At 40.4% G+C, this 58,154-nt stretch overlaps 4 protein-coding genes across 4 annotated transcripts; all 4 read right to left on the bottom strand.

Moving 5' to 3' along the window:
* Positions 1-5,879: 5,879 nt before the first annotated feature.
* LOC116330085 (extracellular calcium-sensing receptor-like) lies at positions 5,880-9,512 on the bottom strand. Its single transcript, XM_031752283.1, has 8 exons — positions 9,367-9,512; positions 8,804-9,098; positions 8,380-8,669; positions 7,860-8,155; positions 7,488-7,693; positions 7,132-7,353; positions 6,910-7,033; positions 5,880-6,784 (listed from the first exon to the last, which is right to left on the bottom strand). Exons 1-8 carry the CDS (start codon positions 9,471-9,473, stop codon positions 5,880-5,882), a joined length of 2,445 nt encoding a protein of 814 aa, XP_031608143.1. The 5' UTR covers positions 9,474-9,512.
* Positions 9,513-17,260: 7,748 nt separating this feature from the next.
* LOC116330084 (extracellular calcium-sensing receptor-like) lies at positions 17,261-21,172 on the bottom strand. Its single transcript, XM_039622363.1, has 8 exons — positions 21,024-21,172; positions 20,277-20,571; positions 19,844-20,133; positions 19,387-19,682; positions 18,857-19,065; positions 18,491-18,712; positions 18,276-18,399; positions 17,261-18,165 (listed from the first exon to the last, which is right to left on the bottom strand). The coding sequence occupies exons 1-8, from the start codon at positions 21,128-21,130 to the stop codon at positions 17,261-17,263; spliced, it is 2,448 nt and encodes an 815-aa protein (XP_039478297.1). The 5' UTR covers positions 21,131-21,172.
* Positions 21,173-30,126: 8,954 nt separating this feature from the next.
* On the bottom strand, positions 30,127-35,525 carry LOC116330083 (extracellular calcium-sensing receptor-like). Its single transcript, XM_031752281.2, has 13 exons — positions 35,369-35,525; positions 35,076-35,203; positions 34,833-34,985; positions 34,545-34,745; positions 34,228-34,364; positions 34,128-34,170; positions 33,858-34,052; positions 33,608-33,738; positions 33,331-33,427; positions 33,062-33,185; positions 32,410-32,882; positions 32,249-32,329; positions 30,127-30,483 (listed from the first exon to the last, which is right to left on the bottom strand). Exons 1-13 carry the CDS (start codon positions 35,523-35,525, stop codon positions 30,127-30,129), a joined length of 2,277 nt encoding a protein of 758 aa, XP_031608141.2.
* A 13,633-nt stretch (positions 35,526-49,158) lies between these two features.
* Positions 49,159-53,697, bottom strand: LOC116311315 (extracellular calcium-sensing receptor-like). Its single transcript, XM_039598234.1, has 8 exons — positions 53,624-53,697; positions 52,828-53,122; positions 52,440-52,729; positions 52,029-52,324; positions 50,749-50,954; positions 50,391-50,612; positions 50,180-50,303; positions 49,159-50,088 (listed from the first exon to the last, which is right to left on the bottom strand). Exons 1-8 carry the CDS (start codon positions 53,680-53,682, stop codon positions 49,184-49,186), a joined length of 2,397 nt encoding a protein of 798 aa, XP_039454168.1. The 5' UTR covers positions 53,683-53,697; the 3' UTR covers positions 49,159-49,183.
* Between the last annotated feature and the right edge of the window lie 4,457 nt (positions 53,698-58,154).

The following is a 58,154-nucleotide window of genomic DNA, read 5'->3' as shown; positions in this document are numbered from 1 at the left end:
TGAAATTACTATGTGAGAACAAGTAATGTCAATGTAATTACCAAAAGTAATAATAATAGACAACCAATCGATTTGATTATTGTGCTTACATTACTAGCTATTACTATTACTGTTAGATTATAATTATGTGATAGTATTTTTATATTAAGTATTTAGTTTTTTTAGTATTTTTATCTTAAAGTATAACCTTAACTATTTTAAATAAACCTCAAGTATCTTAAATGAATCTCAAATATAGAGAAGAAACTCTGAATATATTGAATGAAACTTGACTATATAGAATGAAAGTCTGAATACATTAATAAAAATATGAATTTATTGAACTACCTTGAATATATCAGTTTCAGTTCAGTTTCAGTTTTATTTGCAAGTCATATGTTAGTTAGCACAGGGTCAGCATTGCAATTAAATCTGTTTGACGAGCAGAAGACTCAGATGTCACTCAGCAGTATAATACAGTAAAAAATATTACATATGTATTTATATATATATACATATGGCAGTTAGTACACTATCGCACAGAGTAAGGGTTTTTATTTTTATTTAAATACTAATAAAAACGGAGTGACCAGTGCAGAGTGTAGTATGAACTTGTGAAATTGTAGCACAGCTTCTATGCGCATCCTGTGAAGTGTGACGTGTGTGTGTTTATTTAACTGTTGTAGTTGAGGTTTCAAATGGCTTGATGGTAAAAGCTGTTGTTGGGTCTTGTAGTCCGAGCAGACAAACTCTGTAACGTCTGCCAGATGGTAACAAGGAGAACAGCTGATGTGCTGGGTGGCTGTGCTCCTTGCTGATGCTGTGTGCTTTACCGAGGCACTGTTGAAGATAAATGTCCTGAATGGCAGGAAGCCTCATGCCAGTGATGTGCTCTGCAGCTTTCACCACCCTCTGTAGTGATTTACGGCTGCTGGCAGAGCAGCTTCCATACCAAACTTTAATGCAGCTCGTCAGCAAGCTTTCGATCGCACACCTGTAGAAATTTGAGGTGATGTTGGCATTCAGGCCAAACTTCTTCAGCCTCCTCAGAAAGTAGAATCGCTGGCAAGCTTTCCTGATTGCAGTGTCTGTGTGAAGGGTCCAGGAGAGATCTTCGGTGATGCTGACTCCAAGAAATTTGAAGTTGCTGATCCTTTCGACCTTGACACCGTTGATGTGGATGGGGCCGACTGATCGTTTCCGGTAGTCCACTATCATTTCTCCTGTTTTGCTGACTTCGAGAGACAGGTCATTGTCTGTGATGAGGCCTATGATGTTTGTGTCATCCGCACACTTAATAATGTTGTTGGACTTATGTTTAGCGACACAGTCATGCGTGAACAAGGAATATAGGAGGGGGCTAAGCACACAACCCTGTGGCGTACCTGTGTTTAGGATGAGTGATGAGGTGGTGTGCTTACCAACTCTCACAACCTGGGGCCTGTTTGTGAGGAAGTTCAGAATCCATCTGCAGATTGGTGTTCCCAGCCCAAGGTCAATGAGCTTCGAGGAAAGTTTTGAGGGGATGATGGCGTTAAATGCTGAGCTGTAGTCGATGAAGAGCATTATTGCATATGTATTAACTTTTTCCAGGTGAGTGAGGGCAGTGTGCATTGTCAGGGAGATGGCATCCTCAGTGGCTCTGTTTGTTCGATAGGCAGATCCCTGAAGAGGGTCCAGATGTCAGAGAGGGAGGAGCAGATGTGACCTTTCACTAGCCACTCAAGGCACTTCATGATGACGGATGTCAGTGCAATAGGACCGTGGTCATTCAGACAGGAGACCACTGACTGCCTCAGGGAGAGGTTGAAGATATTGGTGAACAGCTTGTTGGCGCACGCTCTGAGAACCCGGTCTGGGATGCCGTCTGCTCCCAGAGCTTTGTGAGGATTGACCTTTTTGAAAGACCATCTCACATTTTCTGTTTTGAATGTTAGAGTTATAGCCTCACTGTCTTCCTGAGGGTAGAGGATGTGCTCTTTGTTGCCTCATCAGCAAGAGACGGGGTGGGCTGAACACTGCCTGCTTTCCTTCTTGTAGTCAGTGATGCAGCTCAGTCCATTCCACAGTCACCTGGGGTCAAAGCTGTGGTAAATGGACTCCACTTTGTCCCTGTAGTTCTTTCTGGCCTTTTTTTATGGACTTTTGAAGGTCATACCTGGCTGCTTTATATGCATCAGCATCCCCTGAGTTAAAGGCAGAGGTCCGCACCTTGAGCTTAACACGAATGTCTTTATTTACCCAGGGTTTCTAATTTGGATATTTGCAGACGGTGGTTTTGGTGATGATATCGTCCATGCATTTTTCAATATATCCAGTGACAGAGTCTGTGAGTTCACTGATGTTGCCATCAGCTGCCATCAACTTTCTTTATGTTGGCTCTGTTGAAGTCTCCATGCACAATAAAGACAGCTTCAGAATTTTTGTTCTCAAGTCCAATAATGATCTCATAGAGTTCATCCATAGCTCAGTTTCAGTTTTCAGTTTTATTTGTCATATGCAAGTTAGCACAGGTTTAACATCGCAATGAAATGTATTTGACGAGCAGAAGACAGGCACTCAGCAGAATGGTACAGTAGAAAATAAAATAAAATAATAAAAAATAATAGAAAAATAGTAAAGAGCAAAATATTAATAAGATGCAGTAAAAGAAAAAAGAGATTTTCAGTTAACTGACTAAATATATATATATATATGTATATATAAATATATGTACACACTAGTGATTAAATAAGAAAATCCTAAATCTTAAATAGGAATGTGAGGGGGGGGACATATGGGATATTGCACAGGAATGAGCACCAATACAAACTAAACAGTACAGAAGTTTTTTTATTTTTTTGTGGCAGTTGTTACAGTATTGCACTTTTTAAAAATATAAATATCAATAAAGTGGAGTGACCAGTGCAGATTAAACAGAGTACTTGTGAAGCTGCAGGGTAGCTTCTGAGTGCGTCCTGTGGAGTGTGCTGTGTGTGTTTAACTGTTGTGGTTGAGATGTCGTATGGCTTGATGGTAGAAACTGTTTTTAAGTCTTGTAATCTGAGCAGACAAACTCCTGTAACGTCTGCCAGATGGTAACAAAGAGAACAGCTGATATGCTGGGTGGCTGTGGTCCTTGATGATGCTGTGTGCTTTACCGAGGCATCGTTGAAGATAAATGTCCTGAATGGCAGGAAGCCTCATGCCAGTGATGTGCTCTGCCCTTCACCACCCTCTGTAGTGAGCAGCTTCCATACCAAACTGTAATGCAGCTTGTCAGCAAGCTCTCGATTGCACACCTGTAGAAATTTGAGGTGATGTTGGTGTTCATGCCAAACTTCCTCAGCCTCCTCAGGAAGTAAAGCCGCTGGCGAGCTTTCCTGATAGCAGTGTCTGTGTGAAGGGTCCAGGAGAAGTCCTCGGTGATGTTGACTCCAAGAAATTTGAAGCTGCTGACCCTTTTGACCTTGACACCGTTGATGTGGATGGGCTGGTGTTCCCTGACTGGTCGTTTCCGGTAGTCCACTATCATTTCTCTAGTTTTGCTGATGTTGAGAGTCAGGTTATTTTCCAGACACCACTCGTACAGTACCATCACCTCCTCTCTATAGGCCATCTCATCATTGTCTGTGATGAGGCCTATGATGGTTGTGTCATCCGCATACTTGATGATGATGTTGGACTCGTGTTTAGCAACACAGTTGTGTGTGAACAGGGAATATAGGAGGTGGCTAAGCACACAACCCTGTGGCGTACCTATGTTTAGGATGAGTGATGAGGAGGTGTGCTTACCAACTCTCACCACCTGGGGCCTGTTTGTGAGGAAGTTTGAATCCATCTGCAGATTGGTGTTCCCAGCCCAAGGTCGACGAGCTTCGTGGCAAGTTTTGAGGGGATGATGGTGTTAAATGCCGAGCTGTAGTTGATGAAAAGCATCCTCGCATATGTATTCCCTTTTTCCAGGTGAGTGAGGGTGGTGTGCGTTGCCAGGGTGATGGCATCCTCTGTGGCTCTGTTTGTCCGATAGGCAAACTGAAGAGGGTCCAGTGTGTCAGGGAGGGAGGAGCAGATGTGACCTTTGACCAGCCGCTCCAGGCACTGACGGATGTCAGTGCAACAGGACGGTAGTCATTCAGACAGGAGACCACTGATTTTTTGGGAACAGCTGTAGCTTTATCAGCATTTGGAGGGATGTAAACAACTGAAAGGAGAACTGAACTGAACTCCCTCGGAAGGTAAAAAGCTCTAACTTTGATGGTCAGCAGCTTGAGGGTCTGGTTCGGCTTCTCTGTCTGGTTCGGCTCAAAACTCTGGTGCGTTTCCCCCCTTTTGTTTTATAGAATGTACCTCGAATATATTGAATGAAACTGAAATATATGAAATAAACCACTAATATACTGAATGAAAGTCTTAATATATAGAATGAAAATGTTACAGAGGCTCTTGCACCAGCTTGTGTTTCAGATGTGTAATATTATAAAATGTGACGTTGCTATAAGAAGTAGCACTATGAATAAGTGAGCAAGGGTGCAGCATTCCTAAGTAATGAAGTCATAGTTGTAGGCTTGTACTGTATAAACTAATACTTGTAACCAGGTTCAGTATTGTACTAAAGATACTTTTACATCACCTAAGTCTGTATGTACTGAATGTTTAGCTGACCTTTAGCAGTGCTAAAAGAGAAATATGTGTAATGAAATTCAAATTTCCTTTTCTTTCAGCAACATAGGGTTATCACAAGGGATCGATAATAAACTAGACTGGGTTAAAAATACCACTACATGCTACAGGAGGGCCAGAGTCATCTCTATTTTCTGAGGTGGCTAAGGTCTTTTAACATGTGTTGGCAATTCTCAGGATGTTTTATGAGTTTGTTGTGGCCAGTGCCATGCTGTTGCATGCTGGGGCAGCAGGTTGAGGAATCACAGATGCCAACAGACGCAATAAACTGATCCAGAAGGCCAGTACTGTTGTGGGGATAGAGCTGGACTCCCTTAACTTGATGTTAGAGAGGCAGATGTTACCGAAGATAAGGACTGTGACGTCAGTTTCTTGATCATTAATATGCAAATGGTAATGACAACTCCCCACTAATGAGTTGGGGAATGGCTGCAATCACAGCATTGTAAGATGGTGAAAAATGTAACCTTGGGCCTCCTCCTCAATTCAGAGATGTTCTTTCCCTTTTTGCATAAATGGCCTCCTTGACTCCTCGCTCCAACAGCGTTCCTCCCTATCCAGGATGTGAAAATTCTCATCATTAAAAGAGCGGCCACTGGCATCTAGGTGTAAATAGACTGCAGAGTCATGGCCTGACAAAGTAGCTCTTCAATGTTGTGCCATCCACTTAACCAGAGGATGTCTGATTTCCCCGATGTATAAATCATGGCAAATCTCCTGGCACTTAGGGGTTTTCACTTAGGTAGCAGTTGTCCTTCTTCTCCTCTTTATTGCCTGGAGCATTCTTTAGGTGCCTTCCCAGACTTGACAAATGTACAGATGGGATAATCATATTTACTCAGGGCCTGCTTGATATGATGTTCACTTGACCCAGCTGTCATAGCTAATTATGGGCTAACCTCCCTTTTATCGAAAAAATTCTTAAAAGAGTAGTTGCAAAACAGCTAACTGATCATCTGCAGAGGGATGGTTCAAACAATATCAAACAACTCAAAAAAAGACTCAGAACAAGATACTGTTATCATGAAATGTGACTTTTATTTTTGTGCCTTGAAAAAAAAATGACCTTAATCAATTGCATTGAAAAATAGTAAATGATTCAGAAATTCAGAAATTGACATTTTGAAAATCTTAAGGTAAATATTTGATTTCACTTAAAACTGAAGATCAAGTGATTTGCTGATTGTGTTGAAGGTGTGTATTTTGAAACTACTGTTGCCATTTTAAGTGCGAAACCTCTAAATCCTATCCTTATTCATGACGTATTTCTTGGTGTTCTTCTCAGGCTTAAATATTATGATGAAACACTTTGGAGCAAATATACACAGCATTAGTCCAAAGCTGGAGGCCAGAATGGCAAAAATCTCCACAACTACAGTGAATTTCCCAGGAGAGCTGACATATGCTGGGATAAAGGTGATCCACACTGCACAGAATATCAACATGCTGAAGGTGATAAGCTTGGCTTCATTGAAATTATCAGGTAATTTGCGGGCTAAGACAGCTAAAACAAAACAAAAGGCAGCAAGTAGACCTATGTAACCAAGAACAGCCCAGAAGCCTACAGCAGAGCCTAATGCACATTCCAGTATGATTTTCTCCTTGTATGTGGTTAGATTTTTAATTGGGAATGGAGGGCTAAGCACCAACCATACAGTACATATTAAAACTTGAATGAAGGTGAAAGACACAACAGTCATTCTTTGTTGTGGAGGACCAAACCATTTCATCACATTGCTTCCTGGAAGTGTAGCTTTAAAAGCCATTAAAACCACTATAGTTTTCCCAAGTACACAGGAGATACAGAGTACAAAGGTGATGCCAAATGCAGTGTGACGCAGCATGCATGACCACTCAGATGGTGCTCCAATGAAAGTTAATGAACATAAGAAACACAGAGTCAGTGAGATGAGCAGCAGGAAGCTCAGCTCAGAGTTGTTGGCTCGGACAATTGGAGATGTCCTGTGATGAAAGAATACAGCCGCAGTCATAATGGCCAGACAAGCACCCAGAACTGAGAGTGTAGCCAGGATAATTCCTAGGAGATCTTGAAATGAAAGAAACTCTACAGGCTTAGGGATACAAGTGTCTCTCTTTCTATTAGGCCAGAATTCCTTGTGACATGGTAAACAATCAGCCGAATCTGATTGAAATAAATACATAAATTAAAAACAAGAATTATAAGAATTGTAATATTTCAATCATTCATATTATTGTAGATATCCACCCTATCACATTTTACATGCGTGGGCAAAAATATTATTTTACCTGTAATATTACTTATCTCTCCCTCAGGACATGGTATACAGTCATAGCAGCAGATGGGTTTTCCTTTCTGCAGCACTTTACGAGTTCCTGGAGGACAACTGGCACTGCACACTGACACCGGCACCTGTGAAGACATAAAGGCTATGTAATAACTGCAAATATTTGCTATGATTATGTTTACCAAAGTTTTATTTGCCAGACTCTTGTCCTTTTACTCGTTACTTTTGTGCTACCCTCCATCCAGTTTATGCTTCTGTTAATCTGGAACTCCTGGCCTGCTGGCAGTGATGCATCATATAACCCTACAGTTACTATCTCAGTTATGCCAGTCTCAGTTTTCCACCAGTTAACCAACTCATAGATAGCCACAGGATCCCCATTAGCGTTAAATGACACATCATATCTGTTTTGGGAAAAATTTACTTTCTTCATCTGAGTCAAAACCTGTGAAATTATAAAAACAGAAAAAGGGAGGGGAAAGAAAGAAAAACAGCACAAATTAATTCATATTTGATTTCATTCAAAGTACATTAGAGATAACAAAAAACATTAACACGGACTTGTTCATTTCAACTGACCTGTTTAGACTCTAACTTGGTTAGTTTTCTACACTGAGCTGTGACATTTTTTCCATGGCATACTGCATTATGAATGGCATGTGCTATTGCATACACAGCCTTGTACACCATGTTAGTAATTCTGAGCTGAGATGTGTCAGTATATTGGCTTTGGAGATTCTGTATATCTTCAGTTCCATTACACATATTCATGTCTCCAACAGCACCTAAAACATGAACAGATGTTTATACTATTAAAAGTCAAAACAAATTTCAGACCTCTCTTATTTGATGCATTTAACCAATCAAGTTAGCATTTATCACGGACAGTAAATCAGAACAGTTCCAATGGTGAAATTCTATGAGTAACCAAATTCGTTGAATTAAAGTTACTTTTTTTCATTTTGCAGTTGAATGCATCCTCCCAGAACTCAGTAAGCACTGCAGAGGCAGCAACTTGAGAGGGTGAGAGATTGAGTAGAAACTCTCTGAGACCTGGGATTACAGATTTCTGAATCCCAAATCCAATGGCCCCAGCACAGAAACTGAATTTTGTTAATTCTGGACTGGTTACCCATGACTCACTGCCTATCCACTGGCGAGGTGGAAAAGGCTCACGTGATAGTTCCTCCAACAGGATCCTCATGTCTCCTAAAGCTGCAAATGCCACAATAACCATAGCTGTGGACCTTGAGAGACAACATAATATATTAGAAAGATTTTCAACTATATTTATTTAAGTAAGTTATTGATAAATGGTAAATGGATGGGTTCATATTTAGCACTTTTCTACTATACCTGACTAGTCAAAAAACTTTATACAACATATTATTGTGGTATTTGACAGCATAAAATATTTATCTTTAGGAGAATAAATTAATTGCCACACAAGTCATTTCTGTCATGTAGAAACCTGCGGATAACATCTGCTACTCTCTGGATCCTGCTCTGTGGGTGGGACCGATAGAAGGATACAGAGTATTCCACACAGATCCCCTCTTTCTGTGCTGCTTCTAGAAAAGATGCCATGCCATTATTTCCATAATCTGAATCTGACCGGACAGCACCTATCCAAGTCCAGCCAAACTGTTTTACCAACTTTGCTAGTGCACCAGCTTGAAACTGGTCACTGGGGATTGTTCTGAAAAAATTCGGGTACTGCTGCTTGTCAGACAAGCATGCACATGTGGCAAAGTAGCTCACCTAAAGTGATAAAACAAAACAAAAATCAAATAAATTAATTAATTAATATAGCAGTGTAACAATGTACTGCAGTGTTAAAGTCATGCACAGGCATATTTTAAAGTCAAACTTTATCCAGAAATTCAAATATTTACTTGAGGAATGTTAAAAGAACTGATGACTCGTGACAAGCTGATGGATGGTGTAGACCCAGACTCACCAACAACAGCCATCACCATACCAGATTGGGAGCAGTTATTGCCAATGTAAAACACAGGGTCCAAGCTATTTAAAAACTGAAATGCCACATGCACCGTCACAAGCACTGATGCACACGAGTCATAGATCTGATACCCCAGTTTGATTCCAGGCAACAGCTCTGTGTTGTTGTTAATCTGTTCGATGGCAAAGACCATTGCACGTGAAAAGCGCAGCTCACGTGTATTAATGCTGGAAACAGATAATTATGTCACTGTTTTAATTTGAATCAGGTTAAATTACAACAGAACAGAACAGAATATACAGTCTAGGAAGATTTAGAGTTTGCAGCTATGAACATTTATTTATTGTATTTTTTTTAATCAAAGGTTACATTAGAAATTAATTTCAGCACACAGTTATGGAAAATCAGTACAAAATAGGCAATAATGGATCTTGAGCATAATGTTAGAATATTTTTTTCCTCACACAGAACAACATACTTCTCTCTCTTACTAACCTCCCTTTGCATCTTACTGGCTCAGGCATGGTGGTGTAGTTACTGTCAACTGTGTGAATGTAGGAGTGAATGGAAAAAATACCACCAATAATGTAGTCTCCATCCATTGAGAATGCAGGTGGACGAGTGCTATTCTGCAGCTTGCATTTTACAGGTGAATCCACAGTATCAACCTGATCATCTATAAGTGTAATCTTTTGATTGAAACGATCTAGGGACACACCCAAGGCAAGCGCTGTGGTCAGGTGAAACAAACAGAAAGTCAATATCAAACTAACAAAAAGAGCTGCTATCTCCATCCCTGCTTGATGTCAGGTGTCTGTATATGGGTGTAAGCGTGTTTACACTGGTTTTTATAGGTCTTAAGACAAAAGTCTTTTGTTCTACCCCTAAAAAGAACATGCCCATTACCGAGATCTATGCATAAATAATTTCTACTGGTCATATCTTATCTCATACTGGTTCTCCTCCAGCAAACTATTTCTCTATTTAAATATGATTTTCTGGGTTCTAAATAGTTTTTTGTAACAATAATAAATTTCAAGATTCATTGCTTCACTTCAGTTATTTTAAAAATACAATACAGAAAATTTGTTATAATGCTATAAAAAAAACTTACCTCTGCTTTACCTTTAAAATTAAATTCTCTGGAATTAGAATTAAAAACAGACAAATTTTAAGAGTAAATGTTTGCTGGCAAACACTGGTCAAGCAAAACATGATCCCCCACTCATTTCTTTGTTTGTAATATGCAAAACAAAACATGTTTTAAATTCTCGATGATACAATATACATTTAATATTAATTTAATGTGATCCTGGCTACAGTCTCAGTTCTGGTTATAGTAAAGTGAACAAAACCATGTCTCCCATCAAACCCCCAAATATGTTAGTATGTCTGTGAAGGTTCTCTGTCATCCAGGTCATTGTAGTCTAGGAGCTTGGAAAGAAAAGCATCTGGACTTCTTTAAGTTGCTTTAAGACATTTCACGTCTCATCCAAGAAGCTTCTTCAGGTCTAAGGTCAAATGGTGGAGTCCCACCATTTGACCAATAGGGGACACGCCCTATGGGAGTGTCCCCAAAGAGGGACATGAACCCCATGTTGATCCTCTACCTAATCACACGAGCCAAGGTATGAAAATGGGTGTGGATCACAATCAGCCAAGGTTTCGGGTGAACCCACTGTGAAACCTAGCCACACCCTAGCATGTGATTTCCTGATGTCCAAAGGACAGGATGTAAGTGGGCGTTAAGGCGTTTGGGAGGGGATCTCGAAACTGGATTATAGATGGCAAACAGTGCGTGTCGTAAACCACCGCCTCTGTTCAAAGATAGTCGTTCACAGTAGACATAGATGGCTTCTTTCACTCCTCTTTCAAACCATCTGTCTTCTCTGTCCAAAATGTGAAGATTGGCATCCTCGAAAGAGTGACCTTTGTCCTTAAGATGCAGATGACATCAGAGTCTTGTCCGTTTGACGTGGCTCTTCTATGTTGTGCCATGCATTTAATGTAGAGGGCTGAGCATTCCTTGCTACACTGTACAACATATGCTACGTTGCTAAGTTTGTGTTTAGGACTTCTGTCTTCTCCAGCTTCTCGTGCTCCTTCTTCCTGATGTTGCTGTCATTCAGAACCGCTACATCTATCACTACGACCGTTTTCTTCTGTTTGTATACCACCTCTATGTCCAGTTGCTTAGTCACTACCATTTTGTTCATCTGTATCTGGAAGTCCCACAGGACTTCCTACAGGACCCTTAGCATTGTCATTTTCCACCACCCTAGGGGGTGTCTCCCAGTTTGACCTTGGGACTTCCAGGCCATATTCGGCACAGATGTTTCTGTATACTATGCCGGCCACTTGGTTATGGCATTTCATGTATGCCCTGCCTGCTAGCATCTTGCACCCTGCTGTTGTGTGCTGGATTGTCTCGGGGCATCTTTACACAGCCTGCACCTGGGGTCTTGCCTGGTGTGATAGACCCTAGCGTCTATGGATCTTGTGCTCAGAGCTTGTTTCTGTGCTGCCACGATTAGTGCTTCTGTGCTGTTTTTCAGTTCAGCTTTGTCCAGCCACTGGTAGGATTTCTGGATGTTGGCCACCTCCTCTATCTGCCGGTGGTACATACCGTGCAGAAACCTTTCTTGGGTTTCTGCTGCCTGAGGTATTCACTGAGCACGCGGTCAGTTGGGGCCATCTTCCTGATGTATTTGTGAATGTTCGTTGCCTCATCCTGGACTGTGATGCTGTCACTAACTAGTCCCGGCCTCCTTTCCACTTAGCATGCAGCTTCAGGGTGCTGGACTTAGGGTGAAACCCTCCATGCATGGTAAGCAGCTTCTTGGTCTTGATGTCAGTGGCTTCTATCTCCTCCTCCTGGGGGTCCTTGAGGATCAGGACTGTCCGTCCTTCAGTTAGCCATTCCGCGTGTCTCTTGTCAACTAGTAGCTCATTTGTGCTGCCAGGCGCTGATGGAGTGCAGTCAGCCTCTTCAGCCAGTAGACATGAACCATGTTGGGGCCTGGTGCTGTCCAACTCTTCAAACTAGAGAGCCTTTCTTGGATGTCTGTCACTGTGATGATTACAGGACCCTGTACAGGGAGGTTGCTGTGGTCTGCTCTCAGATCCACTAGCCACAGAGCATTGCTGTTATGGGTTGCATCCTTCTCCCCTATGCCCTTTCAATATTGCTCTGTTTCCAGCCTTGGAGGGGCTGTTCTCATGTTGTTCCCCTGCCACTGAGAGTACAACTTGGCTGATTCTGTGAAGAACAGCTGGTTTATTCTCCTGCCTTCTATCTCTCTGGTGTACCTCTTCAAGCGGCTGGCCAAGGCTGTGACTCGTTGCTTGGTAGTTTCCAAGGCCTCAGGTATGGACAGCTTGCTGTACTTCTTAGGCACCTTCTTTGTCACCTTTCTGCAGCTCCAATAGCTGGCTAACCTCTCTCCGTGCAACCTTGATCTTAGACTCTAATCTCCTTCTCCATGGAGGGCACTGCTCCTTGTAGCTGTTCAACTTATAGCCAAGGATCTCATTGATCACTGCTGCCATGGCGTAATGGTAATGATGACGGTAGGTATCGTCCGTAGTGCTGCATTCAAATGAGACACGCCCCAAAGATCTTGTGGGATTTCAAGATACAGACATTAATGCATGAAGAAGCATTTCCGCAGGTCCTTCCACCCTGCAGCTGTCAGACTGTACAATCAAAACTGCTCCCAACGAACATAGATGTTTACATCAGCGCTGTACTTTGCACTAATCAATCAAACAACTACAACTGTTATAACTTGCAAATTACTTTTCTCAGTTTATATATACTAACTTATTGGAAGTGACATGTCTACTTTTTAACGCACAGGTACAATACACAATCTGTACTTTTCTAATTATTCTAAATATTCTTAACTATTTAAACATCTTTCAGTATCCTACTCTGTTTGCACACTACAACCTGGGTTTACCACTTACCTGTACTTTAATTTTAATAACTGTACAGTACTGTTTTGGTAACTATTGTCCATGATGTAAATATTAGGGGTGCAACGACACACAAAATTCATGGTTCGGTTCGGTTCGATACTTTGGTGACACGGTTCGATATTTTTTCGATACAAAAAAATGTTCATGCCTTTTTAATTTATCATTTATTAAAATTATAAATATACATTTTAACTCAAAAGTACAGTTTTTAAATATAATGTTGCTGAAACAACAAAATAAAAAAAAATAAATATCTGATCGAGAAATCACTCATCTTTGGAAAAGAGAGTTTATTACAGAGAAATGGCTCTTTCCAAAATAAAAGCTTTACTATACGCTTCTTCTGGGCTATATTCTCAGCAGCATATTAAACATATCAGGTCCCCATAAGGAAAATCATGTGCTAAGACTGTCTAAATGACTCGGGTAAAGTTTGTAGCATGCGTGCTTGTTGTTTTTGTCTGCTTCCACTTGTCTTTGCACTAGGATGATGTCGGCGTAAATGTGCAGTCATATTCGTTGTGTTCCCACTAGTGCTGTCAGTGTTAATCTCGTTAAAATTACATTAACGCCATAACGCCCCAAATCTCCGTTAACGAGTTACCGCAGATCGCCCCGTGTGGGGGGTTGGACGGCGTCAACACGTTAACAAGCTAACTGCGCTAACGCACTAGTTCCCACAAATTGAGCATTGCGTGGCACATCCGACATACTGTTTTACTTTTGTCCATGACGCGCTTACCATCAGGGTCATGCTTCACATGAAAACCAAGATAGTTCCAAACGCCAGATCTGAATGAGGGTGGGGGAGGTTCAATTTCGGGTAGCGTTGAGGTAGTTGCCATGTTGCAACGAGCTTAGCTTCTGTCTTGCTAGCTTGCGCTGCGCTCACTGGATCTGCACTCGACAGTGCAGCCTAGGCGGAGTAGTCGAACGCAGATCCACTGAGCGCTCACGACGATCTGACGATCGTCAGAAGAAAAGTTGATAAAATAAATAAAAAATGTTGTATTGTTCGATACATATGCGTACCGAACCGAAAGCACTGTATCGAACGGTTCAATATCGATATGAGTATTGTTGCACCGCTAGTAAATATGTATATTTTGTGTGTTTGCATTCTATGTTCTGTGTCCTGTTCTGTTTCTATATGTGGTTTTTTGCCAATGTTACAACCAAACTTCCCCCTGTTGGACAATTAAAGGATTATTCTATTCTATTCTAATCTATTCTATTCTATTCTATAACAAACTGGCCATGGCTAACCAACTGGACGTAGTAGTGGTGGACAAGCAGAGCTCTAGGTGGCTTTTACTTTGCAAAGAAAAAATGGAAGTGTCTTGGTTTTACAATACTAAATTATTAGTATAATAATTTATACTAATAAATAATTTCTTAATTATAAAATAATTAAGAAATCTAAAACAAGTATTATTTGACATAAAACAATTTCCCTGTTTTTGTTAAAAATGTCCCTAATTTTGTTCACATTTCAATTAATTTCCTGTCGTATTTCATTGAATGCAAACAAAGAAACAAACCAAAAACAATGAAACAAACAAACAAAAGCAAACAAACAGTGATGGGTCAGTATTTGCTACATAATGGTAATAGATAATGTTTCTGTTGTTTGACACACAGCACAGATAAACAGTAACAAAGATTTCATGTTTATATGCAATACTTTCTAATAAACCAACCCTTTTCTGTATCTATACAGCAGAGGACTGAATTTGTCACTGTGGTAAGGTCGAAGTACAGTTCAAACTCAGTCTAACTTTCAATCACTTTTACTCATTTATGTTTAAATGACATATGTACACCTACCACCGTGGTTAAGTAGCCTTAGAAACAAATAACTTGAACATATACATGCATTTTGGGCTTGTGCATGACCAGTGTACTCCAGCACTTAAACAAATAGAACTATACCTCTGCCTCTGGAACTCACTATACTTTACAGGGAGTGCAGAATTATTAGGCAAATGAGTATTTTGTCCACATCATCCTCTTCATGCATGTTGTCTTACTCCAAGCTGTATAGGCTCGAAAGCCTACTACCAATTAAGCATATTAGGGGATGTGCATCTCTGTAATGAGAAGGGGTGTGGTCTAATGACATCAACACCCTATATCAGGTGTGCATAATTATTAGGCAACTTCCTTTCCTATGGCAAAATGGGTCAAAAGAAGGACTTGACAGGCTCAGAAAAGTCAAAATTAGTGAGATATCTTGCAGAGGGATGCAGCAGTCTTAAAATTGCAAAGCTTCTGAAGCGTGATCATCAAACAATCAAGCGTTTCATTCAAAATAGTCAACAGGGTCGCAAGAAGCATGTGGAAAAACCAAGGCACAAAATAACTGCCCATGAACTGAGAAAAGTCAAGCGTGCAGCTGCCAAGATGCCACTTGCCACCAGTTTGGCCATATTTCAGAGCTGCAACATCACTGGAGTGCCCAAAAGCACAAGGTGTGCAATACTCAGAGACATGGCCAAGGTAAGAAAGGCTGAAAGACGACCACCACTGAACAAGACACACAAGCTGAAACGTCAAGACTGGGCCAAGAAATATCTCAAGACTGATTTTTCTAAGGTTTTATGGACTGATGAAATGAGAGTGAGTCTTGATGGGCCAGCTGGATTGGTAAAGGGCAGAGAGCTCCAGTCCGACTCAGACGCCAGCAAGGTGGAGGTGGAGTACTGGTTTGGGCTGGTATCATCAAAGATGAGCTTGTGGGGCCTTTTCGGGTTGAGGATGGAGTCAAGCTCAACTCCCAGTCCTACTGCCAGTTTCTGGAAGACACCTTCTTCTTTTTTTTTTCTTTTTTTTTTTTTTTCTTTTGTCTGTCCCATTTGGTTCTTTAGCCGTCAGAATTGTTGTCTGAAGACCAACAAGGATACCAAATGGATTTATTTTGCCAAATGGATCATCATGGCATTGCCGTATTGGTCCATTTGATCAAACTTTGGTGTTATTATTTATTTTATTTTCAGTTGTTACAGATGGGACAGACATGACTGGGGGATAGGAAAGGGAGAAAGAAAGAGAGGAAGGAAAAGCAGTGGTACAGGAAGAAGTCTGCATCCTTCAAGAAAAACATGATTTTCATGCAGGACAATGCTCCATCACACGCGTCCAAGTACTCCACAGTGTAGCTGGCAAGAAAGGGTATAAAAGAAGAAAAACTAATGACATGGCCTCCTTGTTCACCTGATCTGAATCCCATTGAGAACCTGTGGTCCATCATCAAATGTGAGATTTACAAGGAGGGAAAACAGTACACCTCTCTGAACAGTGTCTGGGAGGCTGTGGTTGCTGCTGCACGCAATGTTGATGGTGAACAGATCAAAACACTGACAGAATCCATGGATGGCAGGCTTTTGAGTGTCCTTGCAGAGAAAGGTGGCTATATTGGTCGCTGATTTGTTTTTGTTTTGGTTTTGAATGTCAGAAATGTATATTTGTGAATGTGGAGATGTTATATTGGTTTCACTGGTAAAAATAAATAATTGAAATGGGTATATATTTGTTTTTTGTTAAGTTGCCTAATAATTATGCACAGTAATAGTCACCTGCACACACAGATATCCCCCTAAAATAGCTAAAACTAAAAACAAACTAAAAACTACTTCCAAAAACATTAAGCTTTGATATTAATGAGTTTTTTGGGTTCATTGGAACATGGTTGTTGTTCAATAATAAAATTATTCCTCAAAAATACAACTTGCCTAATAATTCTGCACTCCCTGTAAACCCTGGTTAATACCCTAACTATATGCTATGCTTGAGTGAACACTGATTTGATGGTTTAATGCCAGGGCAGTCTTTTGTTTTGTAAATGTTGCTGTGCTATTTTCTGGTAGGTGAAGTTGTGGTAGGTACTGCTTTGCTTTGGGAAGCTACAGCCGTGTGCTTGCTTGTGCAACATTTAGATGTGTGGTAAATTTCAAAGTAGCATCCAGATGCAAACACAGGAATTCCCAGTGGAAAACAGTGAATTCATCATAATTAAATTCCAGGCATAAACATATACCGTGGCAAACTTTACTCATTTCACATTACATTTATGCTGGTAATTTTTCCCTTAGCTTTTGATACAAATGGAAATATTAGAAGCAATGGTATCTAACCACCGAGAAAAAACTCTGAACAAAATCATGTTTACATGGGAACATGAATTTATTTAGTTTCTTAACTTTGGAATAATTATTCTTACATTAAGAAATACAGGTCTAAATAATGTATAATTGAATAACATTATATGTATATTAAGAAATTTTTCACAGAAAGTATTATATTTATTTAATTTAAATAACAACTAAAACTAAAGAATTTTATTACGTACTATTATGTAAACTGTAAAATGTCTGCTTGCAATAGTAACCATTTTTGAACCAAGGATATACTATGATTGGTTTTTGTTCATCAAATTTTTCTTGGTGTTCTTCTCGGGCTTAAACAAAATGATAAAACACTTTGGAGCAAATATACACATTATTAGTCCAAAGCTGGAGGCCAGAATGGCAAAAATCTCCACAACTACAGTGAATTTCCCAGGAGAACTGACATATGCTGGGATAAAGGTGATCCACACTGCACAGAATATTAGCATGCTGAAAGTGATGAATTTGGCTTCATTGAAATTATCAGGTAATTTGCGGGCTAAGACAGCTAAAACAAAACAAAAGGCAGCAAGTAGGCCTATGTAACCGAGCACAGCCCAGAAGCCAACAGCAGAGCCTAAATCGCATTCCAGTATGATTTTCTCCTTGTATGTGGTTAGATTTTTAATTGGGAATGGAGGGCTAAGTACCAACCAAATAGTACATATTAAAACTTGAATGAAGGTGAAAGACACAACAGTCATTCTTTGTTGTGGAGGACCAAACCATTTCATCACATTGCTTCCTGGAAGTGTAGCTTTAAAAGCCATTAAAACCACTATAGTTTTCCCAAGTACACAGGAGATACAGAGTACAAAGGTGATGCCAAACGCAGTGTGACGCAGCATGCAGGACCAATCAGATGGTGCTCCAATGAAAGTTAATGAACATAAGAAACACAGAGTCAGTGAGATGAGCAGCAGGAAGCTCAGCTCAGAGTTGTTGGCCCTGACAATTGGAGATGTCCTGTGATAAAAGAATACAGCCGCAGTTATGATGGCCAGACAAGCACCAAGAACTGAAAACGTAGCCAGGATGATCCCTAGGATGTCTTGAAATGAAAGAAATTCTACAGGCTTAGGGATACAAGTGTCTCTCTTTGCATTAGGCCAGAACTCTTTGTGGCAGGGTAAACAATCAGCAGAATCTAAATGGAAAGAATAAAGAAAATCAGAGAGGGCTTCTTGTAAAATATTCAGTGTTACAGACATTTGCCATAAAGGCATTTTAGGAAATATGGAAATAATTCTTCTCTACCTGTAGTATTACTAATCTCGCCCTCAGGACATGGTATACAATCATAGCAGCAGATGGGTTTTCCTTTCTGCAGCACTTTACGAGTTCCTGGAGGACAACTGGCACTACACACTGACACTGGCACCTGTAAAAGACATAAAAACAGCAGAATAGATGTAATTATTACACAGCTGTAATAATTCCATTCTTTAAAGTTTAATTCAGATTGTCATTACTTTTGGGGTACCCTCCATCCAGGTTATGTTTCTATTGATCCGGAACTCCTGGCCCATTGGCAGTGAAGCATCGTACAGCCCTACAGATACCATTTTAACATCTCCACTTTTACCTTTTTGCCAGTTAACCAGCTCATAAATTGCTACAGGATCCCCATTATCATTAAATGACATGTCATAACCGTTTTGAGAAAAGTTCACTGTTTTCAGCTGATTTAAAACCTGAAAGGATCAGGCAGGATGAGAGGGGAGAGGAAAAAAAGAAAACAATACTCTGTAATAATTTTTACTTTTACTATTAATAATTAATTTACATTAGCATTTTAATATGGGTAATGAAGTCACCAGAACTGATTTTTGACTGACCTGTTTGGACTCTAACCTGGTCAGTTTGTCACACTGAGATGTGACGTTTTTTCTCTGACACACTGCATTATGAATGGCATGTGATATTGCATACACAGCCTTGTACACCATGTTAGTAATTCTAAGCTGAGATGTGTCAGTATATGGGCTTTGGAGATTCTGTATGTCTTCTTTTCCATCACACACGTTATTCTTTGTAGCAGCAGCACCTACAGATACAGAAAGACAGGGCAGATGATTTCACCATTGAATGAAAAATTTTAGATGCCTTCTCTCTGATACATGTAACCAATTATCTTAACACTCAAACTCAGATTTGACAAAGGGTTAAAAAAAAACACATTAGAACTAAAATACTTGAACTTGACCTAAAAGTCTTTATATCAAGTGAGATTATTTTCACTGATGCATCCTTTTTCAAATTCATATTTCATTATGTTGTGGAAATGGATTTGCTCATGAAGCAGCAGCAGACTTTATAACACCATGAGTTTGTCAGAGTAATTTTAAAACTAAGAACACTTTATTACTTTTTTTCAGTGTGCAGTTGAATGCATCCTCCCAGAACTCCGTAAGCAATGCAGAGGCTGCTACTTGAGAGGGAGACAGATTTAGCAGGAAATCTCTGAGACCTGGGATTAAAGACTTCTGAATCCCAAATCCAATGGCCCCAGCACAGAAACTGAAACTTGTTAATTCTGGGCTGGTTACCCATGCCTCACTGCCTATCCACTGGCGAGGTGGGGAAGGCTCACGTGAAAGCTCCTCCAACAGGATTGCCATATCCCCTATAGCTGCAAATGCCACAATAACCATAGCTGTAGACCTTGAGAGACAACATAACACATTAGAAGCTTTTTTGTTTTTAACTGTGTAAAATGCAAAGTATCAATCTCAACAACTTACTGTGGAATATGTCACCACAAAACATTTATTTTTAAGAATGTAAACTAATCTCCACACAGTTAATATTTGTAATGTGGAAACCTGCGGATAACATCTGCTACTCTCTGGATCCTGCTATGTGGGTGAGTCCGATAGAAAGATACAGAGTATTCCACACAGATCCCCTCTTTTTGTGCTGCTTCTAGAAAAGATGCCATGCCATTATTTCCATAATCCGAATCTGATCGAACAGCACCTATCCAAGTCCAGCCAAAGTGTTTTACCATCTTGGCTAGTGCACCAGCTTGGAACTTATCACTGGGAATTGTTCTGAAGAAATTCGGGTACTGCTGCTTGTCAGACAAGCATGCACATGTGGCAAAGTGGCTCACCTAAAGCAAAAGAGGAAACAAAACTCTTTTTAGGACGGCACAATCAAAACTTATGTGCATGCTTATTAGAAATACAAAGATTGCCATTTACTAATTCACATCCATATTTTCAATCTAAAGTTTCCAGAAATTCAAATATTTACCTGAGGAACGTTAAAAGAACTGATGACTCGTGACAAGCTGATGGATGGTGTAGACCCAGACTCACCAACAACAGCCATCACCATACCAGACTGGGAGCAGTTATTGCCAATGTAAAACACAGGGTCCAAGCTATTCAAAAACTGAAATGCCACATGCACCGCCACAAGCACTGATGCACACGAGTCATAGATCTGATACCCGAGTTTGATTCCAGGTAGCAGCTCTGTGCTGTTGTTAATCTGTTCAATGGCAAAGATCATTGCACGTGAGAATCGCAGCTCTCGAGATTCCATGCTGGAGACACACAATTATGTTACCGTTAGAATTTAGCCTACAAAGACTTAGGTCAGGTTAAATTTCAAGAAATCACCCTAACAAACAGGCATTTTTGGACTACGGTCAGATGATCACTGTAATTTATCTTTTGATTAAGGGCATGAAAGCGTAACCCTGAGCAATTTATTATGAGAAACTAATGTAAAATACAAACAGGAAGTCAGATTATTTTTATATAAAAATATAAAATAACACATTTATAAAGCAATTGCTTAACACACTATATAATTTCAGTTTTTAAAACAATAAGCAGAATGTCTATGGATTACTCAGTATTTTTACATATACTAAAATAAAAACAAAGACTTTTCAGCCCAGTACAAAAGCAATGCAGCATCTTTGAACATCAGAATATTTAATTGCTACTCAGTCCAACATCCTTTTAGCACCAATCTCTCTCTCTTACTGACCTCCCACTGCATCTTACTGGCTCAGGCATGGTGGTGTAGTTATTGTTAACTGTGTGCACATAGTTGTGAATAGAAAAAATACCACCAATAGTGAAATCTCCATCCATTGAGAATACAGGTAGACGAGTGCTACCCTGCGGCTTACAATTCACAGATGAAGCCACAGTACCAGCTACAGCCCCTGTAAGTGGAGTCCTCTGATACAAATCATTTAGAGAAACACCCAAGGCAGCAGCTGAGTTCAGGTGAAACAAACATACAGCCAATACCAGACCGATGAAAGCCACCGCTTTCTCCATCCCTGCTTGATGTCAGGTGTTTCTATATAGCAAGCTCGTGTTCTCACTCATTTTTATAGCTCTTCAGACCTACTAGTTTTGGTATGACTTTTCAAAAGATCACGCCCTTACCTAGTAGCCTTTAATTAAGTCTATATGTTCTATGAACTATGGATATAGCAATATGATTATATCTCTGTTTTCCTCTTGTGAACCATTACCCAATTTGAATATCTTTTCTAATTTAAATTTAGATACACATCTAATTGATTGATTTTAACAATAAGATATTCTATGATTTATTGTTTCACTACAAATATTTAAAAAAAATATTCAGGAAATATATCATTCTAAAACTTGGCTCTAAGTTCAATTCAAAGTTCACTGCTATGTAATTTATATTCAGAATTGTCATTGGCTGGGTCTCTGACATGCAGTGCCAGCATTTTGAATTTTATTCTGTATTATTGAGTTTCTTATGTTAGGTTTGTGATTATTAGTTCGTGTTTTATTCTTATTTAGGGTTAAGCTGAGCTTTAGGTTAGCCATCATTTATCATCTGTCTCCTTGATTTTTGTGTTTGGTTTCTTGTCTAGTCTAGTCTGTCAAACTTGTGTTGTCATGTCTATGTCTCCATGTTTCCTGGTTTATTTTGAAGGAGTCTTGTCTTCTTTGTCATTGTGTTTAGTTTCACTTAACCTGTGACACCATTATGTTCATTCTAGTCAGCTGTTTTCCCATGTGTTTCCACTTCCCCGATCACCTATTGTGTGTATTTAAGTCCTCTGTCTTCCTTTGTTCATTGTCAGGTCGTCTGTTTTACCTTCATGCCTTGTGGATTCATAGCCTTCATAGTAATCATAGTGTCACAGTTTTCATAGTTGTTTCTAGTACAGGGGTGGGCAATCTCAGTCCACGAGGGCCGGTGTCCCTGCAGGTTTTAGATGTGTCCTTGAACCAACACAGCTGATTTAAATGGCTAAATTAGCTCCTCAACATGTCCTGAAGTTCTCCAGAGGCCTGGTAACGAACTAATCATGTGATTCAGGTGTGTTGACCCAAGGTGAGATCTAAAACCTGCAGGGACACCGGCCCTCGTGGACTGAGATTGCCCACCCCTGTTCTAGTATCACAGTTAGCCCGCCCTGAAAAAAATCTAATAAGTAAATTTTAAGAGCGGACATTTATTGATATATAGTTGCATTTTCGAAACATGGGCTAAAAAATGGACACAGAGCATGTCCATGAGAATGGAGAGATCATGCATACCAGTATAGATGGGTTTGATTTGATTATACTGATGATAGTAAAGTAAAATCTAAAGCCAAAAAACCCTATGTCTGATTCAGCTCCAGAGACGTGTCAAAATTTTCTAAATATTCTTCTATTGTGTTCTAGAGATTTAAAAAAAATTATTTTGTTTTCCTTGATTTGGTATTAAGTGTATATTTTCAGATTTTCATGCCATGATCTAATTGGCTACACATTTCCAAACACAGGGTCAGAAAAAAAGAGAAAAAAGAAAAGAAAAAAAGTCTTCGCTCCTAAAACTGGCAATAAACTGCCAATAAACACAAAAACATTATTTAATGTTTTCACTGTTTTTTTATGTATAAAACTATATGATGATGACAGATAGAACAAGAATTTATGAACATGGGATGGGATATGAGAATTCCAATTGAAAGCTGCTATAAATAGATTAGTGTATGTATGTTTGTTTCCCTTCTTGTGTTTCATTCAGTCTCCTCTGTTTGTCATGTGTAGTCTCCTTGTCCATTTAGGTTCCCCTTGTGTCTCTGCCCTGTGTCCCTCTCTGTGTTTATATGTATATTTCCCTTTTCCGTTCCCATGTTCCCCTCATGTTCATTCCATTTCTCCTGCCTATCATGTTTATCGATGTTCCCATGTTCCCCCGCTCCCTCTCTCTCCTGTCCAGCTTGCGTGTCCCAGGTTATTTCTCTCCATATTTCCTGTTTTATTTTGAAGGTCTTGTGCTTGATGTTCAGTGTGTTTAGTTTTGCTTCCAGTGGCGTCATGTTCATTTGTGTCAGTCGTTTCCCCATGTCAGTCATTTCTCTTCAGATCCTGTCTGACGGTTAGAAACACTGTGGTCCATGGTCTGATATGATGTCCTCCCAGATGCCACGGGAGTTGTGAGCAATTGCCTCGTTTCCAGGGCCAGTTTAGGGAAGTGTGAAGTTTAGGGAGGGCCACGAAGTAAGCTGTCTTGGAGAACCAATTGACAATGGTGAGTATGTGGTTGTTACCTCCAGAGGTGGATAATCTGGTGACAAAGTCCCAGGCTATGTGTGACCAGGGTTGGGATGGCGTGGACAGAGGCTGCAACAACCCAGTGGTCAGCTGGAGGACTTGTTCTGGACGCAAACAGAGCAGGCCAGGACATATTCACATACGTTTTGAGACAGCGTTGGCCACCAGAAGTACTGCTGCAGGAAGGCAATGGTGCGGTGCACCCCAGGATGACAGGTAAATCAGGCCGTGTGTCCCCAATGCAGTACGTGAGCGCAAATGGAAACAGGCACAAAGAGCCGACCTGGGTGTCCATTCCCAGGATCTGGGTTGATCCGCTGGGCCTGGTGGACTCAATCTCCCAAGTGACCCAATAGCGAAAGAAGCTGGCAGAACTGGTGCTCGGTCAGCATTGCCTTCGGTGACTGCAAACTGGCGTGACAAGGTGTCCTGTTTGACATTACGGGACCCAGGTGATGGAAAAATGGAAACGAGTGAAAAACAGAGCCCACCTGGCTTGACGAGCATTTAAATGATTTGCTGACTGCAGGTATGCCAGGTTCTTGTGATAAGTCCAAACAATGAATGGTTGAGCTGTGCCCTCCAACCAGTGCCTCCACTCCTCCAATTCCAGCATGATTCCTGGTCCCCGACATCGTAGTTTCTCTCTGGTGGGGTTAGACGGCGAGAGAAAAAAGCACATAGATGAAGCTTACCATCCCTTTGTTGCAAGAGTACAGCCCCCACCGCAGAGTCAGAGGCATCCACCTCCACCACGAATTGCAGGCTGAGGTCCGGTTGGGACAGGTGCAGCGACAAACTGCTCCTTAAGGCAAGAGAAGATTGATTGGGCCTCAGGAGAGATTTTACTTGGTTCAATTCAGTTCAATTCAATTTTATTTATATAGCATCAAATCACAACAACAGTCACTTCAAGGTTGTATACAAAGTAATGAGACTGTATTGACATGAAACTGGCACTTTTCACCTTTCACAAAGAGTCTGTTTTCCAGGAGATGCTCAAGGACCTGTCTGACATGGTTCTCATGCTCTGAAACTTACTTAGAGAAGATTAAGATACCATCAAGGTAGGAGAATATGAATGTAATCCCTTAGCACGTTGTTCACCAGGGCCTGGAACATGGCCGGTGCATTGGTTAGGCCGAACGGTATCACCAGGTACTCAAAGTGTCCAAGGTACGTATTGAACGCCGTCTTCCACTCATCATCTTCACAGATCCTTACCAAGTGATAGGCGTTCAACAGGTCAAGCTTCCTGAAAACAGTGGCTCCCTGGAGGAGCTTGAAAGCAGAGGAGAGCAGAGGTAATGGATACTTGTTTTATTACTGTTATGATGTTTAATCCGTGATAGTCTATGCATGGTCTCAAGGATTTGTCCTTCTTCTCGAAAAAGAAGAAACCTGTGCCTACTGGAGATGACGAGCTCTGAGTGATGCCTGCTGCAAGCGAATCTGTAATATTTGTTTCTATTGCTTTACGTTCCGGCTGCGATTCAGTCAGTGGGCAACTGAGCTCCAGGAAACGGGTCGATGGTGCAGTCATAAGGCCAATCTGGGGATAAAGATAATGCTGTATCTTTCTGAAACACTTCTGCTAAATCGTGATAAATAGGTGGCACAGAAGTCAAATCAGGTGTTTCGGAATGCAAAGATGGTTTATTGGCAGATTTAGGTGGCGTGGTAGATTTCAAACAGGTCATGTGACACTCCTCCCCCGACCCAGACATGCACGCCTTCTTCCATTTGATCTAGGGGTTATGCTGCTGTAACCAGGGGTGACCGAGAACGAGTAGTGTCTGGGGTGCAGCAAAAGTAAAGAAGCTGATTCTTTCTGAATGGTTAGCGGAAGGAATGAGTGTGACGAGTTCGGTAGCATGCGTGATGTCAGGGAGACGCTGGCAGGATAAACCTCAGACACAGAGAGCATGAGGCAAGGCTTCTGTGGATATGTTGGTGTCCATAAAGCTTTGTTCAGCACCCAAATCGATTAGAACCGCCAGAGAATGGGTTTCGGTCCAAATAATCATTTTAGCGGTCAGCATTAGACGTGGAGGAGAATTCTTACTTAACAGGTCGACCACCAGTACTCCTACCATTACTGGTGGGGGCGCCCTTTTACTTGCAAAGTACAAGTAGTGACAATATGCCCTTTGCGGCCACAGTAGAGGCAGTCACCGGACATCAGGTAGTGATGTCGCTCTGCAGGTGTGAGGTGTAAGCGTCCTGTCTGCATAGGTTTTTCGCCTTCATCACTTCCTTCGCGCTACCAGAAATGTCTTGGCTTGGCAGTGCTCCCACTGCAGCTCAGCCCATAATGGACTGAGGGCTCGTAGCCTGTCATCCACCTGAATACAGAAAGACATCAAGGCACCTAGGGAAGAGGGCAACTCACGCATGGTTAATTCATCCTTTAACTCATCGTTTACATTTTTCAATAAGGCTGAGGGCTTCTTGACACCAACCAGTATTTTCGGCCAGAATCCAAAAGTCTATAGAGTAATCCGCCATAATTCTCACAGGAGCACTTCTGCAGGCGTAATATAAGTGAACACTGGGTGAGGAATCCTGCACATTTGTCCAACCCGCGAACAGCTCCGGTGTGGGTAAGTAACTTTGCATGGATGAAGGTGGAGTGAGAGGAAGAACGGGCCCGTGGCTGAAGCAGAATCTTCCTGTGGAGGAGGGAAATAAGGTGGTAATGTGCTTACCAGCGGCGTCTCCTGCGTGACTGCCTGAGTGAGAATGGCAATTTCGCTGCGCAGATGTGTGAACATTTGCTCGTGGCGGGACAGCAGCACTTCCTGTGCTGCGAGAGCCTGATGGACCAGATCCTGGTCCACTCAGTCCATGCTGGCTGGATCATTCTGTCATGGGACAGAACGGACTCAAGCACAGACTCTAAGCTCTAAGAATAAAAGTCAACAGTTTATTTACACAAAAACAGCAGGTGAAGCTATATACAAAGTGTTAGGGTTCCAGGGATCCAGGGAACAAGGGGAACAGGCTCGTTCACACAATCCAATCCAACACACTCCACACTCCGATCCAATGTTCATTCCATGCTCCTCTTCAGTCGGTCACGCTCTCACTCCATTCACACTACACCACACTGTCAGACTCGGAAACAGGAGAGGAAACTGGGACTGTTCCAGCGAATGGAGGTTACTCAATGAACTTCTGAGGATTTAAAGGACTGTTTTTCACCTGCTCCACTTCTGCTACAACCATCACTACAGTAAGCCGCTCAGGCTTCAGCTTAGGCAGCCGCTCAGGCTTCTACTCAGTCAGTCACTCAGGCTGTAGCGCAGCCTGTAGCTCTGTCGTTAGCTCAGTATGCTGCTCAGCCATTATCACAGCCTGCAGCTCAGTCATCCATTTTGTTATCTGTTCAGTCATGAGCGCAGTTCAGTTTCCCGCTCAGTCATTAACTCAGTTACCTGCAAAGTCATTAACTCAACTACCTATTCAGCCACCACCTTCACCCGCTCTTTCTATACAACCTGTAAAACCCAAATTAGAATGTATAAGCACAGTCTGCTCAACAAAAAGCAACTCAGGAACAGAGCATCTGGTTTTGTGTTCCTGGACCCGGGAAAGTTAAATAGTGTAAAGAAGGGAGCCCACCTGGCTTGCCGTGTAAGGCAGAGGTGTGGTTTCTGGCTCCGTTGCTGGGAAGGGGTGGTGCAGCGAGCTCAAGGGGCTGTGCCCGGCAGGCAGGGCAGCTGTGGGACATCTCCTAATCTAGGGTCTACCGTATTTCAGTGACGTCAGGACCAGAGAGGTGGGATGACTAGAGCGCGGTTGGTCTGGAGCTCAGAAGATTAGGTCTCTCTTCCAAGTCTCTGTTAGTACATGAGTTAATAGTTGATCAACAAATCAATTTTCTCTGCCTTACAGAAACCTGGTTCCAGCAGGATGATTATGTGCATGCCGAGGGCGCAGTGTGGCAGCATTTTCCCACACCAGCTTAATCAACCAAAGACCATGACAGAGTTTTAATTAATTTGAAAGCCTGATGCTTACCCTTGTCCAACCTGGCTGGAAAACTCAAAAACCAGTCTTTTTTGTTATCATCTATCGTCCACCTGGGCCTTACACAGAGTTTCTGTCTGATTTCTCAGAGTTGATCTGATTTAGTGGTCACCTCAGATAAGATAATTATTGTGGCTGATTTTAGCATCCATGTAGATGCTAAAAATGACAGCCTCAACACGGCATTTAATCTGTTATTAGAATCAATTGGCTTCTCTCAAATGTAAAAGAACCCACTCATCACTTTCATCGCGCTTTAGATCTTGTTTTAAAATATGGCATAGAAACTGAATCATTTCCTAATAACATTTAAATTTACAAAAAGTAATTACACAGGAATGAGGAATGGAATTAATCACAGTAGATGTCTTCCTAAAAGTGTGTAACTGAGTTTAAGAATGTAATTCACCGACTGTTATCATCTTCAATGTCCTTTATTAACACAGAGCTGGGCAGCTACCTGAACTCTGCTCCAAGAGAGGTCGATTATCTTGTTAATAATTTTACCTGCTCACTACGTATGACTCTGGATACTGTAATTCCTGTGAAAAGAGAGCCTCTAATCAGAAGCACTTGACTCCCTGGTTTAACTCTTAAACGTGCACTTTACAGCAGATAACTCATAAGTTTGCTGCTTTATAAGAAAGCCCTCCAGAAAACTAGAACATCTTACTATTCATCACTGATTGAAGAAAATAAGAACACCCCTAGGTTTCTCTTCAGCACTGCAGCCAGGCTGACAAAAAGTCAGAGCGCTGTTGAGCCAACCATTCCTTTAACATTAGCTAGTAATGACTTCATGAATTTCTTCACAAATAAAATTTTAACCATTAGAGAAAAAATGACTCATAATCATCTCACAGATGTAACATTATCTACAGCTACTTTCAGTACCATTGATATTCATTTAGTCTTTTTCTCCAATTGATCTTTGAGTCAATTTTAGTAATTACTTCCTCCAAACCATCAATGTGTCTTTTAGACCCCATTGCTACAAGACTGCTCAAAGAAGTCCTGCCATTAATCAATGCTTCAGTCTTAAATATGATCAACCTATTTCTAATAATCGGCTATGTACCACAGGCCTTCAAGCTTGCAGCAGTTAAGCCGATGATCAAAAAGCCATCTCTTGACCCAGCAGACTTAGCTACTTATGGGCCAATTTCCAACCTTGTTTTTATATCAAAAATTCTTGAAAGAGTGGTTGTCAAACAGCTAACAGATCATCTGCAGAGGAATGGCTTATTTGAAGAGTTTCAGTCAGGTTTCAGAGCCCGTCACAATACAGAAACATCTTTAGTGAAGGTTACAAATGATCGTCTTATGGCCTCTGACAGTGGACTCATCTCTGTGCTTATCCTGCTAGACCTCAGTGCAGTGTTCAATACTGTTAACCATAATATCTTATTAGAGCGATTACAATATGCTGTAAGTATTACAGGTACTGCGCTGCAGTGGTTTGTATCATATCTATCTAATAGACTCCAATTTGTTCATGTAAATGGAGAGTCCTCTTCACACAGTAAGGTCAATTATGGATTTCCACATGGTTCTGATTCCGTTTGCATTACACGTTTCCCTTAGGCAGTATCATCAGAAAGCATAGCTTACATTTTTACTGCTATGCTGATGACACTCAATTTTATCTATCCATGAAGCCAGATAACACACACCAATTAGTTAAACTGCAGGAATGTCTTAAAGACATAAAGACCTGGATGACCTCCAATTTTCTACTTCTAAATTCAGATCAATCTGAGGTTACTGCACTCGGCCTTGAAAACCAAGAAATATTGCATCCAACCAGATTATTAGTCTGGATGGCATAACCTTGGCATCCAGTAACACTGTGAGGAATCTTGGAGTCATTTTTGACCAGGATATGTCCCTCAGTGCAAATATTAAACAAATATGTAGGACTGCTTTCTTCCATTTACTCAATATCTCTAAAATTTGAAATATCCTGTCTTGGAGTGACACTGAAAAACTAGTTCATGCATTCATTACTTCTAGACTGGACTAATGTAATTCATTATTATCAGGTTGTCCTAAAAACTCCCTGAAAAGCCTTCAGTTAATCCAAAATGCTGCAGCAAGAGTACTGACAAGGACTAGAAAGAGAGAGCATATTTCTCCTGTATTGGCTTCCCTTCATTGGCTCCCTGTTAAATTCAGAATTGAATTCAAAATCCTGCTCCTCACATACAAGGTCTTGAATAATCAGGCCCATATCTTGATGACCTTAAAGTACCATACCATCCCATTAGAGCACTTCGCTCTCCCACTGCAGGCTTACTTGTTGTTCCTAGAGTGTTTAAAAGTAGAATGGGAGGCAGAGCCTTCAGTTTTCAGGTCCCTCTTCTATGGAACCAGCTTCCAGCTGAACATATTTTAAAAACACTATCCAGAATCACAAAGACATCTCACAAAGACATCTCTCATATAGTATTTTATTTAGCTTCAAATTCAAATGTGAGCATTTTATTAATTACCCTGAAAAACACTGAAAATACAAATGTTCATCTTTGATATTTTCCAGTCATGCCTTTCTTAATATTCCTCTCAGGGTGCAGTAAAATAATGTAACATTTGGGAATAAAAATACACAGTAACAATCCAAAACTGGATGCTAAGATAGCAAATATTTCCACTGCCACAGAAAATTTCCCAGGAGAACTGACATAAGCTGGGATGAAAGAAATCCACACAGCCCAGAAAATCAGCATGCTGAAGGTGATGAACTTTGCTTCGTTGAACGTGTCCGGTAGCTTTCGTCCAAAGAATGCCAGGAGAAGACAGACAAAGGCCAATAGGCCAATGTAACCAAGGAGCAGGTAGAATCCAGGAGGCCATGGCTCTTTACACTCCACAACAATCTAATAATGTTAAACAAGTATGAATACAGGGAGATTTTATATGAATTCTCTTAGAGCCTCTCTCTCGCTTTTTCTATATATACATATATATATCTATGTACAGATATATATATAGACAGATACATATATAGGTCGATAACTCAAAAACCTAAACACTGGATAACCAGACCCAGGACCGTGACAATATCTATCTATCTATCTATCTATTAGAGATGTGCAAAGCAGCCGGTAAAATTACACTTCTAACAAATGATATAGTGTAAGTATTCTTTAATTATATCCATTATTTATAATGGATATAATTAATTATATCCAATTATATCCATTATAATAATTATGGATATGCAATATTAGTTGATGTTTTTCCTTAAATCCAGCAATGAACATGTAACAAGGTCATTGTCATTGAAAATAAAATAACATAACAGCCATTTGCTGTTGTTATTTATGTTATTGCCAGATGGCTCAGCAGCAGCAACACTCTTCTATTTAGTTCCCCAAATCAATGTGGGGAGTTTCAGCTAAGTTAATAAGTGACAACTACACAAGCATTGATATAACCTTTTAAACTGAACATTAACGTTACTCTGTCAACAGCCTATTGTCTAAAATTACCAAGCTAACAGAGCTACATAAACAGAACGAACATGAGAGCACCTGACTGCAGACGTCAATAATGCAGCGCAATGGAATAATCTCCTGATCCTCGTGAAAGTTATAAACTGCTTCCGGAACCAAGTTAAGGAACAAAAAAATCTATTCAACAAAAATAGTGATGCAGTTCAGCCCTTTTTCGCTCAGCCGAGCGTTGCTGTGTGGAGCAGCCCGTGACAGTCACCTCTTTCACACGTCGCTCACTTATCCAGTCATGCACTACGGTCTCATAAGGAAACTCAGCTTTTTAATATAAAGTTTTCCCTTGTTCCCGAATACAAATATTTTTTAAAGTATTTGTTCTAAATAATTATTCGTAAAAAACACGTTATTTGTGCCTTTCCGAATACCGTATTCGGGTTTGGCTCCACCTCTGCTATCTATCTATCTATCTATCTATCTATCTATCTATCTATCTATCTATCTATCTATCTATCTATCTATCTATCTATCGGGAGATACATATATAGATAGATAAATATTGTCACGGTCCTGGGTCTGGTGATCCAGTGTTTATGTTTTTGAGTTAAGTTATACTTTCTGGATTATGGATTTCTGTTTGTATTGTAATTATAGTTCTCAGTTCTATTACGGTGCTTTCCCTATGCTCTTTTGTCTCATGTCTTTGTTATGTTTTCTTCTGTTATTCTTGGTCTCATTGGTGTGTGTCTTCTCATCATTTCCTGTTTTACTTTCACAATCTGTGTCCTATGTTAATGTTTCTGGTTTTGCATCTGTTAATTAGTGACAGCTGTGTCCCCCATCTGGTCCTCATTCCCTCGTTTTCCTCTTGTATTTATTGTCTCTGTTTTCATCTGTTTTGCATTGTGTCGTACCCTCTCCAAGCTGTGTGTTCTGTCTTCCTTGCCTGCCTAGTTTATTGTACTCTTCAGTTTAGTTTGTTTTGCTTGGGTCCAGCAATAAAGCTGTGTTTAAGTTCAAGTTATTGTCTCTTTGAGTCTGCATTTGGGTCTTTTCCTGCCTGCCTGCACACTGTACATGACCGATATAGATGTAGATATATAGATATTGATTAGATATAAAGATAAAGATATGGACATTTTTTGATGGTTGATATGATATATCAAGTAAATAAAGAAAATATACTCACTTTTCCAGTTAAAGCTTGGTAGTTTGGGTTCCTGAATGGAAAGGGAGGTGCTCCCAACACCCAGCCAGAACAGAGACAAATCTGAGGGGAGGATAGGATGATAGAAGAATACCAAAACACACCCAAACTCATGTTTAAGTGACAGTGACTGTTCCTCCTACCTGAGGAGCTGTCGTACAGATGATCAGAATCCTCTGCTGAGATGTTCCAAACAGCTTCCAACCCCTGGAACCAGATACGCCAGTCCGGAAAGCCAGGAGGACCACAATGGTCTTAACAAGTAAGCAAGAGAGACACAGGACAAAGCTGATCCCAAATGCTGCTTGGCGGAGCCTACATGTCCACCAAGATGGCTGACCAATGAACACCAAAGAACACAGGAAACAGAGCTTGAGTGACAGAAGAAGCAAGAAACTTATTTCTGAGTTGTTGGCCTTGACAATGGGTGTATAGCGGAAACTGTGAAAAATAATTGTGATGATGGATGTCAGGATGAATCCAAGCAGGGTGAGTGCAACCAGGACGATACCCATGGTGTCATAGAAAGAGAGGAATTCTTCTTCCCCTGCAACACATTTCACCTTGTCTTTGTCTGACCAGAAGTACTCAGGACATTTTGTGCACTCAGTAGAACCTTTCGTAACACAAAACATAGATATATGTGTATAAACATTCAGTAACTTCTAATTGCATATCAGCATGTTTTGATGGTTCTGGTTTAAACTGTGCAACTTTAAATTCAATGACCTTCTTTATTGCACTACATAATAATTGATTTAAAAAAAATAAACATAATAAAGATATATAGACTACCAGTCTTGTTACTGATCTCTCCATCCGCACAGGGCAAACAGTCAAAGCAGCATTTGGGCTCTCCTTGGCGTGTGGCCTGCCTGCTGCCGGGAGGACATGGAGCACTACACTGAGATACAGGAACCTGAACATGGATCAGAGAAAAGTAAAATAATGGTCATAAATATGTTGTATCTGAGAATCTGAGATAGTATATCAAATTTACTTTAGTTTAAAACATATATATTTTAGGTGTCATATCAAATACTTGCAAGATAACTATGACCTACCTGTAACTGTCCTTTTGTCCATACAATACTGTTCTTTATTATCTGCAACTGCTCTCTCTGTGGTGCTGAACCATCATAGGTTCCAACTTTGATAAATCTAGCATAAAGTAGCATAAAATATTTGAAAAAGCAATTAGGCCAAATGATTTATGTATTGTAGCATTGTGTCAAAAATTGCAGTTATCTGTAGTTAAGTAAAATAAATGTTACTACAGTTTATTGTTCACAATTACTTTCAAATCCAGTTCATTTCCACCTTTATGTATATATAGCTCACCTGATTTCATCCTTGCTGTCCTTCTGCCAGTTAATAATGTCATAAAGAGGGACTGGCTCTCCATTGGAGTCAAAATACACTTTCTCATCAAACTGGTTGGTGAAATTTACCATTTTCAGATGATGAAGAAACTACAGGAAAAGAAAATTAGAAAAACAAAACAAAGAATGGCAAAAAACTACACATGAATCCCATGAATGTTGAATTACATGAATGTTGATTTTAAATATTTTATAATATTTTCTATTACCTGACCATTTGAAAATGAGCTGTGTTTCTCACACAATCCCCCGCTAGGTCCTGCTGAATCGCAGTTCAAAAAATTGTGCAGAGCATGGGCAATGGCATACACAGCTTTATACACATTGTAGGATATTCGAACCTGAGATACATCACTATAACTGCTGTCAGTGTTTCTCAAATCCTCTGATCCTGTGCATACAGGCTTTTCAAAAGCATATTCACCATCTTTATAAGCTGACATGTTAAATAAACTTTTTTGTCCCACATTAAATCCGACCATATAAAGAGAATTGTTTTGGAAACCTGGGTTGTAACGAAAACTATCATTATCATTAAATTCATCTGCTTCATAGTCTTTGGCTCTTTGGCTTTCAAACTCTAGCTTACAACCAAAATGTTCTTCCCAGAACATATTGAAAAATTCCATTCCTGGTTTGGGAGAGGGTCGGACATTCAAAAGAAACTCTTTCAAGCCTGGGATGTTGACTCCGGGGAAAGTGAAGCCCAGTGTTCCCTGTAGAAGGTGAAGAAACTGGGGTGAGGCCAGTCGGCTAGAGGTCACCCAGGCTTCACTGGCTATCCACTGTATCCCAGTCACATTCCTTTGAGCTAGCTGGAAAAGCATAGATAATAGAATGCAGCAATTTTCATGAAAACAATTATGAGCATAATGACACTATAACCAACTACTTACTTCTAAGAACAGATTTAGGAGCTGCCCTTCTGTAGCAAACACCACCACAACCCGAGCAGTTGAACTCTCCAGCTTATCTGCCATTTCTTGTATTTCAGCCATTGTGGGTGATGCTGGGATAGAGAGATGAAATGCCACACATCCACCTTGCCTTCCAAACTGATTAGAAAATGCTTGGATGCCATAAAGGCTGTAGTCATCCTGAAATGTATATACAGAAATCATTTATAAACCATGTTGCTGTCTAAAAATGTCTCATTGTAGCATTTTAAAAAGTTTTTATCTCACCTTAGTTCCTAGTGTGCCCACCCAGAACCAGCCTAAAAATGTGACAAGCTTTACGAGACCTCTAACTTGAAAGAGATCACTTGGCACAGTTCTTAAGAATGATGGGTACAAATGCTTGTCAGTAAGACAGGTACAGGTGGCAAAATAACTCACCTAGAGAGAAAGTGATTTCTTTCTATATTATTGAGATAAAACACAAACAAAATACACAACATTATTCAACGAAGTTGTACAGTTTATTACCAGTGGTATGTTGAAAGGGCCAAGTGTGTGAGCTACAGCTCTTGTAGGGGAAGAGGGTGCAAGACCAATCACAGCAGGCACCGGAGAATAATACAGACATGTGGAAGACTCTTTCGTCTTTCTTTCTTCTGTTGTATTTTCATTTAGGTAATATCCAGTGTTTTTAAGACTGTTAGATATTGCATTTTTGTTTTTCAGTGTGGTCATTATATCTTTTGTAGTTAGTCTAATAGACTTGATCCCTTCCCTTTCAATACCATTGTATTCAGTATCTGCTGATTTTTTGACCTTACTGTCGACAGTTTTAGAGTGACTGAGTAATGAAAAAAGAGCCTGCAGGCCGGTGGGGATATGGTCACAGCAGTCCATGATATGGTAGCCTAGTTTAACACCTGGTAACAGACTTGAATTACGGTTAATTTCCTCCACTGCAAACACCATAGTCATCATCCAGCGAAAGGCTCTTTGATAAAAGCTGTAGATGAGAAAAACTTTATATCTTATTTATCCCAGTCAATAAAACAATATAATGTAAACAGTCTCATAACAACATGGGAATATCATCAAAGCTTATGCCTTTTTGATGTTTCAATATTCTGGGGAAGAAAAAAACAGCACTATCCAACACACACCTGCTGCATGATGTAATTTGAGGTTTGCTGTTGTAGCTGTGCTGTGGCTCAGTGACAACATAATGCAGAGGGAAAAACCCTCCAATCACAACATCCCCATCAGATTGCAAGGCTGGGCGCTCATAGCCTCCCAGTTTTACACACTGAGATAAACTAGAATCAACACTTCTCGTTCCCCTTATCTTTAAACCATGCCTTGGCTCTGTCATAGCAGCTTCATCTTTTTCCACAACACCTCCCTCCACACTTAGTGACTGTCTGTTACCTGTAGTGTTAATATCAAAGAACACAATACAAACAGTATTAAAGGAGACATGTAAAAACACCCAAAGAAAATTACCCACAAAAGTTGATTGCATTATCCACGGTAAACTCATAAAAAACTGTGTGATGAAACCAGTGGTCCTTTAGCATGGTCTATGAAACAGCAATGAAGTGCTTTAATATCTCTGGTGCCTGTGTCATTTAATCATTTCGTATGAGTCATCGTAAGATCACCCAATCACAGCAAAATGCAACAGGAGAGAGGATAACACTGCTTCCACAAATTTTTGCTTTCTAAAATTGAACCACTGTTTTAAAGTGAAGTGTGCTAAGCTATTTTCCTAGAGATAACAAAATAAAAGAGAAACAGTCACACACTTTTCATTAGAAAACATAGAAACAAAAAATATTTATCATTTGGTCTGATATATTATTATTCTCCTGTGCCTGGTAGTGAAAAACAAAACAACAATGTTGTTGTTCCATAAGCATTAAGTGTCCTGCAGTGCTCTGCTGTGTGTTTAATTCTTTAAAAATTCCCTTTAATATGCATTTGTCCTACAGTATACCTCCACAAGTTCATTGCCTTAGTTGTTCACAGATTTTTCCTCTCACTCTAACAACTGTTTGCGAAAACCCTGCAATTTCGTGGAAACTGCAAATATTCTTCATAATTTTTTTTTAGAGGAAAACTAGCTTGGAATGGTGAAATTCCCCAGTACTTAGAAGCAGGAGGTTTGAAAGTAGCCAATCCAAAAGCATTATTCATGTCTCCTTATTGCATCTCTGGCAGATGTAGTCCAGCATTCCCACATTATAACTGTTCATCATATGTAGCTATCTCCAGTGTTTCGCTGAGTGGTCTTCTGTTTTTCATGTTGGTCTTCTAAAAGCCCTAAAATACCACCCAAACACATGTTTGGGTTTTAACTATAAAAATAGGCATTTATAGGCTTTCTTTACACATCATAAATTTGTGGTTTTTCACAATTTGCGGGTGCTCTAGACTGTCAACTGTACTTTGTAAGATTGGTCACTCTGCTTCCAGCGTACTTACGTTTCTTGTTAGTCAGATGCAACAATCACCTTACCTTTCCTGTGAATGTAGAGGGGACATTCTGGGGTAATTAAGTAAAACCAGATAACTAAAGAGTCCTGGGTCTGTTGAATTTAAATTTGCTTTGCAGTACAGACCTCTGCTCACAAAATTTGAAATCCTTAATTATTTCATACAGGGAGTGCAGAATTATTAGGCAAGTTGTATTTTTGAGGAATAATTTTATCATTGAACAACAACCATGTTCTCAATGAACCCAAAAAACTCATTAATATCAAAGCTGAATGTTTTTGGAAGTAGTTTTTAGTTTGTTTTTAGTTTTAGCTATTTTAGGGGATATCTGTGTGTGCAGGTGACTATTACTGTGCATAATTATTAGGCAACTTAACAAAAAACAAATATATACCCATTTCAATTATTTATTTTTACCAGTGAAATCAATATAACATCTCCACATTCACAAATATACATTTCTGACATTCAAAACCAAAACCAAAACAAATCAGTGACCAATATAGCCACCTTTCTTTGCAAGGACACTCAAAAGCCTGCCACGATGATGATCACGCTTCAGAAGCTTTGCATTTTTAAGACTGCTGCATCCCTCTGCAAGATATCTCACTATTTTTGACTTTTCTGAGCCTGTCAAGTCCTTCTTTTGACCCATTTTGCCAAAGGAAAGGAAGTTGCCTAATAATTATGCACACCTGATATAGGGTGTTGATGTCATTAGACCACACCCCTTCTCATTACAGAGATGCACATCACCTAATATGCTTAATTGGTAGTAGGCTTTCGAGCCTATACAGCTTGGAGTAAGACAACATGCATGAAGAGGATGATGTGGACAAAATACTCATTTGCCTAATAATTCTGCACTCCCTGTATTTTTCAGAAAATTCATGTGATGTCATAGTGAAATATGAATTATTTATGCCTCAATACTAGCCATGCATGTTTTTTTTTCTGCATTTACAGCTTTGGTACATAGTGTTGGAGAGTAATGGAATACATGTACCAGCGTTACATATTTAAAATACAAAATATGAGTAATTGTATTCCATTACAGTTACCGTTTAAAAAGGTGATATTCAGAATACAGTTACTTTGTTGAAATAAATGGATTACACAGCAGTCTTTTCCTGTTTCATATGTTAGGCTATGCCCTCTCTGTTTTTGGTAATTCCACGCAGTTGAAACCCAAATAAAACATGCATTAAGAGGCTCTAATGTCTGTCTCTCAATCTCAGTGTCAGCCTATGTCACCCCTACTTGCGACCCGCATAATAAAGCGAAGAAATTTTTTTTATTAATTATTGTTCAAAAAATTATTTAATATGAAGACAATAGGCAGAGTGTTACAGGCATAGCCCTAAAGAATGTAGCCTCACGGGCAGTGTATTATGTGCTGCAGGGAGAATAGACTGCCATACCCGTTATGTGTCTGTGAGTGTGAGGAAGGGAGAAAAAGGAGAGTCAAAAAGTACGAGTTGTCACCAACCATAAATGGGAGATGGAAGGATGTAAATATAATAATAACCACTGCAGCCAAAAGGAGTGCCCGGCGAGCCCAGTTGTAAGTAAGCTATTAAGACTCGACTGTACATTGTGTTCATGTTTTCCTCCGAAACAATAAGTTTTGTTGAAGCAGCCTTTCAACACCTCTCTCTGTCTCTCGCTAGCAAAGTTGACCCAGACAACAAAGTAAAGTTAGTTTTCGGCTATGAGCCCGACATGGAACCCGACGTATTAGCCAGAGGTCCCTTTACTACGGTTCAGAGCTGCGGACCTGTTTTGTACGCGCGGAATAGTTTTCTATACGAGATCGCTGCAAAAACTGCAGCCTTACCTAATGTCCAGCCTACTGTTACTCATTTTATATTAAGATTTAAAAATCTAGTTGGTATTGGTATGGCAAGTAGCCTTCAGTAATAGTAATAAACAGTGTTGGGTAAGTTACTTTAAATGATTAACTTAGTTGCATTACTAGTTACTTCTATCAAAAGTAACTCAGTTACTTCAAGTTACTCGTTACTTTCAAAGTCACTAGTTACTAGGGAAAGTAACTTTGGTTACTTTCCCAAAATTCTCTTATTAATGTGTTGCTTCCCTAACTGCATATCCAGCAAGGATGCCAGTCTTCTAGCTTGCTTACATGTTAGCACTATCCTGCCACAAGTGCACTGTGCCACCTAGCAACAGAAAGGAAAAAATAATGTGCATATTTCCACGAGAGAAATCCCACGCCTGGACCATCGTCGACTGCCGCCATGATTTTAGCCTATGTCACAGCATTATGTGCGTTTTTAGGTCCAACACGGAAACTGCAGTCGTGGTTCTTTCAATTGTACTCGGAACTTGGAAATTCTGCCTTCTGAGTAGGAAGATGTAGGTAACTCCAGACTGCAGATGAGATGCATACAGGGCTGGACTGGGACAAAAAAATCGGCCTGGGCATTTTAACTAGAGACCAGCCCACCATTATAGGAAAAACCATAAAGCCTTTGAATGAAAACAAACACTGTTGTGACAGTGATGTACGCTGTCTTGTTGGTATATATGTATCAATCTAATAAACTTAAACCTACACAATCCTCCCTATTCTGGTATTCTAAACAGTACTTAGCCAAAACCCAAAGACTGCTTGGTCGAGTTAACCTCCTGAACTATCTACAACACATGGTGGAAACCTGAAATTAAGACAGAGAAGACTAGAGGTGAGACATGATCATTACTGAATATTAAAATAATAACAATATGGAGCGACTGCCTCTTTTCTCTCCCACACCTTCCTGCTGCTACTTCAATCGTGAAACTGCTTAATGATCAGCTGATCGGCTTTTCTGTCGCGAGTCCGTCTCTCTTCTTTGTTTTTGGTCCACTTTGCACCAGAAAGAGGAAACCAGCGGCGGAACAACAGCAGCACGTTTAAGCTTGATAAGCTGTTGTTAGAATTTATTTAATATTACTTTCTACACCAGGATCCTTTTCTAAGCAGCTGACGGCTGGTAACTGTGCAGGGGCGGATCTAGCAAAGTTTAGCCAGGGGGGCCGATAGGGCATTAACAGGGAAAAGGGGGCACAAAGACATACTTTTCTTTCTTATTCTCATTTAAAATGTCTAGCTTTTAATAAATAATTATCTGAATCTTACACCCAAAGTTTTAATCTGATGTAAAATGTATAGAAGTCCATTACTGTATATAGTAACTGTTAAGTCTAATATACCCTAGTAAGCTATAGTACTTTTTCCTTTGGGAAAGTACCATCTGTGCACTCTGCAATTCTGTTGAAGAAAGATGTTGAATCTATTTAATTATTCTTGAAAAATAATTTAATTCTGTGCATTTTTTTCACCCTGCATCAAATTAAAGTTGATTACATCGATTAAGCATCATGAGGTGGAGGGTGGGGGTGGTTCCTATTTTTTTTTTTTTGCTGGGAGTTTGCAACCCTATTAGTTAGGTTGCTTAATATTTCTGCTAAGTACTCTTTAAAATACCAGAATAGGGAGGATGGAGTAGGTTTAAGTTTATTAGATTGATCAGTGTTGCTGAACTATAAAATATTTTGGGTGCAGTGTATTTTTTACATACAGGTATAACAGAATAGCTTTAGTGTTATTGTTTATTTAAACTTGAGTATGAACTTATACAAAATGCAGCAAGATATTAGAAAAACAGTTTTATTGATTAAAAAACACTATATCGGATTCATATCGGTATCGGCAGATATCCAAATTTATGATATCGGTATCAGTATCGGACATAAAAAAGTGGTATCGTGCCATCTCTAATATTAAGTAATCCAAAGTATTCAGAATACGGCAGTGTATAACGGTTAATAAGAGACCACAAAAGCAGCAAACAGATTCCAGAGAATGAATCAGATTGATTGAATGCTCTGTTCCTAACAATAAGAATCAGGCTGGATGTGCAGGTGGGTTTGGGAAAAGGGAAAAATCCAGTGCTAAGCAGAGACAGGAGACAGATTAAGGCTGAAATTAGGCCTGCTGAGCAGAAGAAAATATTACGCTGAGAGTGGCAGGGTGGCAAGTACTACAACAGTGATTCTCAAACGGTGGTACACGTACCACTAGTGGTACTTGGGCTCTCTCTGGTGGTACGCGGGAAATCACGAATTTATTTTAAGATTAAATAATATATCATTGTAGAGGTATCCAAAGACAATACAAGAGTTCCCGAGGCTCTTCTGGGAACCGGAGTCAACCAGAAAACGTCTCCCTGAGTGTAAGTCCTCTATGAAGAGCAGCTCTTCCTTATCGCCAGCGGTCGCGGCCACAACAGAGCACTGCCGGGCTCGTTACCCTGGCCCTTAAAACTGCAAAGGTGGCACGGCGCAATCACGCTGATGGTTAAAACACAGCCCTTTTCCACAGTGCTGTCGTGCCGCGGTCCCGGCCACCATTGATGAGTCGGAGGACCCCGGGAGAATCGGTGGGGGCGTGGGAGATGCCGTCGGTTAGTCGGGAACTATCGCCTGGATGCCGAAGCTCCTGGTAGCCAGGAGAATGCAATTAGTTTCTTCTGAGAGTGAGCGGTAATCCTTAGCGGCCAGCAGCGGGGAGTTGGTGAGGCCAGCTTGCACCAGCAACTGTCAGAGAAAGATGTGAGTAAAGAGGAATCTGCCATCATCGATTCCTAGCAAGGACAGCATGCTCTCCATGAGCTCGAGAGCGGTACCATCACCCTGGCCCGAGAGAGAGGAGTTTCTCGGCCCGCTCTGCATCGGAGAGGGAGTAGCACCGTTGCAGCAGCAGCAACTTGAAATTGGTATATTTCCCTTGGGTGGGGGGATCCCGGAGGAGGGTCATCACATGGCTGGTGGACAGCGGATCCAGCAAGGCCACCACATAATGGTATTTTGTGTATTTTGTGGCCAAAGGGTCATGAAGCTGAAAATCCAGCAGCTTAACTGCCACAGCAAAAATTAAAACATACAACTCTGCTATCACTTCTGACATAAATTAAGGCAGAAAACTAAACAGCAGTGGCATTTGTAGGGTTACTGAAGTTGGGCTAGCTGGTATATAAAGATGTGCTGCATAATGGCTAGCTACACAGCTATGGTTAGCATAATATAAACACAGTGACGCTGGAAGATGAATGCTAACTTTGTTCTACTTGATAAAAGTTAATATGAGGGTTCCCAATGTTTAGGGACAAATGGAATTGCATGGCAGGATGCTGTAAACGGACCAAACTTCAGTGAGGAAAACAACTGCAATATAAGGTTAATCATTAATATACTGCTGCATGGGCTGGGCTGTAGTTACAGCTTAAGGATTTAAAAACTGAGCTTTAAAAAGAATAGTGATGTTAAAAACAAAGACAGGCCGACAGTGAATACTGACTTTTTTAAGGGCTAGTTCAGATTAAATAGAACAAAATACAACACATTAAAACACGTTAAAAACACAACAGCCTTAATAAATGCAGAGTAGTTTGGACCCGGAAGCAGGTTTCATCAGGACATCACTTAAAGATTGGATATCCCACCTGCTGTGAATGTTTTAATGCAATACAGTTGTTATTATTATCACTCATCACATCCTCTTTATGACAGTTAAAATAAATAACATTCACATAAGAAATTAAATTGTCTCGTGTAAGCTGTATGTGGGGACTAGTGAGTGTCAGCACCACAGTCCAGAATGAGACAACAAACATCCACGAATACATCAGGAAGATAGCCCCAACTAACTGTGTGCTCAATGACTACTTCAGGCAGCAGAAACCCAAGAAAGAGGCCGAAGAGGAGGAACCATCATGGAAGGACAGTCTCCTGCACGTTATGTACCACCGGCAGATAGAGGAGGTGGCCGACATCCAGAAATCCTACCAGTGGCTGCACAAAGCTGGACTGAAAGACAGCACACAGGCACTAATCATGGCAGCACAGCTCTGAGGACAAGATCCATAGGGGCTGGGGTCTATCACACCAGGCAAGACCCCAGGTGCAGGCTGTGTAAAGATGCCCCTGAGACAATCCAGCACATAACAGCAGGTTGCAAGATGGTAGCAGGCAGGGCATACATGGAACGGCATAACCAAGTGGCCGGCATAGTATACAGAAACATCTGTGCCGAGTATGGCCTGGAAGTTCCGAGGTCAAAATGGGAGACGCCCTCAAGGGTGGTGGAGAATGACCGAGCTAAGATCCTGTGGGACTTCCAGATACAGACGGACAAAATGGTGGTGGCTAACCAACCGGACATAGTGGTGGTAGACAAACAGAAGAAGACGGCCGTAGTGATCGATGTAGCGGTTCCGAATGACAGCAACATCAGAAAGAAGGAACACGAGAAGCTGGAGAAATACCAAGGGCTCAGAGAAGAGCTCGAGAGGATGTGGAGGGTGAAGGTAACGGTGGTCCCAGTGGTAATCGGAGCACTAGGTGCGGTGACTCCCAAGCTAGGCGAGTGGCTCCAGCAGATACCAGGAACAACATCGGAGATCTCTGTCCAGAAGAGCGCAGTCCTGGGAACAGCTAAGATACTGCGCAGGACCCTCAAGCTCCCAGGCCTCTGGTAGAGGACCTGAACTTGAAGGATAAACCGCCCACAGGGGTGAGCTGGGTGTTTTTTCATATATATATATATATATAAATTTTAAGGGGTTTTAAAATTGATGAAAGATACAAAATATATAAAACCTGAATCTGAACTGAAAAATCAATAATAATTGTTGCAGACAGCCACATTTGTTCACCTCATACTTGATCATCTTCAGTAACATTTTCAATTTGACAATTTTGTGTCAAAATTGATCGGGTCATCAAGAAGTAGTGGACATTATAAGTTTGACAGGATCATTTAAAAACAAAGAAAAATGTCTTCCTTTTTGTCAGTCTGCAATTGAATGTATCCTCACAGAACTTGAGAGGGAAACAGATTCAGCAGGAAGTCTCTGAGACCTGCAATTATAGACTTCTGAATCCCAAATCCAACGGCCCCAGCACATAAACTGAACCTTTTTAATTTTGTATTGGTTACCCATGATTCACTGCCTGTCCCCTGGCTAGGTGGGGAAGGCTCATATTGTCATGGTCTGGGTGAGTGGCTGTATTTTTCCGCTGTATGAAGGTGTCTCCTCCTCTGGGCGGAGTCCTTCCCCTTTTTCCCCCAGCGTAACACCTGAAGCCGATCATCTTGGCAGTATTTAAGACCAGCACACACGAGTCGCCGCCAGAACATCAGCTAACCAGCATTAGTTCAAGGCTCTCTCATGTTGCTTGCAAACCTTATGCTTAATACTCATGTTGTTCTCCTGTGTCTACAGGATTTAGGGGATGTTAGGACCTGATGACTTGTGACATGCTGATGGATGGCATAGACCCAGAGTCACCAAAACAGCTATCACCTTACCAGGTTGTGAGAAGTTTTGACCAGTTGAAAACACAGAGTCAAAGATATTTAGCAATTGAAAAGCTACATGTACTGCCACAGGCACTGAGCCACATGAGTCATAGATCTGATACCTGAGCTTGATTCTGGGCAGGAGTTTTGTGCTGTTGTTAATGTCTTCGACAGCAAAGGAAAAAAAAAAAAAACCATCAGAATGTTAGTCATTTTTACAGCACTAGGCAAAAAGGCAATGTAACATAATTTCTTGATATTTTGATCACCTTCTTCTTTCCATTACTAACCTTTCTTTGCATTTGCTGCAAAATGCATAACTGCTTGTTTCTATTTAATAGCATATTAATAACCATTTTCTAACCTTTTAAAACAAACTTAAAGAATAGTAATGACTACCAGGAAACACCTGTGGCAGTTTCTGTGTAATAAACAAGAACTTAATACCATGGTCATGATAGCTGAATAACGATAAGATAAGATAAGATAAGATAAGATAAGATAAGATGAGATAAAAATTTATTGATCCCACAGCGGGGAAATTTTTGCATTACCTCAGCTCAGATACAGATAGCAGAAGAAAAATACAAAAAATACAATAAATACTAACAAATAAAAAATAAGTAAGATAAAACACTATATACAACGGTAGCACACACAGTATGTAATTATGGATATGGCTGTGGAAATATGCAAGATATATATTTAACTATTCTACCACTACTATTCCTATGTAAGTAATAGATATCTATAAGTTTAGACATGTACCCGCACACACACGTACACACTAAATATACATATGTATACATATACATACACATATACCTGCACACGTACACATAGAAGATGCATTATGCATGAAGTGGTGACCGTGGATGTCCACAGTGTCCAGTGACGTATGACATTGTGATTGAGGAGTTATAGAGTCTAACTGCTGTTGGGATGAATGATCTGCGAAAGTGCTCCTTCCTGCAGTGAGGGTGATTCAGTCTCTGACTAAAGGAGCTGCTCAGCACACTCACAGACTCATGCAGAATGTGATGTGGGTTTATCATGATGGATGTCAGCTTTACTAACATCCTCCTCTCGCCCACTGCCTCCACAGACTCCAGAGGACATCCCAGCACAGAGCTACGCCTCCGCACCAGTTTGTCAATCCTGCTCCTGTCCCTGTCCGTGCATTCGCTCCCCCAGCAGGCCACTGCATAGAAAAAGGCAGATGCTCACTGCCAGTCACTGCCTTTGTTGACCAGCCAAAAAAGGCAGACTTTGTTGGCTGGTCTCACACCAGCCAACAAAGTCACTGATGAGACCCCTGTATTCCTGGTCATTCCCGTCTGATATGCATCTGATGATGGCTGTATCATCTGAGAACTTCTGTAGGTGGCAATCGTCCAAGTTATAACAAAAGTCTGAAGTGTACAGGGTGAACAGGAAGAGTGAGAGAACCGTGCCCTGTGGTGCCCTCGTGCTGCAGATTACCACCTCGGACACAGTCATAGTCCATGGAGTCATCTCTTTGCCTACTCCGGCTCCCTCCAGCTTCCCTCCAAGTAGTACAGGCAGAAAGCACTGGAGAAGTCAAAAAATGTGATCCTCACAGTGCTCCCAGCCTGCTCCAGGTGAGAGAGGGATCGGTGTAACAGGCAGATGACAGCGTCATCCACCCCAATTCCAGACCGGTAGGCGAACTGCAAGGGGTCCATTGCTGAGCTCACCAGTGGGCAAAGGTGGTACAGGATGAGCCTTTCCATGGTCTTCATCAGATGAGAAGTCAAGGCCAAAGGCCTGAAGGTTGGGCTCCTTGAGGTGTGGCACTGGAACCACACAGGAAGTCTTACACAGTTCACACCATCGTCCTGCACCACCTTCATCACTGATTGACCGCTAACCATCCAAAAATCCAGCCTCTCCTGCAGCAAGTAGCACCAAGCCGCCCACTACATACTGAAAAATTTGAAGTTTTAAAAGAAAAACAATGTTAAAACAAGCATGATGTAATTGGCAGTTCTTTGAGCAACAGATATAGACTGTCCTAATGAAAAAAATACACCAGTATAATTTGTGTATGTAAAAGTAAAATAATTAATTCATCTTTCCTTTTCTGCCCAAAACAACATATTAGAGTATTTAATGTCTATCATTAGAAATAAATCACTACAAAATATACTGGGGGTAGAAAGCTGCATGCTGAGTATACCAAACCTCAAACCACCTCATCTAAACTGTTGAAAATTAGAGTGCTCAATTTTGGGGCGAATATATATATCTTATTTGAAAGTATAACTACCCACATCAGTTCTCTGTCCACATTTACAATAATAATGGTCAGGTAATTTCATGACAATCTTACTTTTATGCAACCTTATTTTTTAGAACTACTCTAAAATGTATTTGGTGAGCTTATGTTAGCTACTAACCTACTGTTAGCTACCCTGTTAGTAAGTTGACAGTATGTCACATAAGTTAATAACAACAAGACACATGGCCCTAAATATAACTTCAGGAATAAAGAAAGAAATTTTTTAATTACCTTGCAGTCCTACAGCAGTAGCTATAATATTGGTTTGATTCCAAATGTATTGTTATAATCCATTGGTTTATGCAAGCATGGATCTATGAGGCAAGCCAAAAAGAAGCCAAACGGTGGCTAAAGCTAACAGTTGGCATGCCACTTCTTCTTTGTCTTTATCTAGGGATGAAATTGAAAGTGCAGACTTCCAGTAGGAAGCAGTCTGCCACCTACTGGCAGCCAGCTCTATGCAGGCTGTTTCTATTTATGTTTATTATATAGAACTTACCACAGGTGTTTCCAGGTAATAGTCACACACTTTTTAAGCTTTAATAGGTTATCAATATGCTATTAAAAAGAAACACAGTTTTACATTTTGCAGCTCTAGTTCCTGCTTATTACACAGAAGCTACCACAGATAATTTAGTGGTAATAACTTAGAAATTACTGCATTATTACGTTCTTGTTTCTTCCTTGTTACCCTACTATTACCACTTTATTAGCAAGCAATATGTCCACAGTGTTACCCCCAGTTTTGGGGTCCTTATTATCCTATTACATAAATTTCAGGTTAATATTACTCAGCTGTAACCACTGTTGCTACCATGATATTACTTGGATATTACATGGTTATTACCTTGGTAATTGCATAGTGATAACTTAGAAATTACTACATTATTACCTTCTTGTTTCCCCCTTGTTACCCTACTATTACCCCTTTATTACCGAGCTGTAGTAGAAAGTGCTAGCCTACAATTAAAACAACAGACAAATGTAAAATGTATTAATCAACACTTAATCAGTTTTCAATGTGATTAACTCATCTGGAACGCAGAATGGACAAACTTTGTACAAACTGCCCAAAATGTGTTGACAGTGACATTCCAGGGATTTTGAGTCATTCTGCGCTCCAGATGAAAATTTTAATCGAGTTAATCGTGACGATAGATTAAATAGTTCATAATTAGCTATACAGGATGAATGATGATCTAACTCTTCTAGTCAAAGTTTTCAAATGATGTATTCATGTGCAAAACAAAACAAATTAATGTCCTTTAACATCCTGAATGTATGGCAGTTCAGCTTACTTCAGCCTAGTTATTTTTTATCAAGGTTTAAAAAACAAGCAAACATCCTTCTAAAATCAATTTAACTTTACAATAATACAAATTTACAGTATTTATTTGATAGTTTTCATTAAGTCTACTCAACTTTAAAAAAAAACAAAACAAAAAAACAACAAGAAGGGGGACAGAAGACTGTGTTCCATCTTCAGAAGGTTCATGACTCATTGAGATCACCTGATGCAAGATCTGAATGGGGTTTGAGGCTCCTGGAAAGAGATCTCAAAACTGCACTGTAGGTACCAGCAATGCAGTTCACATCTTCGGTCATATGCTCTCAGTGGGTCACATGATAGGTGAGGCACGGTCTCACAATGACTTCACCTGAAACATCTGCTCATAATAGCCCATGCCTTTTTCACACATTGGTGCAAGTGGTGAGGTACATGATCAATAGTGGATCAACGACCTTGTTAAGGGACAACTCCCACTAGGAATTAAATACCTGGGACTCTACCATTTGGTTTAGAACTGAAGAAGCTTCTTGGATGAGAGATGAAACGCCTTCAAAAGACTCTAGTTACTTTCTAGTTACAAAAGTCTAGTTACTTTCTTTCCAAGCTCCTTATATTACCGCATATAGACAATCATTATACCTCATGGCATTGATCTATCTGTTATTACAACAAAATGAAAACGAAATGTGTAGTTTTGTTTATTATGCCTTCCTGATTTATGGTTTTTACATAGAAACTAAACATTGTTTCTGGGAAATAAGCCACAGCATCATTGAAAAAGACATTTAATAATCACATCATCACATTCAAACAAAGGTCTAGGATTATTGTCAGCATAATAGTATAGAAAAAAGTATACTAAAATCTGAACTTATATTACCTTATTATCATCAGTTTAGTACCACATAAAGATCTTAATGTTAAATATGTTTTGTTGAAATGCCCCATAGAAACTTACATTTTATTACTCACAATACTATATGTTATTGCCTCTTCGGAATTGTTAAATTTGCTTCCACAGTATTATTCACAGTTCTTCTTCTTTTGTCGACGCCCTTTAGGGGTCTCCACAGTAGATCATCAGCTTCCAACTCACCCTATCCCTAACATCCTTCTGTGTCACACAACTCACTTGTCAGAACAGGAATTGATGAACATTAGCAAGTACTAGAAGCCCTGATATACTATAACTGATTTTTGTTGATTAAATATTTCTTAGTGTTCTTCTCAGGCTTAAACAATATGATAAAACACTTGGGAGCAAATATACACATTATTAGACCAAAGCTGGAGGCCAGAATTGCAAAAATCTCCACAACTACAGTGAATTTCCCAGGGGAGCTGACATATGCTGGGATAAAGGTGATCCAGACAGTACAAAATATCAGCATGCTGAAGGTGATAAGCTTGGCTTCATTGAAATTATCAGGTAATTTGCGGGCTAAGACTGCTAAAACAAAGCAAAAGGCAGCAAGTATGCCTAAGTATCCAAGCACAGCCCAGAAGCCAGCAGCAGAGCCTAATGCACATTCCAATATGATTTTCTCCTTGTATGTGGTTAGATTTTTTATTGGAAAGGGAGGGTTCACTACCAACCAAATAGTACATATTAAAACTTGAATAAAGGTAAAGGACACAACAGTTATTCTTTGCTGTGGAGGACCAAACCATTTCATGACATTACTACCTGGCATTGTAGCTTTAAAAGCCATTAAAACCACTATAGTTTTCCCAAGTACACAGGAGATACAGAGTACAAAGGTGATCCCAAATGCAGTGTGACGCAGCATGCAGGACCACTCAGATGGTGCTCCAATGAAAGTTAATGAACATAAGAAACACAGAGCCAGTGAGATGAGCAGCAGGAAGCTCAGCTCAGAGTTGTTGGCCCTGACAATTGGAGTTTTCCTGTGACAAAAGAATACAGCCGCAGTTATGATGGTCAGACAGGCACCAAGAACTGAAAATGTAGCCAGGATAATTCCTAGGAGGTCCTGAAAGGAAAGATACTCCACAGGCTTAGGGATACAAGTGTCTCTCTTTGCGTTAGGCCAGAATTCCTTTTGACAAGGTAAACAATCAGTCGAATCTGGATAAAAAACAAATAAACACAAAATTTTCTTGATTTTCATATATACACAATGAAACATTTTAAATGCATGGCAATCATTTCTCTTTACCTGTGCTATTACTAATCTCTCCCTCAGGACATGCTGTACAGTCATAGCAGCAGATGGGTTTTCCTTTTTGCAACACTTTACGAGTTCCTGGAGGACAACTGTCCGTGCACACTGACACTGGCACCTGTCAAAGGTTGCAGAATAAATGTAAATATTTACTATGCAGCTGTAATTATTGTTTACTAAAGTTTGTCAAATTTTGACTGCTTACTTTCATGCTACCCTCCATCCAGGTAATGTTTTTGTCGATCTGAAATTCCTGGCCCACGGGCCGTGATGCATCATACAGCCCTACAGTCACTATGTCAGACGCGCCGTTTTCACTTTTCTGCCAGTTAACCAGTTCATAAATAGCCACAGGATCCCCATTAGCATCAAATGACACATAATAGCCATTTCGGGAAAAATTTGTTTTCTTCAGCTCAATTAAAATCTGATAAAATTAGATATAATGGGAGGGGAAAGGAAAAAAAAGATGCAATATTTCAATAACAAGTATTAATATTACATATCAACTTATATTGCAGTTGATGAAAGACACTGGCATCAACATATTTATTTCTTCTGACCTGTTTGGACTCTAACTTGGTTAACTTGTCACACTTTGCAGTGCCATTTATTTCCTGACACACTGCATTATGGATGGCATGTGCTACTGCATACACGGCCTTGTACACCATGTTAGTAATTCTGAGTTGTGATGTGTCAGTGTACTGGTTTTGCAGATTCTGTATGTCTTCATTTCCATCACATGCTTTCTTCTTTGCAGTGGCATCTAAAATCAGAAAAAGATAGAGCAGATGTGAATGTTAAACTAGATCTCAGATGTGTTCTCTTTATAAATGTTGGAAATTATGTTGGTACCATAAACATATTTATTTTATAAAAATAAAATAAAATAAAAAATGGAAAATAATTCTACCATGAATAATTAGCATAGGACATAACAGTAACAGTAATCTAGGTAACTGCATTTTCTATTGTACAATCACATTACCGTTACTGACAAGGAAATGCGGTGTGAATGCTTTCAACAACTTTATGACACTGAAAAGCAAGCAAATTTAGATGCCTTACAAGAAGCCCTGTTAATATGGAGGAACTACACAAGGAGCAAACAAGACTGGGGCAACAGAAAGAGCCACTCATACAGGATGTTTCATCTACTAAAGAATCAAGATGCTGTTTTGCTGCTTTAGACAAACAAAAGCTAGTCACTTTAACTGCATTAGAGCTGGTAAAACTCCAAAAGCTGGCGACTGTCCTTGAGCCATGCAAGTAAATCGAACTATTTTTTAAAAAAAACTTTTTGTTACTGTTTGTTCAAAATAGCGTTAAAATAAGATAATTACTGAGATTCTTGGAGGCGAGACATATGTCTCATGTTCAGGGGTTTATCTGTTTTCTGCCACCTGCATCACACTATGGAGGTCTCCGATGATGACTCAAACTACATGGTGAAATTTAAGACTACCTTCACAACATGTAGCTACCCTCAACCATCTGTGGCTCAAGATAGCTACTGTGCTTGGCCACACGTTAAGGATTTAAATTTTCTTGCAAGGAGGAGAGCAAGAAGAGGCTTGGACCAGCCTTGAGGCCCTGCTGCAGGAATATATTATATTATATTTGTATATTAATATCATATATTACTTTCACCCTTTAAGTTGAATTACTGAAATAAATGAACTTTTGCACGATATTCTAATTTTTGGAGTTTCACCTGTATTCTCACCTTGGTCACCATTCATAGCTTTTCAATGAAAATAGGTCAGCCCATGAAGTAGAATTAGATTTTGTAACATCAGGAGTTGATAAGATAATTTAAACCAAGAAAAATGTCTCTTACTTTTGGTCAGTGTGCAGTTAAATGCATCCTCCCAGAACTCAGTAAGTATTTGAGAAGAAGCCACTTGTGAGGGAGACAGATTCAACAGGAAGTCTCTGAGACCTGGGATTATAGACTTCGGAATCCCAAATCCAATGGCCCCAGCACAGAAACTGAACCTCATTAATTCTGGGTTGGTTACCCATGATTCACTGCCAATCCACTGGCGAGATGGGGAAGGCTCATGTGATAGCTCCTCCAACAGTGCCCTCATGTCCCCTAAAGACAGAAGTGCCACAACAACCATGGCTGTAGACCTTGACAGACAATATTGTGCATTAGAAGCATTTTAAAGTGTAACTGCATGAAAAAATATAATTTTGAAGACAGTAAAACAAATATTTGCAGAAAAAATATCTGTGATGAGGACACCTGCGGATAACATCTGCTACTCTCTGAATTCTGCTCTGTGGGTATGTTCGATGGAAAGAAAGAGAGTATTCCACACAGATCCCCTCTTTCTGTGCTGCTTTTAGAAATGAAGCCATGCCGTTATTTCCATAATCCGAATCTGACCGAACAGCACCTATCCAAGTCCAGCCAAAGTGTTTTACCAGCTTGGCCATTGCTTCAGCTTGAAACTGGTCACTGGGAATTGTTCTGAAAAAATTTGGGTACTGCTGCTTGTCAGACAAGCATGCACATGTCGAAAAGTGGCTCACCTAAACCAAAAGAAATAAAACACCACACACAACAAAATCAAATATCATGCACATACATATTTTAAATACAAAAATTGACAGAAATTGAAAACATTTACTTGGGGAATGTTAAAGGACCTGATGACTTGTGACAAACTGATGGATGTCGTAGACCCAGAGCCACCAACAACAGCCATCACCATACCAGAATGTGAGCAATTGTTATCCGTGGAAAACACAGGGTCGAAGCTATTTAGAAACTGAAATGCCATATGCACTGCTACAGGCACTGATGCACATGAGTCATAGATCTGATACCCGAGCCTGATTCCAGGCAGCAGCTCTGTGCTGTTGTTAATCTCTTCTATGGCAAAAACCATTGCACGTGATGATTGCAGTTCACTGGTGATAATGCTGCAAATAGTTGTGTCACTGTTAGAATATAGACTGTAGATTTAGTTTAAGTTAAATGTCAAAAATTAAAATAAAAAAGAACCAACAACAGGATAATTTGCTGGTTGTATCTGTTGATTATGTTCATCAAAATGTTGCCTGACCAGTTAAATTGAGCACAATAGATTAGCATAAGAAATTAGTGGAAAATTATAGATTACTAATTAAAGTCTTTTCATTTCCTTTTATATATAATACATTTAAATGCATTTCCTTTATCATTTCCTTTAAATCATTTCCTTTATAAAGCTGTTATTTAACATATTGTATAATTTCTGTCTTTTAAAACACAACAAATTATTTTATAAAGAATAAATGACTATTTTTACATTGTTTTAACACTACACAGAATCAATGTAGTTCCATAGAACATAACACACATGAAAACATTTCTCCCCTTACACAGTCCAAAATGTTTTTAGCACCTTCTTCTTCCCATTACTGACTTTCTTACTTACTAACCTTCCTTTGCATTTTGCAGGCTCAGGCATGCTGGTGTAGTCACTGTAAACTGTGTTCATGTAGACGTGAAGGGAAAAATCACCACCAATAACAAAGTCCCCATCCTTTGAAAATGCAGGTAGACGAGTGCTTCCCTGCAGCTTGCAGTTAAGAGAGGATGTCGTCGTACCAGCTCGAGCTCCTATATGCCTAGTCATTTGTCTCATACCATCTAGACACACTGCAAAGGCAACAGCTGAGTTGAGGTGAAACAAACACACAGCCAATACCAGACCAATTACAAGAGCTGCTATCTCCATTTCCATCTAAAATTGTTGGTATATGTGCACACATTGTTTCCATTGGTTTATATAGGTCTTCAGACAAAGGGGGTTTGTCATCTTCTTAAGAACATGTGGTCGTAGATTAACCCTTACATAGTGTTGACATTCTAAGTCTACATGTATGGTTTTGATTGGGCCCACGATTTCCCTCATAATAATTGGCTACGACAAATGATACAATACAGCTGTATTTAATTTAGATGGGAACATCACCAGATTTTTAATCCTTAATTATTGTTTCATAGAGCAGAAAGAGTGTATATTTTTGGTTTTGCACCAATTGTTTTTGCAAAAAAACATATATTATCACACAAAATCTTATGTTGGTATACCTAAGACAGAAAAATATCATAGTATTAATAATTTAAATATATTTTTTGGAAAGTGTAAATGGCAAGAAAAGTCTGGAATTGTCGGGATTTATTATATGAGTGTACTGCATAACCATTACTACTTCTATCATTGTCTTTACTCTGTAACTACTATCTGTAGTAATACAAAGGAATTAAAATTTAGAGCACAAAAGTCATAATAGTATAAAAACAAGTATCATAAAATGTGAACTTATATTACCTTATTATCATGAGTTTAGTACCACATAAAGATCTTAATGTTAAATACAGTGGTATGCAAAAGTTTGGGCATCCTTGATAATTTTCATGATTTTCCTTTATAAATCATTGGTTGTTTGGATCAGCAATTTCATTTAAATATATCATATGGCAGATGAACGCAATTATATTTGAGAAGTGAAATGAAGTTTATAGGATTTACAGAAAGTGTGCAAAAGTTACTTAAACTAAATGAGGCAGGTGCATAAATTTGGGAACCCCAACAGAAAAATTACATCAATATTTAGTAGAGCCTCCTTTTGCAGAAATAACGCCTCCAAACACTTCTTATAGCTTCCAATGAGAGTCTGGATTCTGGTTGAAAATATTTTGGACCTTTCATCTTTACAAAACATCTCCAGTTCAGTAAGGTTTGATGGTTTCTGAGCATGGACAGTCCATTTAATTCACACCATAAATTTTCAATAATATTCAGGTCTGCAGAGTGAGATGGCCATTCCAGAACGTTGTACTTGATCCTCTGCCTGAACGCCTTAGTAGATTTTGAACAGTGTTTAGGGTCGTTGTCTTGTTGAAATATCCAGCCCTGGTGCAACTCCAACTTTGTCACTGATTCTTGAAAATTGTTTTCAAGAATCTGGTGATATGCACTGGCCCCACAGCATGATGGAACTGCGACCACATTTTACTGTGGGTGGCAAGTGTTTGTTTTGAAATGCTGTGTTCTGTTTCCACCTCCTGTTATGCCCAAATAACTCAATTTTAGTTTCATCAGTCCACAGCACCTTATTCCAAAATGAAGCTGGCTTGTCCAAATGTGCTTAAGCATACCTCAAGCGAACCTGTTTGTGGCATGCGCGCAGAAAAGGCTTCTTCTGCATTACTCTCCCATACAGCATCTCCTTGTGCAAAGTACGCTGAATAGTTGAACGATGCACAAGATGCAAGATGATGTTGCAGGTCTTTGGAACTGGTCTGTGGGTTGACTATGACTGTTCTCACCATCCTTTGCCTCTGCTTATCTAAGATTTTTCTTGACCTGTAACTTCTGGCCTTTACTAGAACTGTCCCTGTGGTCTTCCATTTCCTCACTATGTTCCTCACAGTGGAAACTGACACCTGAAATCTCTGAGATAGCTTTTTGTATACATCCCCTAAACCATGATGTTGCACAATTTTTGTTTTCAGGTCATTTGAGAGTTGTTTTGAGGCTCCCATGTAGCCACTCTCGAGAGAAGATGCAAATAAGAGAAAAACTTGCAATTGGCCACCCTAAATACCCTTTCTCACGACTGGATTCACCTGTGTATGTGTAGGTCAAGGGTCAATGAGCTTACCAAACAAATTTTATGTTCCAATAATTAGTGCTAAAGGTATTCAAATCAATAAAACGACAAAGATGCCCAAATTTATGCACCTGCCTAATTTAGTTTAAGTAACTTTTGCGCACTTTCTGTAAATCCTATGAACTTCATTTCACTTCTCAAATATCATTGTGTTCGTCTGCTATATGATATATTTAAATGAAATTGCTGATCCAAACAACCAATGATTTATGAAGGAAAAACATGAAAATTATCAGGGGTGCCCAAACTTTTGCATACCACTGTATGTTTTGTTTGAAATGCCCCATAGATTTTACATTTTATTATTCATAATACTATATGTTATTACCTCTTGGGAATTGTTAAATTGTTAAATTCCTAGTTCTTCTTTCGTCTACGCCTTTTAGGGGTCTCCGCAGTAGATAATCAGCTTCCAACTCACCCTATTCCTAATATCCTCCTGTGTCACACCACTATCACTTGTCAGAACAGGAAGTGGTGAACATTGTTGTAATACAGCTGAAAGCAGCTTTAAATTCTGATGATCCGCAGTAGATCATCAGCTTCCAACTCACCCTATCCCTAACATTATCGTGTGTCACACACCGATCACTTGTCAGAACAGGAAGTGGGGAACATTGTTGTAATACAGTTGGAAGCAACTGTCCCCTCCGCGAACCGCTACCTTATCGTGGAGGGGTTTGTATGTCCCAGGGATCTCAGGGGCTATGTTGTTCACGGGCTTTTGCCCCGTGGTAGGGTCTCCCATGGGAAATTGGTCCTGGGTGAGGGACCAGACAAAGAGCAATTCAGAAGACCCTTAAGTGAATATCACAGAGGGAACAGTTTACCCTTCCCGGGATAGGGTTACCGGGGCCCCGCCCTGGAGCCAGGCCCAGGGAGGGTGCCCGAGGGCAAACGTCTGGTGGCGGGACCTTAGTCCATGGGGCCCGGCTGGACACAGCCCAAAAAGGGGACATGGGCCCATCCTCCTGCAGGCCCACCACCCGTAGGAGGCGCCGTAGGAGTCGTGGCCAGGCGCGGAGGCCCTGGCAGACCGAACCCCGGCTACCAAGACTGGCAATTGGGCAATTGTCAAATCTCTGGTGGGGAAGGAGCCTGAGGTAGTGCGTGAGGTTGAGAGGTACCAGCTCAACCCATGGCTTGGCCTCTGGAACCAGTCTCTGCTAGGCTGGGAATGCCTAGCAAAGGCCCCAGTCCGCGAGATCTTCAACGCACACCGGCAGACCTTCAACAGCATTCCAAGGGAAACTGGAGACATTTAGTCTGAATGGACCATGTTCAGCATCTCCATTGCCGAAGCTGCTGCAATGAGCTGTGGCCGCAAGGTGGTTGGTGCCTGTCGTGGTGGTAACCTTCGAACCAAATGGTGGACACCAGAGGAGAAGGGAGCCACCAGGCTGAAGAAGGAGTCTTATCGACCTTGGTTAGCGTGTGGGACTTCGGAGGCAGCTGATAGGTACCGACCGGCCAAGTGGAATGCGGCTCTGGCTGAAGCAAAAATTGGGGTGTGGGAGGAGTTCGGAGAGCGCATGAAAAAAGACTTTCGGACTGCCTCAAAGAGATTCTGGCAAACCATCAGGCGACTCAGGAGGGGAAAGCGGTACTCTACCTGTACTGTGTATAGTGCTGGTGGAGTGCTGCAGACTTCGATTGAGAAAATTGTTAGGCGGTGGAAGGAATACTTCGAGGACCTCCTTAATCCCACTGGCACATCTTCCGAGGAGAAAGCAGAGTCTGGGAATGAGGGGGATGACCCACCAATTTCCAGGGGTGAGGTCACTGAGGCAGTTAAATAACTCCTTGGTGGCAGAGCTCCTGGTGTGGATGAGGTCCGCCCCGAGTTCCTGAAGGCTGTGAATGTTGTAGGGCTGTCCTGGCTGACACACCTCTGCAATGTTGCGTGGAGATCAGGGGTGGTACCCCTGGACTGGCAGACCAGGGTGGTGGTCCCCATTTTTAAGAAGAGAGAGTGGAGGGTGTGTTCCAACTACAGGGGGATCACACTCCTAAAACTCCCTGGGAAAGTCTATGCCGGGGTGCTAGAAAGGAAAGTTCGTCCATTAGTCGAACCTCAGATACAGGAGGAACAATGCAGTTTTCGTTCTGGTCGCGGAAGACTGGACCAGCTCTTTATCCTCTCAAGGATACTTGAGGGTGCATGGGAGTTTGCCCAACCAGTCTACATGTGTTTTGTGGACTTGGAGAAAGCATTTGGCTGTGTCCCTCGGGGGGTCCTGTGGGTGGTGCTCCGGGAGTATGGGGTGTCTGGCCCATTGCTATGGGCCAT

This window comes from Oreochromis aureus, linkage group 14 (genome assembly GCF_013358895.1).
Source record: "Oreochromis aureus strain Israel breed Guangdong linkage group 14, ZZ_aureus, whole genome shotgun sequence".
Taxonomy (NCBI): Eukaryota; Metazoa; Chordata; class Actinopteri; order Cichliformes; family Cichlidae; genus Oreochromis; species Oreochromis aureus.
This window is presented reverse-complemented; position numbering and strand designations above follow the sequence as displayed.

Excerpts from the sequence above, each read along its gene's own strand:
- LOC116330085 (XM_031752283.1), bottom strand. The coding sequence starts at position 9,473 with ATGGATGGAGACTACATTATTGGTGGTATTTTTTCCATTCACTCCTAC. Across the intron at positions 8,670-8,803 it reads GTTCTTTTAACATTCCTCAA|GTGAGCTACTTTGCCACATG; the intron begins GTAAATATTTGA and ends TTATCACTTTAG. Across the intron at positions 6,785-6,909 it reads AGAGATAAGTAATATTACAG|ATTCGGCTGATTGTTTACCA; the intron begins GTAAAATAATAT and ends TATTTCAATCAG.
- LOC116330084 (XM_039622363.1), bottom strand. The coding sequence starts at position 21,130 with ATGGATGGAGATTTCACTATTGGTGGTATTTTTTCTATTCACAACTAT. Across the intron at positions 18,713-18,856 it reads CCAGGTTAGAGTCCAAACAG|GTTTTAAATCAGCTGAAAAC; the intron begins GTCAGTCAAAAA and ends TGATCCTTTCAG. Across the intron at positions 18,400-18,490 it reads GGATGGAGGGTACCCCAAAA|GTGCCAGTGTCAGTGTGTAG; the intron begins GTAATGACAATC and ends TGTCTTTTACAG.
- LOC116330083 (XM_031752281.2), bottom strand. The coding sequence starts at position 35,525 with ATGATGACTATGGTGTTTGCAGTGGAGGAAATTAACCGTAATTCAAGT. Across the intron at positions 32,883-33,061 it reads AGAGATCAGTAACAAGACTG|GTTCTACTGAGTGCACAAAA; the intron begins GTAGTCTATATA and ends GTGTTACGAAAG. Across the intron at positions 30,484-32,248 it reads ACCAAGCTTTAACTGGAAAA|ATTGTTGTGGAGTGTAAAGA; the intron begins GTGAGTATATTT and ends TAACATTATTAG.
- LOC116311315 (XM_039598234.1), bottom strand. The coding sequence starts at position 53,682 with ATGAACACAGTTTACAGTGACTACACCAGCATGCCTGAGCCTGCAAAA. Across the intron at positions 50,955-52,028 it reads TAACTGCACACTGACCAAAA|ATGCCACTGCAAAGAAGAAA; the intron begins GTAAGAGACATT and ends TTCTGATTTTAG. Across the intron at positions 50,089-50,179 it reads AGAGATTAGTAATAGCACAG|ATTCGACTGATTGTTTACCT; the intron begins GTAAAGAGAAAT and ends TTTTTTATCCAG.